The sequence below is a fragment of the Hesperophylax consimilis genome, chromosome 1 (genome assembly GCF_061612785.1).
Source record: "Hesperophylax consimilis isolate HC1 chromosome 1, BYU_Hcon_1.0, whole genome shotgun sequence".
Lineage (NCBI taxonomy): Eukaryota > Metazoa > Arthropoda > Insecta > Trichoptera > Limnephilidae > Hesperophylax > Hesperophylax consimilis.
In genome coordinates, this window is record NC_142836.1 from 24488238 (window position 1) to 24560326 (window position 72089).

At 36.3% G+C, this 72089-nt stretch overlaps 2 protein-coding genes across 2 annotated transcripts; both read left to right on the forward strand.

The window, feature by feature from the left end:
• Positions 1-4768: 4768 nt before the first annotated feature.
• On the forward strand, positions 4769-43999 carry LOC149426502 (uncharacterized). Its single transcript, XM_089639909.1, has 14 exons — positions 4769-5015; positions 8770-8931; positions 9475-9700; positions 9943-10118; positions 10867-10963; positions 21149-21250; positions 24697-24861; positions 29222-29334; positions 30146-30323; positions 31694-31834; positions 32339-32453; positions 33402-33616; positions 36865-36965; positions 37136-43999. Exons 1-14 carry the CDS (start codon positions 4963-4965, stop codon positions 38700-38702), a joined length of 3411 nt encoding a protein of 1136 aa, XP_089496035.1. The 5' UTR covers positions 4769-4962; the 3' UTR covers positions 38703-43999.
• Positions 44000-68136: 24137 nt separating this feature from the next.
• Positions 68137-69516, forward strand: LOC149426503 (uncharacterized). The gene is made up of 2 exons (XM_089639910.1): positions 68137-68939; positions 69386-69516. Exons 1-2 carry the CDS (start codon positions 68765-68767, stop codon positions 69514-69516), a joined length of 306 nt encoding a protein of 101 aa, XP_089496036.1. The 5' UTR covers positions 68137-68764.
• Positions 69517-72089: the final 2573 nt, after the last annotated feature.

Below are 72089 nucleotides of genomic sequence, written 5' to 3' on the forward strand. Positions count from 1 at the left end.
GGATTCTCTACTAGAACAGAGCCTATTGTAAACAGCTTATAGTATGTTGGGGTTCAAAAAAAATATTACTAGATATTGATCTTCATTTTAATTGACTCACGCCCGTGAGAACCGCCGTCTATACTATGTTATTTTAAGTATAATAAGAAAACAATATTACTGTTAGATATTATGTACCTGTTATTTAATTATAATTAAATCTTTAGGGTCGAGAGAGATAAAAGGGAAGGTCAAAAACCGAGGTTCGTTTATGTTTATATGTATTGGCTAGTGAAAATTTGTTGTAGTACTCATGTTTTAAAAAATTAAGTTAACAAGTAATGCATTCTCAATAACTCCACTGTATACATACTAATGTTTAAAATTAACTTTACTTATGTAAGTAAAGAATGGTTGATCATAATATAATTATAATTAATAACCGATTCCAGGTTACAGTTAGTCGTATTGATCTTTCAAGGTTCACAAAGGAAAAACAATGATGTTTGTAACACTTTTAGTGACAGTAATGCATGTTTCTGTTAATGACAGTAATGGCACAAAACGACATTATTCTATTGTTTGTGCCTGTAAAACTAATGTGTTTATTAAACTAGAAGTATTTGTGTATGAATAACATGCCGAACATGGATGACTCATCGGGCTGTGTCAACTAATATTTTGCAAAATTGTACAATAACGTATTTTATAGCATATTTAATACCTCCAAACTTTTGGTAAAAAATATTTGGATCATTTCAATTGTTCAGACGCTTGAGTATTTCAATATGAATAATAGTTATCTGATATTTAACCGGATTCATAAAATCCACATGTTAACTTGCAGTTACTGTACCCAACTGAATGTTGGGCTGAATAAACTGTGATATTATCCTAAGTATTGGTGTTAAAGTCAATTTTACACTTTACCATTGGGAAGTGATAGCCATTGCGAGATCTATTACTTTACAGGCGAACTAGAATGAGTCACAACAGAACAGAAACACAAACAACACACGCACATGACAATGTCAGACGCAATTGTGAACAGGGAACTGGGTATGAAGACAAACAAGTCAGAAATTCAATTTTTTTTTTTAAATTTTAACTGTTTTCATACCCTGACCCATGAATTGTTCTTATACTAAATGCCGTTAACTTGGATTACAAACATTTACATAAATGCAGCATTTTTACAGTTTGCACAGTACATAGATGACAAATAAAATAATGTACTACCATTTTTAAATAAAATATTCTACTTTCTGTAATGATTGTAAATCTTGTCCTCGGAAGTAAATTGTAAAATACTAAAACTTCCAAGCCAAAAAAAATCTATGACTGTTTCTACGCACTGTCGTTGGCATTTAACTCTAACTTTGATCATCAAATTAAATAAAAAATGTGAATTAAAAAAACAAAAAACTTTTCAGGAATAGGAAAGATCTGGCGAATCAATTAATTAGAATTAATTGGAAAGAATGTCACATTTGACAATAACAAGAGATTACTGCAAACAGCCAAGCTGTATAGCATTTATTGCAGATTATTTATGTTTCATAATATTACATTTGTCTGTTTTAAAGTTTGCAAACATATATTTAAGTTATTTATTGTTGGTTATAAAAAAATACATAAAAAACTTTGTAGTTTTTATATTCAATTTTATAATATCTACTCAATTACAAAAAATTATAAATTTCAACTAACTTTCTTGAAAATAGTGTATTTATTCAAGGCAAAAATATTTTTATATGTATTTTTAAAAATTAGGCAAAAATTGCAGAATTTTATATTTGTCATCTAACAATTGTATATGGAATGACTTTACTTTTGTAAAATTTGAAACTTCAGTAACTAAAAACTATTCTGCTTTGTGCAAAAAGGCACGCTTTTAATTTGAAAAAACATTTGTGTTTAGATAATGAGAACAATATCCTATTCTATTACTGAACACTCCTAAAAGTAGAATGTGAAAATTAACAGTTGAGAATGAACCCTCCATAGAGAAATTTAATAGAGTGTTATGTAATCCTTTTAGTTCGTAGAATAGAAAATTATTAAAAAAATAGATCAATGTTAAATAATGTCAGTATTATTTGGTTTAAAAGGAATTGTGTTTAAATAGTCGTGTTTAAATGTTAATTAAATTATTAAATTAAATGTTCATAAAATAAAGCAGCAACAATTTACATATCTTGTAATCGTTTTTGTTTTGTAGGTTCTATTAGATTCACGAATACACAAAGATTCAGTGGGGGAAAAGAATTGAAATTGGAAGATTTTAAAAACATACACCTGACCTTTCTTCAAAAAATAAACCTTAACTTCATTAAAAATATATTGTTTTCTTCTCAGCGTTGTTTATTAAGTAAACAAAACCTATTTTATACCAAATAACTACCAGTTTTCTAATAAATAATATAATGGTAATGAAGCAAAAAAATATAAAAATAAATGTATAGTTACTTAAAAATGTAGAAACGTTCACTATAAATTAATGTTTGTTATAATTAATTAAATGTTTTCAAATATTGTTTTTGGATTTTATTAAGGTATAAGAAATATTGATAATACAAAGATAGTAATAATAAATACATATTATAATGATTGTTAATAAATGTGTTAAAAATTAACCTATTTTTATTATTCCCCACAAATGATTAGCAATAGAAAAGTTAGCCCGTCGTCCCACGGATCGGTAAAGAATCGACATAAACCGAATGCTGCAAGAATCTGCGCATAAAATTAAGTTCGCTGTAGTAAGGTAACGGTCTGCAGCGCAGTTCAGTGTGGAACTTTTCTGTACGGGGTCTTGCAGTATTCCATTTATGTCGATTGCTTACTGTCCAGTGGGACGACGGGCTAAGACAGATTAAGCTTGTCTGTTTATTTGTGATTGGTCTGCAATGTTTGACAATTTAAAAATAGGAAAAATGATTATTTGCACAAAATTATAATAAATACAGGTTGACTGATGCAAACCAGTTCCATTGTTAAAGCAGAACCATAACATAATTATTTGCTTTTGAAATCAGTTTATTTTTCAAATGTCACCATCAAAGTTTAAGTCATTAGGGAAGTATATAGACGGAGACGTTTGCTTCATGGCTTCCAATATAAACCTTACTGCCTTATCCTCTTTAAACATGTACTGTAAGTCCTCTGCTTCTTTTAGTTCCTTCTCGAACACAGCTTCCGCGGCATCCAAGGATAAAATTCTGGACCGAATCTCTTCTGTTTCGCGTTTCAGTTGATCCACTTCTTCCTGGCTGATATTTTGGTTATTTTCATCTTCCGGTAAATAAACATTTTTGGGTATCGAAAAATGTTGATCGAAAAAACTGTTGATTTCCGCTAATTGTTTCTTAGACTTGCCCATACAGAATTCTAATAAATATAGACATTTAGAACTCACATTCTCTTTGTATTTTTCACTCAAATCGGGCGAAGAAGTGAAGTATTTTTCGGCATCCTGGATCAGAGATTGTATTTTAGATTCCACCAATTTTTTTAGGGAATCCTTCAAAACTTGTCTTCCGAAACTAAAGAATTGGGTTTCATATTCTTCTTGACTCCTAACATCACTATCGATTTGTGTTTCCATTGCTGCAATTGCTTGGCAGCTTACTTTCTATTATTCAATATTATTATAGTTTGTTTTGTCAGTCAAAACTCAAAATTGCTCAAAATGACGTTTAAGTTTAAAAGTAAAAACACCGTTGACGTGCGTTGACGTATATTTTTTGAATTGAAGAGCTCATACGAGCTCATAGATAAATAATAACCGTAAACATTTAAGAGTATTGCCAGAAAATAAAAATTGTAAGTATAAAATGACGTAAAATTTATGTGAACGTTATTTACGTAATTAACGGAGAGAAAGACTTCCAACAGCAGACAGCGTTATGAGTCAATCGACTTGGTCGACAAATCTACTACTAGATAACCATGCAATGTAGCGTGGTTGATGTATTAACGCACGGGGAAGCAACACAAAAATGAGTGGAATGTGGGCTCATGGCTCATCGTGGGTGAGCCGCAAAAGAAAAGTAATGTTGGTAGCGTACAGCTCATGTTGGTGGCGAGCGACATCCCATGGCTCCATGCGATTGTGGAGCACCAAGTCGCAAAGGGTGACATGCACAATATACTATTTTGTTTTCGTAATTTCCGTAAAAAACAGCTGTACGCCATTCCTGCCATGGTAAGTACAAATACAGTGTATTCTTTGAGAGCCTCGAGGAAGACAGCTGTAAGGGGATTATTAAAAATAAATAAATAGTCCCATAGCAAGTTGAACGTCCACAATTGCACATACAACTATAATGCTTCAAAATAGACATCAAAGTCATACAAGATAAATATTTTGAAAAAAATTAAAAGCTTTACAGCTATAAAATAATATAAAATGAAGAGTATACTACCTTTTAAGCATGCACCTAAAAAGCTCTGGACGGAGCAATTCGAGAACAATTTAAAGGTAAGGGGGAAGATATATAAATCCGAAAACCTACTACATTTTTAATGACGTGTCCCATCAAATACCCTAAAAAATCATGCCGTTATAACTGCATTAACAACACAAAAATAAAATTATAATAGTTCGCTGTGCACCACTTTTCATACAAGTGGACAGTGGATACAAAAAGTCCGGAAATGCAACCACATACCTACCTACTTATAAACTAATAATTATTGCCAAAAAACCTGGCAATATCGACATCTCGAAATGTCAATGTTTTTTATTAGTGTTGGTGCATGTGGTTTATTTATGTGTGCGACTGTGTATGTTTACTGTGTTTTCGAGAGGTGGGTGAAGTCAGGTGAAGCGTTGTAATTGTTTTTGTGTCTTCGACTTCGCTTGTAGACAGCTTAGTCGATAAAAATACTTGAAAGTTTTGGTTTGATAATGATTTAGTTTACCATTTCGGAAATATTCATTCCATTTGGAAGTAAGTGGCTAATATCTATCGAGGAACCATGGATCTGGCATTGAGTAATTCTTCGAAAGATGGAACGACGGAGAGAGGAAGGTAATTATTATTGTTCATCATGTCAATACAATTTCTGCAAGTTTTATGTTCTTAAACATAATAATAGTTTCCCCGTACGTTTCGCCCTGCCTTAGTTTTCTTTTTTATAATTTGTGTACGATATGGAAATTTGTATTTTATAAAAAAATAATAACTCATGACTGTTAACTTGGTGCAGGCTAGTAGGTATAGTGTGCTGGATTCGCTTACTGAAATATTTACTATTCTATTACAAATTTATTGTGAACCACATCATTTTTAATACTTTTCTATGTTTTATTTTGTGTGAAATCCAAGGTTACAGTTTAGAGCCATTCTGGGTTTCATTTTCACATTTGTCAAGCATGTCGTAGTTTTTAACCTTCATGGTCACAGGTCTGTTGGTTCATGACTATCTTAATGATTATAGAAAACTCTGAATCTTTCATGTCCTTGACTTTACAGAATGAAATACCACAGAAAATCATTTTATATTATATACCTAATTCTTATAATGGTGGCAGTAGGAGGAATCAAAATATTGTCAGATTATTCGTAACCTGAGAATGTTAGTTAAATACAATTCATTCTGTTACAGCAGAAAAAACATTTAAAAGTACTTTTATGATAAACTAATGTTTATAAAACAAGGTTTTTTATGCGTGGCACTAAGGAAGACAATAATTACTCACCTGAAATATCCATACAAATTGAAACTATCTCCCGAGTAAAAATAAATGCTGGCGACGGAAATTGAACCCACAACTTCTGATAACCGGTCAGATGCTCTGAACTACTAAGCTATGACAGCTTATTCCCAACCCGCCAAATAATTCAATATGTACTATTATTTCAATCAACAATGCTTATTATATTTTATCCACTTGTAAACAACCAACTTTATTTTTGTAGGAAAGGCTTTGTTAGTGCTGAATTTCCCACTAGATGGCATCGAGACATATTATATCTACATTTGTTGGTGAAATATTTTGACTTGTCGAATATTATTATTTTCTTAATGATAAACTAAGACAAGGTTTTTTATGCATGGCACAAAGGATAACAAATTATTATAAGCAATAATTACTCACTTGAAATATCCATAGAAATGGAAAATATCTCCGAGTAAAAATATATGAGCACATCAGCATACTATTGCCTGCTCATTAATTAGATATGAGCACATCAGCAGAATACTGCCCGCTCATTAGTTAGATATTAGCACATCAGCAGAATACTGCCTGCCCATTAATTAGATATGAGCACGTCAACAGAATACTGACTGCTCATTAATTAGATATGAGCACATCAGCAGAATACTGCCCGCTCATTAGTTAGATATGAGCACATCAGCAGAATACTGCCTGCCCATTAATTAGATATGAGCACGTCAACAGAATACTGCCTGCTCATTAATTACATATGAGCACGTCAACAGAATACTGCCTGCTCATTAATTAGATATGAGCACATCAGCAGAATACTGCCCGCTCATTAGTTAGATATTAGCACATCAGCAGAATACTGCCTGCCCATTAATTAGATATGAGCATGTCAGCAGAATACTGCCTGCCCATTAATTAGATATGAGCACGTCAACAGAATACTGCCTGCTCATTAATTAGATACGAGGGTGGGTCAATAAGTCCTTAGAAAAAAGCATTAAAACAGTTTGTATTTTTTTTTTTCTCAACATAATCTCCTTGGAGCTCAATACACTTGGTTAGACGTTTCTCAATTTTTTTTAAACCGTCAGAAAAATAAGTTTTCGGAAGGTCCTCAAAATAAGCATTTGTCCGATCGATGACTTCTTCATTTGAAAAAAAACGTTGTCCACTTAGCCATTTTTTTAAGTTTGGGAAAAGGAAAAAGTCACTGGGGGCTAAATCTGGCGAATACGGTGGGTGGGCGACCAATTCGAACTTCAATTCTTCAATTTTAGCCATTGATCGTAAACATGTGTGAACACGGGCATTGTCCTGATGAAAGAGGATTTTTTTCCTGTTTAAATGAGGCCGTTTTTCTTCAATTTTGTTTTTTAGCTGGTCCAATAAAGATGCATAATAATCCCCTGTTATTGTTTTTCCTTTTTCCAAATAGTCAACGAAAATAATTCCACGTGCATCCCAAAATACAGTAGCCATAACCTTACCAGCTGATTTTACGGTTTTCGCCTTCTTTGGACATGGTTCGCCTTTCGCAATCCACTGCTTTGACTGTTCTTTCGTCTCGGGAGTATAGTGGTGTATCCATGTTTCATCTACAGTCACAAAGCGACGAAAAAATTCATCCGGATTGCGTTGCATGAGCGACAACAGGGCTTTAGAGGCCACCACCCTATTGCGTTTATTGTCGACTGTGAGCAAACGCGGCACCCATCTTGCAGAAATTTTTTTCATGCCCAATTTGTCATGTAAAATAGAAATGACGCTACCTTTTGAGATCCCTGTAACCTCAATTATCTCACTCAACTTTAATCTTTGGTCACTTAACACCATATCGTGGATTTTATTGATCATTTCTGGTGTAGTCACCTCTACAGGACGTCCTGAGCGTGGTTCATCCTTTGTTGATGTACGACCACGTTCAAATTTATTTAACCAGTTATAAATAGTTGCAAGTGAAGGAGCAGATATGCCGTGAACAAAATCCAACTCATTTTTTATTTCCTTTGCTGTTAACCCTTTTATATTAAAATGTTTAATAACAGCTCTAAACTCAATTTTCTCCATTTTTGTAAACAAGCAATTTTTTTTTTTTTTAAATGTACGAGAAACACACAACAACCCTACCAATCTGCTTGAAACTTCGCAGCATACTGAATCGGTAGTGCCGCTGCATGAAAACAAACCGCTTACAGTACTAGTCGCGCCACCTGTCGGCTTTTCTAAGGACTTATTGACCCACCCTCGTATGAGCACATCAGCAGAATACTGCCCGCTCATTAGTTAGATATTAGCACATCAGCAGAATACTGCCTGCCCATTAATTAGATATGAGCACGTCAACAGAATACTGCTTGCTCATTAATTAGATATGAGCACATCAAAAGAATACTGCCTGCTCATTAGTTAGATATGAGCACATCAGCAGAATACTGCCTGCCCATTAATTAGATATGAGCATGTCAGCAGAATACTGCCTGCTCAGTAGTTAGATATGAGCACATCAGCAGAATACTGCCTGCCCATTAATTAGATATGAGCATGTCAGCAGAATACTGCCTGCTCATTAGTTAGATATGAGTACATCAGCAGAATACTGCTTGCTCATTAATTAGATATGAGAACATCGGCAGAATACTGCCTGCTCATTAATTAGATATGAGCACCTCATCAGAATACGGACTGCTCATTTATTAGATATGAGCACCTTATCAGAATACGGACTGCTCATTTATTAAACTATATAAATAAAAATGTTAATGTTCGTTTGTTCAAAATCTTAAATCTCCGAAAGTTCTTCATCGATTGCTTTGAAATTTTGGCACAATGTTGCATTCAAATACACGTGTGTTTATATATACCTACATTGTATAGATGTCACTTGTGACAGGTGAAAACTGTTTTTTTTTTCATAAACAGCCATCTGTTGGAGGTAAAAGTAAAATCTGCTATTGTTTCTCTATCTGCGCAGTTAGACTGAGCGGGGTACAGCTTGTATTAATAATATAGGTTAACTGATTTTTTAAGGACCAATAATTGGACTCTGAATATGTGCAGGAGGTTGCTACTGGAAGCACGTTTTATTCTGACAAATAAATTGTTTGTTCCAGCTGCCTGCTGCTGCGATGCGCCAGCCAGTCCTCGCTGGACGAGAGTAGCCAGCGGGTACTGGGTGGCGGGGGCGCATGCTCGGGGGCCGGCAGCGCTTCCCAGCGGCACCACCACCACAACCATGCCACCTCAGCCCTTGACGCGCTCAACCAGATGCGCAAGTAAGCAAGTCCTGTATTACCGCTTCCCATTACCACATTACAACTTCTCCTGCCCACTATGTATTACTGCTTCACTACTACTTCACCTACTCACTATTTTTTGATACTTCGCTACTACCCATCTTTATTACCCATTACTGTTTCACTTACGCACTACATCTTACAGCTTCACTACTACCCATTATTATTACCTATTACTGCCAAACAAGTTTCTTGTTTTTGATAATCCTTACACAAATTACTATAATCGGTTAGTAACTGAGTTGGCAAATGCACCGGGTTCCAACCCAGGCTTTGTGGGTTGAAATGCTCTGCTAGCCAAGTCCCTTATTATTCACTAGCAAAAAAAAACTCCTATAATGATGATAATGGTTCATATTATTAGTAACCTGGACATTTCACAAAAAAAAAAAACTTCAACAGCAGCTCACATTGGAATGTACTAAAATTTGTTGAAATATCCACGATACTCGGTGTGGCCATTTTGATCCACATTTTACTGTCAAACTCTTTTTTAATTAATTTGAATGTTTATGCAATCAGACAGGGCGTGCTGTGCGATGTCCGCCTCGTTGCCGGGGGCACTGAGGTGCCCGCCCACCGCGCCCTGCTGGCCGCCTGCAGCCCCTACTTCCGCGCCATGTTCACGCAGTTTGAGGAGTCACGGCGCGACCGCATCGTGTTGCAGGGCGTGGACTCCGTTGCGCTACAGCTGCTGGTCGACTATGTGTACAACCCAGAGGTCACGGTCACCGAAGACAATGTTCAGGTTAGTATTATCGTGGCTTCGGTGGAAAAATATATTTCCAAGAACAAGGAAAGTTTTGATTTTTCATTGGATTTTAAACATATTCAAAGTAAACATTTTTGCTTGAAGCTTGGATCGAGCAGCTGGAGCAAAATTGTGATGCATATATTTTGACTCAGCTGTGTGCAAGTCGTACAGCATGTGTGCAAATTGTGACTCAGCTGTGTGCGAATCGTGATTAGACCTGTGTTGATGGATTGTAGGTGTTGCTGCCGGCGGCCAACCTGCTGCAGCTGACGGCGGTACGCGAGGCTTGCTGCAGCTTCCTGCTGGCGCAGCTGCATCCCTCCAACTGCCTCGGCATACGCGCCTTCGCTGACCTGCACGCCTGCACCGACCTCACGCAGGCCGCCGACACCTTCATACAGCAGCACTTTGCGTGAGTGCCCTAAAGCGTATACTGTGTTTCTAGCTCATGCTGTGAAAAAATACACTGGAACCTTATATCAACCGTCTCCTATAATTAAAAATAATAATTATTATTATTGTATTAGCTCGTGTTTGCAATGCCATATTTTTTCTACAGACCTAAGTGGGTTTTTTACGTTAGCTTAACACAAGAGGCCCTGAGGAAAATAATTTCCCTCATATCCTATGTCAACTTTGGGGATGCTGTGTGGAGGTTTTTTTTTTAAGGAAATAAAGGAGAGGAGGTTCTGAGAAGGAAAATATATATCTCTCCCACTGCGGTGTAAGGCGATGGGTCGAGAGAGTCCGCCTGGAGAGGTGAAAGGGTCTCCCTCAATCGGCCTCTCGCAAACCGTCCCGGACAATCCTCGCCCCACGAACCCGGGCATCCCTGTTAAATCACTGAACATAGCAAACCATTTGGTATGATGTATTGCAGAGGTGTTGATTATCCAATGAATGGTCCCCGGGGCGGCACTCTCAAAATGGAACGAATAAAATATGTAGATACTCTTTCTTTATTATTTTTCATTAATCATCCCTTGAATTTTCTCTTGAAATATGAACATTGTTTGTACTTCAGTCTTTCTGATAAAACATAATTATTTATGTTAGTATATAGACCGAAGTGAGGAAACGAGAAGAATAAAGGCGGTTCGAGAGGTGTTTATTCGTTCCAGCAGTGGGTTATAATAACAGAATATGTGTTGTCCTTTTAGAGAGGTGGTAGAGTGCGAAGAGTTCCTGGCTCTCTCCCAGCAGCAGGTGGCTCGTCTCATCAGTAGTGACCGCCTCACAGTTCCATCCGAAGAAAAGGTATGAACTTCACTATACACACATCATGTCAGCCCTAAAGTGAAGATTAATCATTAATCAGACTCTAGTAGAAGTAATCAGAAGTAGTAGTTTCCGATTTATTGATTTTTACATTAGGAGGCTCTGAAGAAAATAATTTCCCTCATCTTTGGGGATGCTGTGTGGGGGGTTTTTTAAGAAAGAGAAGGAGAGGAAGATCTGAGAAGGAAAAAGGTATGAGATTGGGTGGGTTGGAATTGGGGGGTTGATGGACGTTTGAATTCATCTCTGGTGATCTTCATCATCGGTGCAAGGTGATGGGTCAAGAGAGTCCTCCTGGAGAGGTAAAAAGATCTCCATCAACCAGACCCTCCGAATTCCCCCCGCCACGCAGTAGGTGGGCAAACGCTGCCACCGCCAAGACCTAGACAATTCCCACCCCGTGAACCCGGGCACCTCCGCAAAGTCACCAAATGTAGCAAACTACTTGGGGTGACCAATGGCAAATAGGTCCAATGAATGGTTCCCGGGGTGGCGGTATCCATACCCACCTTAATTAGTTTTTCTGAGTACCCCAGAAGAGAAAGAGCCCAAACTCGGTTCCATGATATTTCATCAAAATGAAAATTCAACACACCTTTAAAAAGTTATATAGTCATTAAAAGTGATGAAACAAAAACTAGGTTTAATAGTTATATTTAATAGAATATCATCACCGAACAGACAGTCCTCATTAAAGACGTATTACGGCGTATAATTAGTCTTGAAAAAAATGTTTCAAACTCAGTTTGCAATGACAGTGCACAAAGTGTCAGTGATTCGTCTTCGGAAGTTCCGAAATTGAACGATTGCGCAAAGGGTCCGCCCACCGCACCCGAAGGTGCCTCCACCGCCGAAACCCCGCGCCCCCCTCGGCCCAACAACGAACTCCCGCCTAGCAATGCACGCGTTACGCTGCTGCTGCCCGCGCCTCTCCTGCCCCTCGCACCTCTCGTGTCCCCCGCGCCCGTCCCGTCCGGCATGCGAGACCTACTATTATCCAGTATTGTTGATGAAAATCAACAAGTTGTAAATATACCCGCCGCACCTGCCATAAATAAACCGTCTGGCAGAGTTACCCGCTCGCAAGTTAAGATATCGAATTCTGTCGAACTCCATATTGGCACAAAGAGTAAGGAGAAAAGGACAAGGATTCCTGCCAACCAAAAGGACAGCCAGCAACCTGAAACAGTTACATCTTTGGCTGGAACTTCTGATGGCCACGAACCAACTAAGGAGACGCAGCCCTCGAGCATGCAGACCTCGGCAGGGCCATCATGCTCAACGGAATCTCTAGCTAATTGTGACCAACCCTGGACTGTTGTTGGTCGCAAGAAACGGCCTGCTACTATAAGAGGAAATCTAAAGGATGAAAGTACCCATTCGTACTTCCACCTGTACCCGTTACATCCTGATACTTCGAGTAGTGATCTATCTGCATATTTACAATCTATTGTGAATACCGCCTCATTTAAAGTGAATAAAATAAAATCTAAAGGAGAATACGCCTCATTTAAAGTGAATAAAATAAAATCTAAAGGAGAATACGCCTCATTTAAGATAGGCATTCCTATTTCCATTAAAAGTGAGGTACTCAAACCGGAAAATTGGCCCAAATATTCCTATTTGAAAGAATGGGAAAATAAAGTGAATACCCCGCGGCTTCCTGGTTTCAAACCCAGTTGACATACAAATAATTAACATTATTTTTACCAAAACGTTTGAGGAATGAAGAGTAAATGCGCTTTATTTTTTTCTAATGTTTTGGCAAACAATTATGACGTAATTGGACTCACTGAGACGTGGCTAAACTCAAGTGTGTTCAACCCAGAGCTCTTCGATGACAGTTTCATAGTATTTAGAAAAGACAGAGATTGTGGTAGTGGCCGTAGGCAGGGAGGAGGCTGTCTATTAGCCGTGAAGAGCGAGAATGGCCTTATTAAGGCAGAGCACTTACCTGCTCTAGAAACTGTCAACGAGGACTTATGGGTTAAAATTACATTTAATTCGTGTGTAACTTTTGTATGTATTGTGTACTTTCCCCCTGCGTCAAACTTTGACACATATCAGTTGTTTTTCAACAAAATACATCAAAATGTAGATGTTATTGGTGGAAAAAATGTAATTGTGCTAGGAGATTTCAACCTACACTCCTCAAGAGGTAGCAAGGATATTGAAAACAACCTGAATTTTTTATGCGCCGTTTTCGGTCTCTCCCAATTCAATAACATTCTAAATATAAATTCAAGACTGTTAGATGTAATTTATTGCAATACAGCCATACATGTTATTCATAGCACTTCTCCTCTTTTAACCGAAGATCAACATCATCCCGCATTAGAATTTATTTTTTCATGCAAAAACAACATCAAGGCTACAACAATTCCTAAAAATGACAAGCGTGCTTTTTGTGGATGGAATTTTGAACAGGGTGATGTTGATAAGTTATATAATATGATAAGCCAATTAGATTGGCAAGAACTTTATAATTATTGCACTATAAATGAGGCGGTACACCATTTTTATGCTAGTATTTATAATATTTTTGATGCCTGTTTTCCCAGAAAACCTCCCAGTAGAGGTGGTCGTCGATATCCGAAATGGTTCTGTCGAGATACCATCGCGAGCATTAGGGTGAAACATGCTCCATAAGAAGTGGAAGGCTTCTGGCTGTCGATGTGACTATGATCTGTTCAGTGCGCATAGAGCCGTGATCAGGCGCAACATTCGCACTGCTTTCCAATCATATATAAATTCCATTGAACACGATATCAAACATGATCCAAAGATGTTCTGGGATTACGTCAAATCGCTACGTAAAGATGGTGGTATTCAAGACACCATGATGCATTGTGATCGGGAAGTTCGAGGAGTGGATGTAGCTAACGCATTTGCAACACACTTCCAATCCGTGTATAGTAATGAGTCTCCAATTCTAAATATTAATACTGCTGCAAAGTCGAATGTAAAGGGAGCCCAAAATATCGATATTGGTCAAATTGATGAATCGAATATAGAATCTTCGAATATAGAGTCCCAGATGTGACCGTTTCCTTTTCTGATTTTTCTGTTTCAGATTTTCGTTTAAAAATCACTAATATTGTCTTCAATATTTAAATATTACAATTTGAGGATTTACTCAATGAAAGTTATTCCGAAAAATAATAATTTATTTCTAGACTTGCAGAAAAAGTCAATAGATGTCGCACATTAAAAATAAAAACAATAAGATAGGTTTATCTAAAAAGACGCTGTCTAGGATTGCATTTAGTTCGGGTTGAATCTTGCGATCATACATAAAGATAGTTGCCAATAAAAATGTGCGGTGAAAAAAAAGAAAAAAAAAAATGAAGACAATGTTGGTAGTTCTTATTCGAAGTATGATACAGTTAAAAGTGACCGAGGAGGATAGGGTCCCATTAGCGCAGTTGGTAGAGCATTGTCCCGGAAAGACAAGGGTCCTGGGTTCGAGTCCCAGATGTGACCGTTTCCTTTTCTGATTTTTCTGTTTCAGATTTTCGTTTAAAAATCACTAATATTGTCTTCAATATTTAAATAGAATCTTCCATTCGGAAACTGAAAAATACACATTCACTTGGTCCAGATTTTCTTCCAGTATTCTTCTTAAAAGGTTGTGCCGAGTTTTTAAAACTGCCACTAAGCTTCTTATTTAACCTTTCCCTAAAAACTGGTGTATTTCCTGATTTGTGGAAAATATCAAAAATTTGTCCGATTTATAAAAGCGGCATAAAGATCTCTGTGGAAAATTACAGACCGGTAGCAATACTATCTGCACCGGCTAAATTGTTCGAATCGATTCTTCGTAAATTCACACTACGACAAGTTGAACCGCTTATAATTTCTGAACAGCATGGATTTAGAAAAGGTCGATCGACAGAAACCAACCTATTGGTGTTTACGGATTTCGTATCTAAATCATTAGACAAAGGCCATCAAGTAGATTGTTCATACAATGATTTTTCAAAGGCCTTCGATACTGTAAATCACGACGTTTTACTCAATAAACTGGCTACAATAAGATTCTCCATAAGACTACTTACTTTTTTTGCTAGCTATCTCGCAGACAGGAAACAGTTTGTGTCTCATGGACTATTCCAATTTAATCATTTCTTTGTACGATCGGGGGTACCCCAAGGCAGTAATTTAGGCCCACTCCTCTTTTCCATATTTATAAACGACATTTCAGAAGTAATTCTGCATTCTAGGTTTCTTCTCTTTGCTGATGACTTAAAACTTTTCTTAGAAATACTAACTTTAGAAGACTGCAATCAACTCCAGTCAGACATTAATAGACTTGTTGAATGGAGTAAAATAAATCGGATTGAGTTTAATGTTTCTAAATGTTTAATTTTGTCATTCACTAGGGCGAGTCATACTTGGTATTACCGGTATACAATGAACGCCCGAAGTTTAAAACGTGTCTTGACAATGAAGGATCTTGGAATCATGTTTGATAGTAGACTGACATTTCATGCTCATATTGAGGCGACATGTAGCACTTCACTTAGAATTCTGGGCTTTTTTCTACGCACTGCAAGGAATTTTAGCGATAACCGGGTGCTTATAGTTTTATTTATAGTTTTCCTTAGTAAGGAGTAGACTTGAAAGTGGGTCGGTGATTTGGAGTCCACACCAGGTAAAGTATTCTCTCATGTTGGAGAGAGTTCAGAAGAAATTCTTGAGATTTCTCTACATGAGGGAGTATGGCTACTACCCGTGGCTCTATCCCACTGACTTTCTTTTGGGTATGCTCGGAATGAACTATATACGGGTCAGGAGAGATGTGCGCATTGTTACACATTTCTTTAGACTGATTCGTGGATGGTTTGAAAACTCGGTCATCATGGAGAGCATTCATTTCTATGTTCCCGATGGTTATCTACGTCACCCCGACAACATAGACTATTTTATCTCTCAGCCTGCAGAACTAACTTGCCAATGGTCATGCCTGTGGGGAGAGCAATCTTGCTGTTGAACAGAATCAATTCGGATATCGACATGTTTTGCATCAATGAAGCTTCCTTTAAAAGGCAAGCTCTATTATCACTGGTATAGTTGATATACACACTGTAAATATTAATCTTAGAATTCTTATTATAAAATTATTTTAAAAACGCATTGAAATTAACAATTTTGTAATGTTTTTGAAATTAATAAACAAATTGAATTGAATTGAATAGTTATGTACATATGTAACTATTTAACCAAGTTTTTGTTTCATCACTTTTCATGACTTTATATCACTTTTTGGAGGTGTGTTGAATTGTCATTTTGATGACATACCCGGTCACCCCCAAACTCGTGTACCCCTTTTAGCCAAAGTGAAAAAATGTATTAGTATTTTGAAATTTATTAACTTTAATCTTAATCCTTAGGCATAGTAATTCTAATAATAATGAAAATCACTTATTATTGTTATTTAAGTTTAATGGGAGACATGTACACATCTCTCTTTTCACAGCTCTGTAAAATCGATGTCGCCGTCCGGGTAGTCTTATTTATGCTGTCTACGCAGATTGATTATAATTTTTGCATGCGCGTACCATTTCAAGCAACCTCACATACCCCTGGGGGTAGGCGTACCAATAATTGGGAACCACTGATCTAAAGGATAAGTTAATAGTCCGTATAACTGTCTATACAAAGATAATCGAAAAAATCAAAATTCAGTATATGACCGACCAGAAGATTTAACAGGTACACACCATGATTTTTGGTAACGATTAACGATTACGGGTACAGCTCACAGATGAGTAGTTGGCTCACTGTGTAGTTGTTCCGAAAATTGTCAAATATGTAATATTATAGTGATTTATTTTTGTGGTATTATGCCGTATTGCGCTATTTATTTATTATTTATTTACTAACGCCGATTATAGCGGCTTTTACAAAAGAATAACATTTTTTTTACTTATTATAAATACAGAATATACATAGATAAAAAAAATATAAATACAAAATACATAAAAGAGAACAATAGAAATGGTTATTATAAATACAATGCAACAATGTGTATATATAAATATATAAACAATTAATTTACAATAAATCCTGGATAAACTAATACTTTAAAACTGTATTTGGTTATATTCAATCAGAGAATCGCTGACATACAGTTTTAATTAAGTGGTGTTTGTATGAGGATAAACTAGCAATGCTTATAGATTCATCCAAAACATATTTATTACCAAGTACATGTAGGCGATTCATTATGGAATTGAGTTCAGCGTTAGATCCTGTATTGTTGCAGTGATAGGGTAATTTGAAACGAACTGATCGACTAGGTACATGGAAACATATTAGCGAAAGAAGTTCAGGGGAGTTCAACAGGTTGGTAACGATTTTAAATAAATAAAATAGGTCAAAACAAATTCTTCTTTCTTTTAATGTATCGAGTCCCAATAAATGTAACAGAGAGGGGTAATTAATGTTTTCGATGAGTATTCCCAATTTAAAATTAATATAACGTAAAAATTTATGTTGGACGCGCTCAAGGGAATTCTCATGTACACTGTAGTAAGGACTCCAAATGGTGGTGTTAAATTCTAGTTGGCTTCTAACAAGTGAAGTGTAAAGTAATTTGACAGTTTTTAAATTTTTAAAATCCTTTGAAATCCGTAAGACAAATCCTAACATTTGCATTGCTTTACTGGTTATATTATTAATATGTTTAATGAATGTTAATTTAGTGTCAAAGGTTATACCAAGGTCTCTTATTTCATCAACAGATAATAAGGTGTGATTATTGAGAAAGTAGGTGAACAACAATGGGTTTTTTTTTCTGTGGAATCTCATAAGTTGACATTTTTTTACATTAAGTGTTAATTTGTTTTTAAGACACCAATCGTTAACCTTTTGAACGCGTTAATTTGCTCCGTTTTATCTATACCCGTACGCGGTACATATTTTCAAATACCTATGCACGCAATTAAATGTCAAATTATAGCATTCTGGCATCATTTATTGGACTATATAGAAAGAACAGATTATTCTCCACAATATGATAACAAATCCTCGTGTGTCAACACTCTTAGATGTTTATAAAAACAAAATCATAAAATTTCATACAAAGACGTACCGTATCTTTTGAATATGGTCCCGCCATTCACTCGGCGTGTGTGTACTTAGGTGATAGACACAAGTGGGATACCATGATCACTTATCATTTTTTGTTATGAAAACTTTTTCTAAAACTGGACACTTAAATTTTATGTCACTTAATATAATAACAAAATTGAACTAACGCCATCCGTTGACAAAATTGTAAACTATAGCACTCGAAGGCGCAAAGAGGCTCACTTGATTATCGATGTTTTTTAATGAAATACAATTTTATTTTCGAGAAATTCTTGTAGATGTCAGCATCGTGATAGTTCTACGAATGTTCAAGCGAGCGGGAAATAAATTTGTCAAAAGACCGCTGGAATATCGGCATTCAAAGTTTCCGTATCAACTGTTGATACAGCCGCGTGTGAGTATGGACTTTTTGCCGTAACAACAGTTGATACGGCCGCGTGCAAAGAGTTAAAGCTATTAATATTAGATTGAAGTGTTAGACAGTCCTCTATATTGTCAATAATTCTATATATCTTCATATCATCAGCGAACATTAGAAAAAGAACACGGGTGAATATGTTTGTTACGTCGTTAATGAATAAATTAAAAAGTATAGGACCAAGATGCGAACCCTGGGGTACGCCACTGGTAGCTTCGAACATGTAGGATAAGTGATCATTAATACAGACAGTTAACTGACGCCTAAGTAAGTAACTCTTAAACCAAGATAAAAGGTGTCCATTAATTCCGAGTTTCAAAAGTTTATTAATGAGGATTTTATGACAGACCTTATCAAACGCCTTACTGAAGTCGGTATATATAGAATCAACTTGTTGTTTGTTGGCAAGTGCATTAGAAATAAAATTTTCATATAATGTTAGGTTAGTCAAAGTTGATCTGCCGGAGATAAAGCCGTGTTGACAAGTTGCGATACAAGAGTTTACAAAGAAGCTGATTTTCTTAAGAATCAATTTCTCAAAAAGTTTAGGTATAGACGATTGAATACAGATAGGCCGATAATTTTCAACAAAGGATTTATCACCACTTTTAAATACAGGAGTTAAGTAGCTAAGTTTCCATATTTTTGGAAAGTGTCCTGTGGAGAGTGACTTATTAAAATCTATCTCTATAAAAATTAAAAGCTATCTCCTTCTTCAGCCAACGTTTCGGACAGCATTACAGTGTCCATCATCAGGGCAAATGTGCAATCGAAGATTGTGGCAAAGTGTGTGCTTATGTATGTAGATGTTATACCGTGTTGCCAGCTCCAATCCTCAAAGAGCTAATATGTTTTTTGGTTTTAGTTTTGGTGTAGCTGTCAATTACTGGCTACCAAGAACTATTGAGCTTAGCCCTGTCGTCTTTATTACTATTAATGGGATTTTTATGATTTTTAATTGCCTCTGTAATTAGGCGTGCTCTATGCGTTTTGGGTTTTTCCAAGACTTCAGGGACAAATTCGATGTAATGGCCGGTTTCAAATTAAATGCTCGGCAATTGCCGATTTGTCAGTATGGCCGAGTTTACATGCTTGCCTTGCAACTGGGAATTGAACCCAGATCCTCTCTCGAACAACACTCTCCCAGACAGACCTAGGTATATTCGATCATTTCTAACGATCTTGTATTCAATTTAACCCCCCAACTGGCATATTAATTTAATTTTGTAGAATCTATAATAACTGTGATACTCTACTATTAAACTTTGTGGTGTGTAAAAGCCCATTAGGGCGTGTAATAATAATAATAATAATAATATTCTGTCAGCAGGTCGTAATTCCACATTGCAATAAAATCCAAATAAATTGAATAATTCTGAAAGTATCCGAAAAGTAAAAACTGTTTTTGAGAGGTGATGAACTACGCTTAGAAATAAGCACATAATTTTTTAATGTAAACTAAAATGCTGCTCGGGGGTATACCATGTTAACTAACAAATACAAGCTTTGAGATATAGCATTTTGAATATTTCGATGGATAAAAATAACATAATTCGTAAAAAATTAACTCAGTCGTTTTTATTTTTTACTAAACTTTTATTATATGGCAATACCAAATTTCGTTCATTGCAGTAACATGATTTGAAACAAAATAAATATCCTTTACATGAACACACGAACCAATTTATGGTATATAACATATAGTATATATGTTCCAAATCTAATAAGTGCAAAAAAATAAAGATTATCAGTGCAAAATATATGTATAAGGTTTCCATATAGTTCCCGTGAGCACTTAGGCCATAGGCCCATTGTGCTATCTCCCATTTTACCTCATTCCTTTAACAATCACCCTGTCCCTTTTATAAAGTTCACCAGGGTTGTCAATGGATATGTGGCTAGGTCTTCTGGTTCCACAATGTGTCTCATCTCTCCTCTCCAATTTAACATGTTAGAAATGCACCAAAATCTTACTGTGGTCACATCTTCCTTACTTGTTTTTGAGGTTGTTTTATTGTTTTCAACAAAAAACGTGAGATCTGCTACACTGTCATCACTACTGATGAACACTACGGTGAATTTACAATGTTTACTTCATTATCACTTCATCCATTAATTGTGATGACACAGAACATGGTATGTGTTGGCCATCCACCATCTTGCATCACTTACCATTATTTACGTGAAACAGTATGTACCATTGATTACATATCTCGAATCGTCCGTAAAAACAGTGCCACCACTACAAGAGTGATCTCCAGTGAAAGAAGACATTAGAAAACACAATTTTTATGAAAAAATCGATTATTGAAATAAAAGTTTGTTAAAATGATCTACACACGAGCATCTCAATTACTGTCAAAAAAATTAAAAAAATCAACTTTTTCTCATTTTGTGTGAAAATAATTAATAATTTTTTTTTAAATTGCGGTCGAAACCTTTGGTTTCGAAAAGGTATAAATTTTATGGTTAACTTCTTGATTTGAATATAAAGCATAGTGTTTTCTCTTTCTAACACCATTCATATCATGTCTCACCATGACAAAATCCAAAAATGAACAAATTAGCCTGAGCTGTTAAGCTTCTCAGGTGGTTTTTACATGTAGACGCATTTGTTCCACAATAATAATGGAGATTCTTTTATGATGCAGGTATTGGAGAGTGTACTGAACTGGGCCGCCCACAGCCCCGTGAGGAGACAGTCCCAGCTCTCCACGTTGATGGAGCATGTTCGCCTGCCATTACTGTCACAGGTGAGTCATGTTGTATGTTATTAAATCATCGCCATGACTGTTAAACTGTAATCAATATTCTATCATGCTTTTATTTAAGCTTTTGAAAACTAGTCTAGTTAATATAAGAGTACCAACTCGACACACTATTCATAAGGACCTATTTCATTGTCACCGTTCACAAACAAATTATGCAGCAAACTCGCCAATTTCTTGCATACATAGCTTAGTATACGAATATACAAATGATATCGACATTTTTAACAAACCAAATTCAATGTTTAAAACATACCTAAAGAAGTCTTTCATGACAAAATATTATTTCTGAAAATGTTTAGATTATTATTATTTTTAATTTTGTCCGATTGTAAATCATATGAAACCATTGTTTATTACTAACCGTTCTGTAAAAATTGTAACCATTTGTAACTAATATAAAAGCACAATGACGTAAAAAAATATTCCGAGTCATAAAACCACATTCGGACAAAGAAATTATATTTATTTTGTGACGAAACTCCACAACATCTTTCCCCCTGATGTAAAGCGAATAGAAATTTTTAATGATAACTAATCAAGAATATAAATTTGGCTGAAAGAGATTAATGAAAAACTCTGAAAAAACTTTAAAAATGACATGGAAAACGAATAAAACAAATTTTTTTGGTATAATCCACCTCACTAGGCTGAGGCTGTTCTGAATTACATAATAACTTTAGTTCGCCTCAGCATAGGTCACCCTAGTGAGGAGGATTAAGCAATATAATTTACTATACATATATTTATATTGGATTTTTACACCGTTTTTGCCCGTTCTTTACACTGTTTTTTTTATGCTCATTCTTCCTTTTACTTTTGAATTTGGGCCTTATTTATTTATTAGGAACGCGTTGATAATGATAATACTGTTTCTTTTTATGTTTTAGCTCTTTAATACTATGTTAATCTTTTTTTCCCTTCTTTTTTTTCTATTATGAACGGTCAATTTGTTGTTGATCACAACTTATTTTCTACGTTTGTTATTTGCCTTCTTATTTGTTACTAACAAATTGGTTTATGAATAGGTTGTCGAACCGAACTCTATCGTACTGTGTTGTTCATTTCCTCACCATGGGGGCGGATAGACCCTGTTCCTGCATCCAGTAAGGTGACATTAATCCGGTGCGGCTATCCCACGAACCACGCGTGCCTCCCCCGGCATCATGAGCGGGCCTGGGGAATGTTTGCGCGAGCCCGGTCCCCTTCCGTCCTGCCTCCGGTGACCTGAGGCTCACTTCATTCCCTAGGGTCTTTGGGAGTATCTCCCCCCCCCCTCCCCCCATTTACATTTCTTCGAGGGTACTCTCGGAAAACTGGCTAAGGGACGTGGGTGCTTGGGATCGTTGTGGCCAGGCCGCTTGCCACGCTCATTCTTGCCGGGACTGCCCTGTGATAGTGGGGTAAACTGCCCTCGATACGCGGCTTGTATATTTTTATGTTACTAACAATCATGCATGCAGGGAAATTGGAGGGTCTAGAATCGTTTTAAAATAAATTTAGCTTCTTTTTACAAAAAAATTAGAGTTCTGACGTGTGCGGCTAAGGAGGTTAAACAATCAGTTTCCTCACACAGCCGTCGGGAAAGGGTGGGTCCCCTCCAATATACATATATTTAATATCATATTTTGTATGTACAATGTTTTTTTAAATTGGTTCAGCGTAAAGTTTTGAATTTATCAGGCCTTTTTAAAATATACAATTCCGTAATACATTATTTTGATGTATCTCATAAGGTTTAGACAGCATTAGCAATATAAGCACCCGAAAATATTTTATTTACGACTTGGTTACAATACATCGACTTTCCTATTCTTTCTATAAATAAAGTATCCATGTATTATTTATAAACCTTCCAGAAGAAGTTGTCTAATTGATAGTGAAAATCCTACCAAAATCTGTTGCGTAGTTTAGAAGAACTAAGCGCACAAACAGACAGGTGCGGATAGCGACTTTGTTTTATACTATTTAGAGATTGGTTTTTTTTAGTAAGGGAGAACTTAATCCCTTTGTTTTGCTAACTGTAGTAATGTCACCTGATGGATTTTTTTTACTCAAAGCACACGGGCTGCCTTGGGCAAGATGAAGGATGTTAGTAATATTTTTTATATAAAATTCTTTTGTTGTTTGTTTGATACCTGTGTGTGGTGGTATACACAGTATATAAATATACACACACATACAGACACATTCATTGTAGTGTAATCTGCTAATGTATGTTGTGCACACTTGCTCTACCTGCTAGCTACAAACAGAAGTGATGTCGTCTCTAATATTCAAAGAAAACCATATATTAATTTTTGGATATATTAACCTCTCAGACAAAGACATTTATATACTATGTGTTCCTTTGAGAACTGTCAAAAGGTGATAATTTTTGTGTTATTTACGAGTTTTGCTAAAAGCATCATAACTCACGTCTTGGGAAACGTAGCCTCATTCTAAAAAATGTTTTGGAAAGATTATGAAATCCACTATCGCATTGTGTTGTTATAAGTAAATATTTGCATTTCTAAATATATATTTTTTGAAAACGTCAAAAATATGTAAGAATCGATAACCATTATTTCAAAGCCGTGAAAAATGTACTTTTTTCTGAGTATCATAAAGAAAGAACACTTTATATATTGAAGAAATATAATTAAAAACTATTAGTCACCTCAAAATATTAACCGTCCAAACTAAAATATTTTTAATAAATTATTTAGAAACGCAATAAATTATGAACGAACAAGATGACAGATTCAATCGGCTTAGATAATGCAGTTCTACGTTCCATAGATATTGTTGAATACAGACGCGTAGCGTTATTCATTATCGACAATCTGTTTTTTAAATCATGGCAATCCGTATACTAGTGATGGAAATAAATCGATTTTTGTAAAATCTCGCGTGTTTACGTGAAAAGACGTTCTAATGTCTTGACCGCTATTATCATATTTACGTCTTTTGACGTTCTAATGTTCCGAGTGGTTAAAGATTCGTATATCTAACTAGCTGATTTCCCCTGCGTTGCTCGGGCTTCACGCAGAATTTTTCTAAATTTCATTTAGACAAAGACCTTCCTCTTGTTTTGAAGGTCAAATGTGCATAATTTCATCACCCTCTGAATAAAACTGTGAATTTGTATAAAAAATAAATTGCACGCCACACGCCACAAACAGACACTCTCCTTTATATATTAGAAAATCAAACTTTATTAATTATTATTTATCTGCATTGATTTGGTTGAAAATTAGTGCAGTTGATTTGGGGGTAACTAACACCTACACAACTCTGTCATGGCTAACACTCTTACTTCATTTACATTCATAAAATATATTATCTCATTCATACTCTTCTGTCATTTGGACATGACCATGTTCTTTACATGACCCGAGTCAAGTATTTGAAACACGAATAGTGTGAATGAATAGTTGACTTCTGTTCAGGAATGCTTGGCGGAGCGCATGCCTCGTGAGCCGGCGCTGCGGGGCGACCTGCGCTGCAAGGACCTGCTGATCGAGGCGCTGGCGTACCACCTCATGAGGCCGGAGCAGCGCCTTGCAGCCACCACGCCCCGCTGCCGACCCAGGAAACCTGTCGGAGCTCCCAAGGTATGTCCTAATTGCCGATTTCATTCTCATTCCGACCTGGCTTGATGCTTCCACCTCTTCTGCAAACTTGTCTTTACATTGTACATAATTTCAACATTAACCAATGGACTTTTTTCGATCACATGTGTGCAACAAATTTTATGAACGTGTTCAGAGCTCGCGCACATGTGTGAGCTCTAATACCCTCCTCGCTGGAATTTTTTAGATACAATTTAAATATACGATTGCTTTGAAAACTGCATACATAGAGGACAACATCAGAAGCATTTGCGCTAATGTCACTGAAGTTTTACTGTTATTTCATGAACAAACCTCTATTATAGTTTACGAAATAATTTGTCTGTGAATGTCAAAATTCATTTACATAAAATGGCGTTACAAAAATGAAAATATTAGAGTTTTCAAAGTAGTATAAAGGTCATTATTTCTTTGAAAATAACTTTTTACTGTTGTTTTTCGTGTAACCCCCCACGCCCCTACGCCCTTGGAAGGGCGAAATTGAGCTGAAGCTGCGCCCTTTGTCTTCTGCCGATATTGAGTAATTGCAAACAATTATGCAGTGAAAAGTTTATTTTTGTTATAGTGATAAGATACTTTTTGTTTTAGTGTTAAGTTTCTTTATTTGGACATCTAGAACGAAGAAGGCTTGTTAGGGTGTTGCAGCGCTACTGCTTCCCAGAATGATTGAATGTATGTTGCAGTATGAATGTGTAAGTCCGAGAATAATGTGGATCTGATTCAAAATCGGTTTGACAAGGGTGTTTCTTGCTGTTTGCTATGTCCCTGTTAATTCTGAAAGTGACGAAGAGAAAGATGATTTTTGGACTGGTGTGAATGATATACATAATGAGACTAAAAAATATGAATTATAGGATTATAACGGCAGGCGATTTGAATGGGTGGGTAGGAATTAGACGTGATGGATTTGAATCGGCCTTAGGTATGTTTGGGGATAAAAGAACGAATGACAACGGGAACAGAATACTTGAAGTATGTTTGGAGTGGAACCTGTTTGTGTCGAATACTTTCTTCGATCATAAAGGTATCCACCAATATACGAGGAAAGGGGAAATGAGAGTCAATTATTGATTTTGTAGTAATTTACTCCAAGTAGAGAGCCGTTACCGAGGATACAATTTTAGAGGGGCTGAGGTTGAAACTGACCACTTTCTGGTAGTGTCGAGAGTAAACCTGTTTCGCGGTTGGCGCTCTAAAGTGAAAACGGTATCAACTCCAACAAGAGTCAAAATAGAAAAACTGCAAAATGATAATGTGAGAAGTAAGTATGTGAATTGTGTAGAGATGAGATTGAATGAGAAGGAAATGGACGGTCTAAGCATAGACGAAACATGGAACCACATAAAAGTGAGTCTTTGTGAATCTGCTAGAAAGGTGTGTGGAATAAGTACGCAAGGTAGGAAGAAAAGTGATGCATGGTGGGATGATGAGGTTAAAGCACAGGTCTCAGAGAAGAAGAAATGATGGTTATGTCTGATAGCGGCTGGCAGTGCTTACAGTGAAGAGAGGGATTGAGCGAAAGATGTGTATAAGGAATGCAAGAATGAAAGAAACGCCTGGAAGAGGGAATCAAAATGACAAACCTCTTCCAAGAAAACATTAAACTGTTTTGAAATGAAGTCAAAAGGTCCCGGAGTGGTCCAGAAAACAGAAAGTGATAAAATCGAAAGATGGAAAAATGTTGACGAATGAGGAAGAAATAAAAGAGAGATGGATGAAGTATTTTGAGGAAGCCTTCGAAAGTCACCCGAGTGACAGTATTTCCAGCGGCGAATCAGATATGAATATTGGGGCGAATGTTACCAAAATCAGCATGGATGAGATAAAAAGATCGATTAAATTTATGAAGAATGGAAAGGCTGTCGGTTTCGACAATATTGCTGCTGAATATTTTAAAAGAGATAGCCATATAATTCTCACATGGTTCTGCAATCTTTTTAACCAATGTTTAAAGGAGGGTTACACGCCTTTATACAAAGGTAAAGGGTCACGTATGGAATGTGGGAATCATAGGGCTATTAGCCTGCTAAGTTCAGTTGGCAATCTGTAGTATGGTAGAATTTTGATTGAAAGGGTAAGAAAGGAAACAAAGGATAAAATATGTGATGTGCAAGGTGCTTTTATGAGTGGAAAGGGTGCATGGATCAGATCTTCTCATTGCGTGTGCTCACTGAGGAGTTTCTGGCAAAAAATCAGAAACCTTTCTGTGCCTTTGTAGATCTGCAAAAAGCATACAACCGAGTCGGCAGGAAAAAGCTATGGAATGTGTTGTCCGAGTATGGAGTGAAAACGAATCTCACACAGGCAATTGCGTCTCTGTATGAGGGAAGTGTTGCATATGTTAGGGTGAACGGTGGTTTTATGCGTTGGTTTAATATCTCAAAAGGTGTTAACCCTTAATGCTTTTGAACTAGTCACGCTCGCGCTCTAAATGCGTTCCAATTTCTGCTAGCCCGAGTGACGCTTGACGGTTTCGACTCGCAGTGTTCTATTTTTATCTAAGACAAGTAGGGCTCGTCAAAGTTAGTGATGTATTTTACGCAGTTTGCCTCGGAGATCGGTCATGTTTTTGAGCTGCTTATTTCGTTTTTACTATATTGTTTTCACATTTTCGTGTATGTATGAATGCATCATTTTATTAAACACTTTTTATAAAAAAAATCCTAGAATTAAGTGGTTAAACGAGGCTGCGTAATGTCACCATTTTTATTCAATCTATGCATGGGTATGCAAGAATTGAAAGAGGTGAGATTGGGAGTGAATTTGAGTAATCTGAAAGTATGTTGGCTGTTGTATGCTGATGATGCGGTGCTGATTGCTAACAGAAAGGAAGATCTACAGTCTCTCGTATCTAGGATGAATGAAGTATGTATGAAGAATGAGTTAATGATGAATGTAAGTAAGTCTAAAGTCATGGTGTTTGAAAGAGAGAGTACGAAAACAGTGTGCAATATAGTTGTGAATGAGGAATACTTGGAGCAGGTGGATGAGTTTGTGTATTTAGGGAGTATGTTTACGAGAGATGGGAAGGCTGACAGAGATATTGAAAGAAGGGTAAATGCAGGTAACTCCATTAATGGAGGACTGAACTCAGTTGGCGCTAACAAAAAATTGTTCAAAGAAGCGAAGCTAGCAGTCCACAGTGGAGTGCTGGTACCTACCCTGATGTACGGAAGTGAGGCATGGAACTGGCAGAGAAAGGACGAAAGTAGACTGAATGCCGTAGAAATGAGATCCCTGAGGCGTATGTGTGGTAAAACCATGTATGATCGTATGAGAAATGTGGAGATCCCCAAAGAGTGCAAGGCTGATGTAAGCGTAATGAGTAAGATCAAGAAAGGGACGCTTAGATGGTTTGGGCATGTAGAGCGAATGAGCGAAGAAAGGAGTGTAAGGAGAAAATACGATGCTAATGTGAATGGTAGCAAAAGTCAGGGATGCCCGAGGAAGACATAGCACGACGAAGTGAATCCGATACTTAAGTCGGGCCATGTATGTATGAGACGATGTATTAATGTGAATGAGGCAAGAAGTGTGTACCAAGACCGAGTTGTTGGCGGTTTGTCCTCTCTGCCTACCCCTGCGTGAAACGGCGTGATGGTAGTTAGTTAGTTTTTGGTGAAGGGTACGTATTCAGGTTTATGTAGAAATAATAACACCAGTTTAAACATTCGTAAAAGTATTTTATTTTTGACTCTCCCAAATGGGAAATTTTTTTTTAGATAAATTTAGCTAATTTCTGGGGAAACGTCTTACAATATAAACAAGAAATATACAGGGTATGGGTAAAGTGAGCTAACTTCGGAGGGTGATTCTACACGATAGTATAAGTTAAAAAAAAAAAACCTTTTCGAAATTCCAACATTTTGAGGTAATAAAGTTGAATTGTTTGTATCGGAAAGTAAATATCCTTCTAGGGAAAAATATTTTTGTATGGGAAAAATACATGGTAATTTATATTTTTTACTTCTACTATCATGTAGAAACATGTCCCGAAGTTAGCGCACTTTAGCCCCGGACACCCTGTATATGAATGATTAGGTACATCATCTGGTAAACAGAAATCAATCGTAAAAAAACATAAATCATCGTTTTTATTCTGACATTTGATCAAAACTCATCAAGATGATTTTCACGCAGTTTCGAGAGTTATGGATATTTTGGCTTTTTCCTACTCCGACGTTCAATAAGTTATTACATGTTGCAGTGCAAACAAATTTCGCTAAGATTGACGGATTCTAATGAATTGTAGATTAAAATGTATAACTGTAGAAGTGTTATATGTACATTCCGTGAATATCATATCCACGCAAAGAATGCAACCGCAATGTGGATGTTTCAGATTATCCTGGTGGTGGGCGGGCAAGCCCCCAAAGCCATCCGATCTGTGGAGTGCTACGACCTGCAGGAGGAGCGCTGGTACCACGCCGCTGAGATGATCTCTCGCAGATGCAGGTTCTTGCACCATACACTTATGCTATCCACTAAATTTCAAGTTGATAAAAAGTCTGAATAGACCCACATATGTATATCACAAATAATTTGGCCCTAATGAAAAATTAAATCGATAAGGTCTCTCAACTGTGAATTAGACCCAGTCCTCTCTTACCGGCATAACACTTTCCCAGTTGATCCTACTGAGACCAAGTCATATTCAATCATTTTTAACGATCTTATATTTTTTTATTTTTTTTATTTATTTATTCGAGACACAAACAGGATATTTATAAAAACATTAATTATGGATTACAAAATAAAAAAGTACAATTATAAATATCCCTAGACTAATGTGTCTGCAGCAATCACATTTACACATTCACATAAGCAAACATGTAAAACAATGACAGTATTTATATACAAAACTTAAAACTTAATTACAAAGATTGAAGCACATAATAAGTAGAAAAATTTAAAGAGTACATATTAAAAAAATTCTAAACCACTAAACAATTTTTTTATTTATTTATTTTTCTTTTTTTTTTAAGTACAGAAATCGTGGAGATATTTCTTGAAACACGTTATATTATTTGCAAAAAATATCTATGACAGTGTGTATTTTAGCAAGATCATTGTATGATCGAGACATTCTAGACATAGGATTAAAATATCCAGTGTTATTGGCAATATTCAATTTTAAAATTATGAATAATACCTTCCTTTAATAATAACCCTTTTAAAGATGTTTGTATAGTTCTACACGAATGTATTTGCAACAATGTTTTGTTTTGTTGTGGAAAAAAATATAATAATATGTATTTGCCGACAGGGCGGGTTTGGGAGTAGTGGATGGGCGAGTGTACGCAGTGGGCGGCTTCAACGGCTCGCTGCGCGTGCGCACGGTGGATGTGTATGATGCGGCGAGCGACACGTGGCAGCCCGCCCCCTCCATGGAGGCGCGCCGCTCCACACTCGGCGTTGCTGTCATCGACTCCTGCATATACGCCGTAAGTTGTTTATTTATATTTACCAGTGCCAATCTAAATGCTTACCAAATCATAATCAATGCTCCCAACAAACTAAACTTAGATCTGCACACAGAGTTTGCACATAATCAATGCTCCCAACAAACTAAACTTAGATCTGCACACAGAGTTTGCACATAATCAATGCTCCCAACAAACTAAACATAGATCTGCACACAGAGATTGCACATAATCAATGCTCCCAACAAACTAAACATAGATCTGCACACAGAGCTTGCACATAATCAATGCTCCCAACAAACTAAACATAGATCTGCACACAGAGGTTGCACATAATCAATGCTCCCAACAAACTAAACATAGATCTGCACACAGAGGTTGCACATAATCAATGCTCCCAACAAACTAAACATAGATCTGCACACAGAGGTTGCACATAATCAATGCTCCCAACAAACTAAACATAGATCTGCACACAGAGGTTGCACATAATCAATGCTCCCAACAAACTAAACATAGATCTGCACACAGAGGTTGCACATAATCAATGCTCCCAACAAACTAAACATAGATCTGCACACAGAGGTTGCACATAATCCATGCTCCCAACAAACTAAACATAGATCTGCACACAGAGGTTGCACATAATCAATGCTCCCAACAAACTAAACATAGATCTGCACACAGAGGTTGCACATAATCAATGCTCCCAACAAACTAAACATAGATCTGCACACAGAGGTTGCACATAATCAATGCTCCCAACAAACTAAACTTAGATCTGCACACAGAGGTTGCACATAATCAATGCTCCCAACAAACTAAACCTAGATCTGCACACAGAGGTTGCACATAATCAATGCTCCCAACAAACTAAACATAGATCTGCACACAGAGGTTGCACATAATCAATGCTCCCAACAAACTAAACTTAGATCTGCACACAGACTTTGCACATTCACAATTAGTTTTCAAAACCATATTATATAATATACAGAGTGGAACATACTCTCAGTATCGCCCTGGTGTAAGACCACCATTCAGAATTGAAATGTTACTTAAAAGGGCTTTGGCCGTATTTGGTGACCAGATCTGAATAGCCAGGTACTTCCCCACCTTCCTTTTCCCCATCTCCTTCCTCTCCCCGCTACCTTTAGCCTCACAACATACCCCAATTAAGGATGCCATAGTCTACTGGCTCGTTAGAAAAAATAATTTTAAACTTTACATTATTTTTTCTTTGAACTGTCTTGGTGTTTTGCCATTTAAAACCATTTCAAAGATTGCAGCGCCAACTTTTTATAGAAATTCTTGACGAACTGCGATTGCGTATGTTATAAAATGAATGTAGAATATAATGTTAAAAGAATTTGTTCTTGTTGTGTTGCCAGGTGGGGGGATTTGACGGGGCATCGGGACTCAGCTCAGCAGAGGTATTGGACACGCGCGTGGGCAATTGGCGGGCACTTGCATCGATGGCCACGCGCCGCTCCTCCGTGGGCGTTGCCGTGCTTCAGGGAAAGATCTATGCCGTAAGAACTCGCCAAACTACAATCAAAAAAATATATTCTTTGCCATTAAATAATAACAGACATCCGTTCAAGACATAATGCGCGATCGAGTATATCAAATACATGAGTAGGGTCATAACGAAGTGTTAAGCCCAATATTCACGTGCGTACTTACTCTTAGGTCTGATGGGTACGAGTTAAAACAAGCCACGAGTTGAGACCGTGAAATAAGTAAGCATGTGAAAACTGGGCTTAACTTAATATTAATTTATTTGTTGATTAGAAGTAAATCTGAGAGAAAAGATGCAGGAGAATATAATAATTAATGTTTTGTATTGTTTGTTTATTACTGTCTGTATCATCTCCTAAATAAAGAGAAAAAATATTCGGTATGTATGAATGTAAATGAAGCAAGGAGTGTGTGCCAATACAGAGTTGTGGGGCGATCCGTCCTCTCTGCATAAAATGAAAAGATTGTGTAACGGTTAGTCAGTCCGAAGTTATAATGAACACTTTATATTTCAGGTGGGGGGTTACGATGGGGTTAGCCGCCAGTGCCTGAACTCCGTGGAGTGCTACGACCCCGCCACGGATAGCTGGAGCCCCGTGCCCGACATGTCGGTACGCCGCAGCGGGGCAGGTCATTACACACAAATCTTCTCCTTTACCGTACGCCGAAAACTCTCACATTGGACTGCTCTGCAAACTGTTATGTAATTGTGTACTAATCAAAGTGTGTCTGGTGTCAAAGAATGGTTCATTTCCCCTTAAATTTCTACAGATTACTGTTTAATGGTCATACATAATAACATGATTACCCCCTTCCGGCTAATTGTTTCACTGTTGGGACAACCACAACAACTCATATGGTCTCCCTTATTGTGGTGAGAAATATGATTTAAACGGTGTTAGAAAGAGTAAACACCACGCTTTATATTCAAATCTATCTAATTTTTTTATTAATTATTTTAATATGAAACGACAAAAATGTGATGTGGAATTAACGTTTGTAAAGAGTAAACACCGCGCTTTATATTCAAATTTAGCAGTCAACAACAAAAGAATTAAAATGTGCACCTTTGAAACCAAAGGCTCCAACTAAAACTTTTAAAAAGAGATTTTAAATTGAATTTTCTATGAACTATTTTAATACGAAACAACAAAAATGTGAGGTGGAATTAACGTTTGTTATACATTTGTCTAATAAAATAAGTGTGTTTTTATATATTTTTTCATTATCAGTAATTTTATTTACAAAAAACGTAAAATAAGTTGTTTTTTTTTTAATGTTTTTATTAAAAATTTTAATTTTTCCGAAAATATATGTCTATTTCTAATAATAAAATTTGAATGTGTATTTCATCACCTTTTAAAAACATTTTTCAGTTTTCGGATACGTTCAGAAATATTCAATTTATTTGGATTTAATTGCAAAGCGGAAATACTCGGACCTTCTGACGGAATATGCAAGGAGTTAATAAAATACAGTGAAACTCTCTTATAAAACTTTTGAAGGGACCAAAAGAAATACCTTTTATTTAGTGGATTTAATAATAAATACTTTTTTATTTTTTTCACTCTACCATAGGTGTGGGTGTCTTGGACGGAGTGCTCTACGCCGTCGGGGGCCACGACGGACCTCTGGTGCGGCGCTCTGTCGAGATGTGGCGCCCCGGAGCTCCCGCCTGGCGTCCCGCCCCCGACATGGCTGCCGCCCGCCGCAACGCCGGTGTCCTGCCCCACACCGGCCAGCTGTTGGTGATCGGAGGTGACGACGGAACCTCCAATCTCAACACCGTGGAGGTAAAGAGCCAACTTAAAGCTCCGTAGCGAGCGTTCAAAGATGCTTTGAAAGGGAGATTTGTATATACAAATTGTTAGAGGGAGTGCGTTAATATTTAAAAATGAAAATAATTAAGTGAAAATATTTAATAAAACACAACTTGTTTGAAATAGAGCAAGAAGCACTGAATTTTTTCAAACCTATAACATATTAAATAACAGAACAAAACGTATTTTTAATAATTTCTACTGAAGGAATTTCATACAATTAACACATTCGCATTCTACTGAAGGAATTTCATACAATTAAACATCTCCGTGTTTGTTAAAAAACTGTCACATGCGGCTGGCGAAATTAAATCAGTCCCACTACTGGAAGTATGTCAGCAAACTTCAAACTGTGGAGCTTGTATCAATAAAACAAAAATTATTTATAAAAAAATATTAATATCAACATAATTAAAATAAGTTTTTAAATGACTCAGGGGTAATAATAGGTTTACTTATTACAATAATATTATCTAATAGAAAAAAATACGTCTAGAAGTTCTAAAACTAATTAAATTTAAACATAATTTTTCTTGGTATGGTATGTTTGAAAACATTTACTAACATGTTTACACATGAACGCACTTGGCTTCCGTATTTTGAGTTTCGCACAAACTCGACAATTACGTCTTACTAAGTTTTTAGTTTTCTCACTTGTTATTTTTACCAATTCGTGGTTTTGTAAAATGCCAGACAGTCTCATCATTTGGGTAAAAAAAAGGAGTTCTGTGTTGAAAAAGTGTTGCCGTGGCAGAAGTAGAAGGTGTACTTATTTGTAAATCTTGCGTGAATGATGAGGACGGTTTGGCTGCTGCAAAAGAAGTCAGGTCTCTGCAACTTATAACAAAAAGTCGTGGATGCAAAGCTTATTAGGTACATTTAGTTTTTCAAAAATTTGGATAGCATTGAAAATTCAACAATGAATAAGGTATAAGTAGGCTATATTGGTCCACTTTAAAATTTTTCTCTATATTAGATTGTAAAATAAATATTGGTCTGCAAGATCAACGCCATTGATGAAATTATTGTAATCTACAATGCATTTTGGTTTTTTGATGGGCAACCCTGTTGTTCTGTCAATTTTCCCATATCCACTATAACCGCCTGATGTATCGTGGAGATCATCTTTAACCCATTGGCATCCGAATTGTTTGGCTAAAAAATTGTCCTTCACATCCGAATTAATTTTGTACCAAAAGTTTTAAGTGCAGTGGTGTACTAAATCTTACATAACTTTTAAACTAAACATGCAAACGAAACAGTCTTTTTTAATTTACTTGTGCATTGAATCAAGGTATGTAAAAAATGTATGCATTGTTTAAAAAAAAATAATAATATGATTAAAAGAGGATATGAAATTTTTTTTTTCAAAAACCAATTTTTTTTCTTCATTTTTTATAATTGGATTAAGAAAAGTTGTACATTAATCATACTTATTACCATAATATATATTTTTTGCCATTTGGGCTCTTGTTAGCCGCCCACCATGCGTTTTACGAACAAGCTTGTCAATTCCCGAACCACACGCCATTTTGAAAAAAATCAATAAAGCTGAAATATAACAAAATTTAAATACCAGGAAAAAATTGTTTCAACGGAGTCCTGCCAATTACTACGAAATAAGTGCTTAATTATCTACAGAGCGATTGGCATTTAAAATTTTAAACACAGATGTCAATAATGTATCCCTTTTTCGTTTTTAAGCCGACAGACATCAGACCCGCCGGGACGGCGTCGTTTGATTTTAGGACACATCGCCGTACACACGCCGGGACGGCGTCGTTCGAGGCCAATGGGTTAAATCTCTCTTCTTGTTGGTTTTCTACATTTGAAGAAGTACATCCCCTTTTCGTAGATACGTGGTTTCTTGGACTTTAAGGCGTATATTTTTCAGTGTTGGCGGTTTGCCACGATTTTTTCTAACTGTGAGGCAGATTCTAGTTTTTAACCCCATTCGATAATTGGCTAAACGCACACTATTTTAATAATTATCCGCATATATATTATATCATTTATTTAGGTATGGTGACAGCAATTGGGTTATTGTGAAATCTAATGTAGCACTTATACCTGAATATAATAAAATTACAGATATATCCACTCTTTGATTCACAAATCATCCTATTCAGACTTCCATATTTTGCAATTTTCATGGGATTGTACACTCGACACTTCAGATGACCTCTTCACGGAATCATCCCTTCGTCTAGAGATAGATTTTGATTTGGCGCATACACTTCCTGGAATTTCTTCGTGAAGTAGTCGATTATACTTTGAATTTTGATTAGACGGTTTGTGCTAGCGGTCGGAATTTCGTCGTTATTAGCAAAGTTGAGATTTCGTAAAATTTGTTGAAATCTATCGCGGCGCATTGTCTTTTTAAAATATGGGGTCTCTATCCGAGGATTTGTGGACCAATAATCGACAATGGTATTTTTCCGGACTACCGCCATTGTAAGAACTAAGCCTAACCATTTTTTTTTTAAATTCTTGAATAGTTATATCTTTCCATTCCTAACTGTGAACTTCGTGAAGGTCATTGATTTCTTCTTCAGCGTCATTGAGTACGTCAGAAAGGTGGTCTTCAAAATGTTATTCCACGAAAGTGTCCTCTCTCTCATCCATTTTAGGTTGATAATAAAATCGTAATCACAATGACGCTCTGAAGTCGAACTCGTAAAAATACAAATACGATTTGAAATGTCTTAACGTCTCAAAATAAAATCAAGTAAGTTCACAAATAACAATAGTAAAAAAAAAGTCAAATACACTTGATATAATATTTAAAATTAATATTATATAATAACAACACAGTATAAAAATGATATTAGGTAAAGAATCCATAATGCTGTGCGTATTATAGCGACACCTATCCGCTACATCGCAAAGCCAATGACAGAAGAAATTGTTAATTAAGTTAAGACGTGTTTTTTGTATGTGAAGTTGAAGGTCATAGAAATGCACAAAAATGTGCACCCCGCCGCAATGTAAAGTTTCTGAAACGCACAAATATGTGCACACCGTAACCAATGTGTTAACGTTTCGGCTTCACAAATGTATAGATATTATCTTCAAAAATAACATATATCTTAAAGTGTTAAAAATAAATATGCTATTAATCAGTAGACATCCGGAATGCGGGGGCTTAGCGGTGCATTTTTTTCATTTTTTATTTAAAAATATTTAAATCAGTCATAAAAAAAAGATTAATTCATTTACAGGTTTACAATCCAAAGACCGAGGCTTGGACAATGCTAGAAAGCCGAATGTCCACCGGACGTTCCTACGCCGGAGTGGCCATCATCGACCGCCCGAGCCCTGCCTGACCCGCGGCTGGGCCCTCCCTGCCAACCCCCAACAGGTCAGTTAGAGTCTTACAAGGTATCAGAGCCGCGTACTCACTAATTTTTCCTTCGCCAGAAATATATTGTTTTATACCATCAATATGGTCCCATGCGGAATCATTTAATATAATGATATTTGTTATTACAGAAATAATGAATTACCCGAGGGGGGAAGCGAGGAGGGTCGAGGGGAGAGCGCTGCACGCGCGGCCCCACTACGCCGGGCCCCTGAGCCGCCAGCCGCGGGAGCCCCTGCCGAGGCCCCCCCCGGCCAGCCCCGGCCTGGTGTGCGTTGTGTTGCTCCACCTACTGACAATGTTCAGGTCGCTGACGAGATTGTCACCATCGATGTCAGAAACAATGATCCGTGTTATGAGAACGGAAGGTTTGAAGTTCTGTCTCCTAGTCATTTTCACCTGGATCTTAGTCCAAATCTCAACAGACCCGATAATGCTTACGAGCCTTCCGAGGAACCCTCTACCTCCACGGCTCCTACTCACTGGCGCTTTAAAATGTTTAAAACAGGATCTAAAAATTCCAAACAGAGTCTTTCTAGAGACGGAGTAGTAAAAAATAAAATCCACTCTTTCGGAGAGTATGACATGCCAAAAATTTCAGGAAAAATGTCCGATAAATCTTTCCTCAGTAAGGGCAAAAATAAAGCAAAAATATCTCCTATAGTGAATGCTTGCAGCGAACAAGTGAGCTCCAACAGTGCTAGTCCTTTGGGACTAAACGTTTGCTTTGGAAAAAAGCTATTGCGGTCTCCATCCAACTCCCAGACTTTGGAATTCAACGACCGCAGCAGCGAAGGAAGAGAGGCAGCTGGAGAAGGGGTGGCCACGTGTCCGCGAAGTGTGGCCGTTCCCAGGTCCCACGGTTCTGTGTATGGCCGACTGGGCAACACCTACGGCCGCCTGCACATCCTGGGCTCTGGCATCGGGCGCATCGAGCGCCACCTCAGTTCATCCTGCGGAAATATCGATCACTACTGCACCGCACCCACCCAAGGGAACCCGCGCTTTCGTATCGAGAATCAATCTGTGGAGGCAGACAGGATATACCAGCACATCGAGAGCACTGTGGAAGAAGCTCCCGCAGCCGCTCCTCCTCCGGGCATCAAGGGGATATCCAAGGGTTCGCTGCAGTGGCTCATGGTCAACAGATGGCTGCCATTGTGGGTAGCTAACAGTGGAGGCAAGAATGAGTACAAAGTTATAGATCTAGATTTCTCCATCTACGATGATGTTCGCTACCCCATGTGCACTGCGGCATGTGCGGACGAACACTGCATGGGCAGGAATGCGGAGGCCTACTCCCTGTATCGAAAGAACTACCTGGGGGGGCAACTCTCCCTGGGCAGGGAGCACGGGCCTGCTGGCTCTGGTACTTCTCCCAGTGCTAATCGCTGTGCCGGTGCCAGTGGTGGTACTGAGCCCTTCCCGAATGAAGACAGTCTAGGAATGTCCTGTGCTGGTGCTTCGGGGAACATGGAATGCGACTCCCCCGAGCCTGACAGCTCCTCGGGAGAGAACTACATGGTGGACAATGAGCAGGACCTGAGCACTGCAGACAATGAGCCGTCGGTGTCGGAATGCAGCAGAAGCGCAGCAGAGGGCAGCAGCAGTAGTGAGGGCAGCAGCCCGGCCACCGACACCACACACTCATCGCAACCCACCCCCACCCTCCCGCTGCAAACCAATCATTCTGCATAAGAACCACATCGTACATATACCACTTCAACACATTCCAACTACTTTTATATTTGTTTCATTATTATCAATACTTCAGATTGTGTTCATTGTCCCACTTTTCTTACTGTTCTCTGTGTGAAAGAATGTACATAATACATATTAAGTATATAAGATAAAGGAACTGAGAAAAACTGAAAAAGATCTTATACTTGTTGTATTAGAAGGATTTTGATTATTTTCAATTATGAAATTCGCATATGTATGTTCATAAATAAATATGATAGCTAGCTGGCATCAAGTGGTTAAATTGGAATGAGATTACATAATAATATTATATATGCAGGTGAAGTATATAATAAGTAAACTTAGTGTATTGTCCCTTGTCAGTAGGTACGGCCCCATATTATACAGTGAGGCAAAATAAACTAAACATTTATTCAAATGCACTAATTTTTTTTCATTACTATGGCAGCACCAAGCTGCTCGCTTTGTCTTTGACATATGTTGTTTGTTGTCAGAAATCCGCATGTTTTACAAGTTTGTCAGTTCGTTGTACATAAACATCAATGTTCAAAGAAAAACCAACATAACTCAATTGTTTAACTTTTTTATTTACATACTGTAATTTGATTTAATATATGGCTATTTTGATACATAAATTTCAAAATAACAGAAATATCACATTTTCACGTACCTAATATGGAACTCCCATTCAATCTTTTTTAATATCAATATTGACCAACTTAAATACTATAATTTCATTTTTTATTAGTTTTCTTCATATTCGAAATAATTTTGAAACTTTTAATTTTATCGTTTGACAGGGTTTTGTACGGCAGAATTGAGACTTGTTTTTTATTACAGTGTTTAATTGAAGAACACATTGTAAAATGTTGCCGTCTCATCACTATCGTTATTGTATTGTACCAAAGTGTAAAAATAAAAATTTTCAGTGTAATGGCAATAATCTGGATAGCTCAAAGCAGATGGCGCTGGTTTGGTTGGATATCATTTGCATTATATGGCTTAAAAGATATTGTTTTAAAGATTTAAAGGCTTTTTTAAATGGTTGATGAATATGGTGATTGGAGTGTCCAAGGAGTTATTAAAAAATGAACTGAGAAATATAAATGCAAAAGTAATTGGGAATAGGGAAGTCTTGGTTTGTTTATAACTACAATCTATTTCAGATTTTTTTTTTATGAATATCAGAAATAAGTATTGCTGGAAATAACAATTTTCTGAACAAAAATGTTGAAAAGTGAGGTTAATTCAAGTTTTGAAATGGTTCTTATTTATATCGCTATTAAAATAGCTTTTCGTTAAAATTAGAATACACTTACACTATCAACAGATTCCAGAAGCATCTCGTACTCTGATAAAACAAAATTTTCATTGCAAATATGAGAAATTCGTATCTCTAATCTCTAAATAGTATAAAACGATGTCGGTATCTGCGTCTGTCTGTTGGTACGCATAGTTCTTTTAAATTACGTAACGGATTTTGATAGGGTTTTCACTATCATTTAGAGAATTTCTTCCGGAAGGTTTATGCATATTATACAGTAAAACTCGCTTAAGAAGTTCCCACTTAAGAAGTTTTCACGCTTAAGAAGTTTTGATTTTTGGTCCCTTGAAAATTCCATACAAAAAACACGATTTTTTCCCACATAAGGAGTTTTAGAGCTAAAACTGCTTCCCGCTTAAGAGGTTTTAGAAATCCGGCGGTAAAATCAACACAAACGAAATAATGTGTCGCAAAATATCTAAAATGAACCTTTTTCCAAGTCATAAATTGAAAGACGTTGACTGAAACCCATACCTAGTACCTGAGACCATAAAACCCTTTGTCGGCCGCCGGGCCGTAAGCCGTAACCTGCCGTAACCAATAAATAAACCAAATACCCCGTCTCCTAATCCCCTAACTAGGTAAAATAGCAATGGAACGAATAAACAATGCGGAATTATGTAACAAATATGCAAGTGTCTTTAAGGCCAAAATAACATGAAAGATTATATTAAACTCAACCTTAATGACAACGTGGGCTATATCTACATTTGCATACATTTGACGCCTCCTTCAATAATCTTCCCTTTGATAATGAACATAGAGATGTTTCGTAATATTATTGTATAAAATTTTTATTCCATTGAATTTGTAAAACACGAAAAACTTTTGATAATCTATCGGATCACGGTTAATACGGAATATTTCACCTTTAAATACATAACAACATGATTATATGGCGGGGGAGATGGTATAAAATATGCATTATAATTACGTTTTTTTCATTCAAACATCAAAAATTGCCGTGCATCCTTTGATTATATAAATGTCTAGATAGAGTGTTGCACTGTTATTCCGACAGAAAGAACAGGCCAGATTTGAAATACTTGTGTGCGTGTCACGCACACAAGTATACGCAAATTATATCGTTGACGTAAGCGCTTAACGTCACTGTAGGCGTATTGAGTGATACCAGCTACCTAGTATTTCCCAAAAAAGTTGATAAAAAATATGTTTCGATTTTGCGGGACCTATAATTCGTTTAATTTTGAATTCATTTAAGTAAGATAGTTTTCTATATAAATATAATGATATAAATGAAAGTATAAATGAAAAGAAAATCATTGTTAAAAGAGATTTATTTTTATTTGATTATTTTTAACAAATAAACAAGAAATACGGAAAATAAGAAAGATACATTCCTAGACGCTGCCAAATGGCCGGCAGGTATCGCTGTGTCTAAATTTAAATTTTTATCATCATCAATTAAAGAAGGTGGCCCACAACCAGGTAAATCTATACCTACCTAAAAAGTAGTGTCTGGATACCTTATCAACTTAAATACATAAATATGATCGACCAAATTCAAAAAAAATTCCTAAGGTACGTTTACATGTGATCATACGGAATATATCCGAAATTCATGCATCACGTGGAAATGCTAAAGGAGACAAATTATCAAAGCCTGGAGACCATGCGTAATGCCGGACTCATGGTATTTGAATTAAAGTTATTAAAACATCTTATCGATTGTCCATATCTCCTGTCATGCTGTGGCTTATTCGCTCCTGATAAACACTGTCGAACTCGTAGCCACGCCCTATTCTGCATACCGCACAGATGTCATGGCTCAACATAGCATGACAAGAGGTATGACATTGCTTAATGCCCTACCAGCAAATATAGATGTGTTTAATATCACTATACCATGTTTAAAATAAATTATGTATATGTATTCTTAGTTGTAAGAAAATTGTACGAATATTGGACCTACCTGTCTGTTGTACAAAATAATAATAAAACATGTCACACTAAAAAAGACAGTGCAACTTTTTAAAACTAAATCTATCGATAGTTATTATTTATTCTTAATGACCTTCCCTTTGAATTTGTTTTTTAAACAGATTTCGTTTAGATTTTACATTCCGGTTAATATTTTCCAATTTTGTCTTATAGTGATATCTTAAGGTCAAATATTTTTCCACGACCAATCTTATCAAATTAACTTGATGCAGAAGACCGCAAATATGTTCAGTTTTTACTTCGAAATAATTATCACCTCCAACAAATTGTTTCATAACAGCGGATACTATTTTTGCATAAGTTATGGGCGTCATTATAAAATCATTTGGAGCAACGTTTCAATTCTGAATGGTGGTCTTACACCAGGGCGATACTGGTAGTATCTTCCACTCTGGATAAACAAATTTCGAATTCATAACTTTTTAAAATATAGTGTCAACGCGAAGAATTTACAAACACTTAAACACAAAGACAAACTTTCACATTTATAATATTATTATATATAGTGTACTTTGGGTAATTATTAAAACCTATTTTAAAATTAACAACGCACTCATGGGAAATTTTTTATTTACTAGATTCTTATATTTCTTAAAGGGATGAATCATTTAAATTTACTGAATTTAAAGTTAATGTTCTTTATAAAAAGAACGGCGTCATTTGCGCCTTGCAATTTTTACCTTATGTGGGTATTTTAATTTGAAGAACAGGCAACCCTGTAAACAATGCGTCAAAATATGGCGTTGTCAAGACTACGGTAAGACTAAATTACACTATTAAAACTGAATTGTTTCTTTAAGTAAATGGTTATTATATGGCTTTGAAAAGGTAATTTACCTATGATAAGTAACCTTTTTAGTTGTTTTCAATCGTCCTTTGTAATTTCTGCACACTTTTATAGCGCAAATCGTCATTTTCAAATGTCACACAACACGTGTTTACCGCACAGCGATAGTTTCGCAACTGAGCGGACTGAACGAGCTTGTCAGCCAACAGTTGGCTGATCTTTTTTTTGGCGTTTCGTCGCTCGAACGCTCAATCTAGACATTTATATAATCAAAGCGTGCATCATGTTTCATCTGACATTTGTCGTAAATTAAGTTTGAAGGTTAGGAAATACATATGCATAAATTTAAAATGTAGATTGAAACGCATGATAACTAGAAGATGTATATATATATTATTTTTTTTGACCGCTTGGATCATATGAGCTTGTTTTCACGACAATTTAACGTAGGTAGACATAGGAATGACGTATGCCCCGGACTCGAGTTATTAAATGGCTAAAATTGAATCCCACTTAAGAAGTTTTTTTTCTCCGGTCCCTTGGAAAACTTCTTAAGAGAGTTTCACTGTATTTATAAAAAGTAGAGAAAAGTCAATGTTTTGTAATAAGTCATTTTCGGGTGCTTAATTGCTAACGCTGGCTAAAGCTTATGAGGTACATCAAATAATGCAGTACAGAATTGTATATCTTAAAAAGGCCTACAAAAAAATACACAATGGTGTATCTCCTAAGGATAACCCCCAGCAACGCTGGGTACACGTCGTCTAGTTGGTTTATATTTATGTATTTTTTAAGGCACAATCCTCTCTTTTCTTAACTGTTCATCATTTAGAAACCTCTGTCCAGACATTCTTGTGGATCATAAAGGTACAACATAACATTGAGACATTTTAATTACTATTATTATGGTTGACGTGATATCCAACTACGCCAGCGCCAACATTTGATGAACATTTCAGATCATCTGCCATTGAATGTCCCGATCAGCATTCTTGAGGTTATGATTTCAAATGTCAGATAAGATATTAATTTTATACTGTATTTATAGTAAATCATAACTGAACATAAGTAATACAATAATGTAACTATTAAGAAACTTTAACTTCAAGAAAAATAACAATATTTATAAGGGGCCGTTCAAGTATTATGTAAGCACTATAGGGGGGCAGGGGGGTCTTTGCTTTGCTTATTTTTGATGACATGGGGGGGTGGGGGGGTCGAGATAGTGATTACGTCAGCACTGCTCAGCAGTAGTTTTTTTTTTTTACACATTGGCAACCCACATATTGTCTATGTTTGAAAACCGAATACATATTCCCCCGAATCCCCATTCCCACAAATAATTAATACGTTTAGGTACTCGCTTAAAAAACAGAATACATTAACAGAAAAATGCATATGGGTACCAATTTTTACGTAAGCATGAGAGGGGGGGGTAAGAGTTTTGCTTACTTTTGGTGACAAGTGGGAAGAGGGGGTAAATAATTGTAATAAATCTGCTTACGCAATACTTGAACGGCCCCTAATACATTATCATAATTGTTGTGATTCATTGTTCATGATTATGTCCTATTTCGTCACCAATAATATATATATATATATATATATATATATATATATATATATATATATATTTTAGCCTACAGTTGCCCAAATTACGTTTCAATTTTGTTAAACTATAAAAATTTTCATGCAAATCCAAAATGAATCTATTCATTCTGCTTATAATTATTAAAAATACTAATTTTGGTGATGGGTCTATGATTGTAAATCTGGTTCAATGAATTCGGATTTGTTTTGAATTTAAGTGTCATTTTCAAAACTGATGTCAAGAATTCTGGCCGTGTTAAGAATTCAGACAAGCGATAAAGTACCTACCTATCTATTTTTACCAGAAAATAATTTTAATTCTAAATTTGAAAAATGTATTTCTTTTGTTATTGACTATTGAAGGGTCTGCACTTTGTCCATTTTCAAGAAAGCGTTATTTACTAATATAATATCCTGTGATTTTTCACGGGTCTGCGCTATATACATAATAAAACTAATACATTTGTTGATTTATATGAATACATTTTTTTAAGGCATAATATTTTTTTCTGGAGTTCCTTATTATCTTCTTTGCAAAGCAAATATTACATAATATTATTATCTTATAATAAAAATGATTAACCCCTATTGTGCAGCTGGCTACACTTGCAGTCCAGTGAAATTATGACTACCTTGAGGAACTGCAGTGTGCAGTGTGTTGAGCTAGGTTTTAGACGTTTTGAACGCATAAAAAAACTGTCGATGAAAATTCTGAAGTAAAGAATTTGATTTTGTAGAATGGTGTCTGGTATTTCAAATCTAATTTTCAAGATATTTACAAAATTTTACCCTTCTCATTCGGGGTTAAACATTAAATTGTCTTAAAGTATGGTGTAGCATCATCTAATCTCGGAAAGTACCACTAATTTCTGAACACCGGATGGTTAAAGTCAAAAATATGCATTTGGACCATTTTGCTTTTTTAAACCTTATGACATTTTCCTTTGAGCCATCTTAGTGTTGCCATTTTAAACAATTGCAGCGCCCTCAATTTTTTGTCTACATTATTTTTCCGACCTGTATCTATGTATATTAAATGTTTTCTTCATTTAACTTACCTTCCTTTCTTGAAGAATATTGATGTAATTTGAAAATTTTGAAAACCGAATACTAATGTTTACCATTTTTAAATTGTGCAGTTATTTTAAATAAATTGTATGTATTGTGTTTAAATATTGAAAACTGCTGCCTATTTACATTTTAATATTTAAATTTTACACTCTATTTACGTCACACTGGTGGGGAACCATTTTGCTGCCAATGGCAATTTAGATGATATCTAAACTGAAAGTAATTTTCCAATATGAGAATAAATTTTGAGTAACGATTCTTATTATTTTTGTTTCTGCAGTTGTCTCGCGGACCGGACGTTCTTCTCCTCTTCCTGTTTATTTCTACCATTCTTTGTTTTATCCACCGAACAATCTCATCTTAAAATCTTCTTGCACTTTCTGATGAACATAGCATTATAGATATTTAATAGCCATCTGGATTATGAAACACATAATATTATATGTAGTAATTAGCTGTGTTTAAAATTTGAATGTGTAATTTGTTGGAACACGCATCTTATGTGTGTGTGCGCATGTGTATTCTGCAAATCCCTAATTAGGGCTGATACGTCCGTAACATTGGGACACGTATTTGTGGTTTCACTCGTCCACCTAATGCTAATTAAATTGATGTTAAACATAATATTAAATTTGGCTCACCCTTGACAGGTGTTATTGTGTATGATGCATTTTTGATGTTATTATATTCCCTCGATAATTTAAATGGGTCCTTAATAACGATATTTCCAAATCATGTGTCTGTTGTTTGAATGACAAATTTTAGTTACTATGTAACAATAATTAATTCATATACATTCCCAGCATACTTATTGATATAAGCCGTAAATTAATTTGGAACATCCACTTTTTTTTAGCTTAGGTGACAAAAGTAAATAAATTAATATTACATATAATTTATGTGTGTTAAAATAGGCAAGCATTTTTCTCCATTTTTATGTAATGTGTAAGAAATATCAATAAATGTAGTGCCAACTAACCCGTACTGCTGTCATAAGCAAAGAAGCAGCTATTTGCAAGAGTAATATAAATTAACTTATTGGCTGGATTGTAGCGAAGTCCTGTCTCAACCTTTCGCATTTGTCAGTCTGTAAATTTCTTTGTGTGTTCCATGTCCTGTCAATCCTCAAGATGATAGCCGTGTTCGATAGTACCTTTTTTGCGCTAAACATTGTTGCGATCTGTGGAATCTGAATAATCAACATTACGCGAAGTGTTTGCAGAACTACTGGTTTAGATTAATGTTTCAGATAGTTACCCGTTATTTACCAGTTATTTTAAATGCTATTTTTTACAACATAAAAGCAATAAAAAACTAGTACATTAAAACATACTTACCGATCAACTCTTCCCTGCTTCTGCCAGAATGCGGAACAATGCCTATGCTGTTTGTCAAAAAACATGGTACGCGTGTATGTCAGTATCATAAAAATAAATTAATATTAATAAAAGAAATAAAGTAAAATTTATTTTATGGCAAAAAAGTTATCCTGATTAATCATTTTTTCACAAAAACGGCAGTAATACTAAGCAATAAGACAGTATACCGAGTTTTTAAAAACACTACCCTCCCCACCTATACTGCGTTTTTGCTTATGAAGCTCAGTATACTGTCTTACTGCTTAGTATTACTGCTGTTTTTGTGAAAAAATTAAAATCCGGTTAACTGTTTGCACTGAAATAAACTTAAGTCTATTTTTTGCTTTATTTATTTTCAATTTGTGATTTTTGTTGAAAATATTTTTGCTTATGATAGTAGTGCAGTCACAGTGCGGCACTGGACATATATATCAACAATAGTTGGCAAGTCACACTGCAGGACATCAGTGAGGACTCCCAACTAGTGAATTATAGCAGTAGTTGGAAAGCCATTCAACAAGACATAAGGATCAGTGATTGAAAGGTCACAAACTACCTTTATTATAGTGAAATTAAGTCATTCGTCTGACATTTCTGTGTAAATAAATAATTTTCTTTACAACCTGTTTTTTTTCTTCTTAAAAATCTAAGAGTAAAATGTATTCTGCTCTGATTGAAGTATGGGGGTTCAATTCTAAAGTTGTCCAAGTTAATTTATTTTTTATTTTTGATGAAATCTAGTTTCTAGCAAGACTTCTGTAGTAGCAAAGCCCCCCCCCCCCCCTCTCCCCTCCTTCCCCTATATGCATTGTTGTTAGATATGGATATCACAAATAAAATCACTTTTGGATAAATAAAGCACCTACATATTTTAACAGACAAAAGGGCAGTTAAGGTCCGATACACACATGGGGTGTTTTGTTGCACCGATTGGCTACAGTTCGGAAATTCGACGCGGATACTATGGCAGCGGTGTTTGTAGCACCCCATATGACTAGTTTCCCACATCGCAAATTCTGAGCCGCATCAATTCGCCGATGCGTCAAAAAACTTGACATGTACACCGGGCTTAAGACAAACTGTTTGTTTTGTCTGTTGACAAAAAGGTGCATAAACAACACTAAAGCGGATTCTCCTAGTCATATTGGAATACAATTGTCATTTTATTCAAGATGAGTATTAATTTTTTTTTTAAAAGAATGACTAACATTCCCAGAAAGCCTAACAATATTTGAAAATCTCCTACTACCATCACAGTAAGCGGAAAATGTTGCTTGTGTCGTAAATGAATCAACATTTGATATATTTTTTCAATTTGGGAGGTGTATGTGGGTACCGCCACCTCTGGAACTTTTTATTGGACGACCATAGGTCACCCCAAGTGGTCCTCCACGTTTGATGACTTAGTAGTGGTTCATGGAGTAAGAGGTTTGTCTAGATCTTGGTGGCAGATGCACCTGCCCACCAACTACGTGGCGGACCGAATCAAGAAAGACCTTTTGCGATCTCCAGCTGGACTCTCTCGACCCATCGCCTTGCATTGCAGTTGGAGGGATGGATTCATAAGGTCCATCACTCCTGGACACACTGACCCTCAGATTCCTACCCACCCCTCATACCTTTTTACTTTCCACAACTTCCTCTCCTTAAAAAGACCTTTCACACAGCATCCCCAAAGATATTACACGGGCCCGAGGGAAATCATTTTCCTCAGGGCCTCCCTGTGTGGAGCTAATAGAGATTGGAAAAATAAAACTTCCAATGTATTCTTTAAACATTTTTATTGCGTAAAGCACATACATATTAAACATTAAAATCCATTATCAAAGCTTTCTGAAACTGTAATAAAGTAAACAACAATAATACATAAAAATACTTATTTTTTTTAATATTTGAACAAAATCAATTAGGTCAGGTTCCTAGAAATAAAAATAATAGAAAACAATCTTTGGTATCAAACAAATTAAGTGCTCTCTCTATTTATAAAAAAAATTGAAAGTCAATAGAACTTTGATCCAACCTAAATACATTTATAAATTGTGTCAATAGAACTTTGATCCAACCTAAATACATTTATAAATTGTGTCAATAGAACTTTGATCCAACCTAAATACATTTATAAATTGTGTCAATAGAACTTTGATCCAACCTAAATACATTTATAAATTGTGTCAATAGAACTTTGATCCAACCTAAATACATTTATAAATTGTGTCAATAGAACTTTGATCCAACCTAAATACATTTATAAATTGTGTCAATAGAACTTTGATCCAACCTAAATACATTTATAAATTGTGTCAATAGAACTTTGATCCAACCTAAATACATTTATAAATTGTGTCAATAGAACTTTGATCCAACCTAAATACATTTATAAATTGTGTCAATAGAACTTTGATCCAACCTAAATACATTTATAAATTGTGTCAATAGAACTTTGATCCAACCTAAATACATTTATAAATTGTGTCAATAGAACTTTGATTCGACCTAAATACATTTATAAAATATATTTCTCAATTTATTTTAGGAAATATAATTTAACTTAACCTTATTTTATGTTATATGATAAATTAAGTGTACCAAAACTATGCACATTTCCATTGACTGAAAAATTATTTTTAAACAAAGGTATATTTTCAATGACAACATTTTATATAAAACTGAATCAAGGGGTGAATCAAATAAATCTCTGGTAGTGACAACAATTTATTTATTGAGGTGGCCGGTACAATTGGTTTTACACTACAGCAGCTTGACATGGTTAACTTTAGAGTCGGTGGCGTGGCTAGTGAAGGTAGACACACAAAATGCATAAAATTGTTTGTTCATTCTTTAGTTACACATTTGGCTGCCTGCAAAGTTAAACATGTCCAGTCTTACTCATGAAAATAAATGTACACATAAATGAACGGATTATTCCAAATTCTTACTCACGGCCGCGCGCATGCGCGGGTGGGTAATACAGCAGATTATCGACCTGTCAGATTTTAGATCGCGGGTCCCCTAGGTTTATAGACTAAACTCGCGTCAACTTGCGTACCAAACTCTCTCGAAATGGAAAACTTTTTTGATAATCTCGACATTTTGCGGTCGGGTTTGGAAAACATCGATCGTATACGAATTGTACGTCAACCGCGCGTACGTAAAACCTACAATAAGCGATACGATCCGTTTGAAGCTCTCTCAGAATTAGATTTTCGATGCAAATATAGATTCACCAAAATCAATATGAGACGAATAATTGATCTAGTACGGCCAGACTTGCATGTCAGCGACAACAGACGTGGAAGTAGAATCTCCGTGGATCTACAAGTTCTCTCTGCCATACGATACTGGGGGCGGAATGAAGTAAGATAGTTTATGTTTTACTTTGTTAATATACGGTCATAGATCCCTCTTATAGGTTTTACTGCAATAATTGAACATGATGATAAAAATGACATGTAGTAGTTTAATCATGTAAAATATATTAGAAAAATAAAGAAAATGTTTCATATGTCTTAGTCTAAAAAGTAGTTTTTTTAAATTTAATTTACGTACATATTGCTTTACAAGCACTGCATTCCCAATTTACATAAATAATATTGTGAGCATACAATGAAAAGTCTTTGTTGGCAGATTGAGATTGAGAATTCTTCATGGATAGGCATAGTCTTGCAAATATTTTATTTATTTATTTAAAGTGTATTTGGTTTTATATATATATATATATGTACGTAAAAAAATATCCTGACGTGCGAACTGTTAGTTTGTTATCGTAGCAAGGGACTTTTCAACAGAAATTTCGACCTAGCCACTTTAAATTGTACGCTCACAATATATAGAATAACAGTTGTAGGCGGCACTCTTTTTGACACTCAGTTCAATTCACACAGCCCTGAAGAGGCATAGATTGTGCACGTTACAATGGGGTTGGGTAAGAATTATATTTAATTTTTGGTATGATTAAATCATTGTAAAGTGGGTTTACACTATTCATCATAATAATTTGGTTCAAATGGTACAAGCCTCAAATGATGGAGGTGGTATATTTTAATATTTTAATATACTAAGGCTGGCTTCCACAGATATGGTTATCTGTGGAAGCCAGCTTTAATCAGCGCATCATCCATCCATCCATATAATCAATGTAAAAATAATAATATTTGAAATCATGTGTAGTATAAGTCAAAAACGTGTATTAGTCATAATATGGTCCTTAATCTTAACCTTCTTTTCGTAAATTTCCATGGTTCGTGAAAAATCACCTCAGCCTTGAGCTATATGAATTAGCCAAATATATTTTCCATGGACATTTTTCAGAAAGAGAGGTATTAAAGTAGCTATTGGCGATATGCCTTTAGGCCTGGAGCATGGTATTTAAAGGTTATATCTGCCGCAGGTTGGGTTTATTTTCTTTCATCTGCCTCAGATTCTTAAGGATTGCATAATAAGCAATAGGAAACAATAAGGAAGCATGAATTATACAGCTGTCTCCTTATTGGATGTGACACCAGATTATTGCCCCCACAGTAGAAGAGAAAAATGTGACTTTACAACTCCTCCAATTGAAAGAAACCTATGCAATCAAGGTGTACCAATCTAAAGTTGATCTGACTTACTTGATAACATACTGTGGAATGCATTCTCATGCATCTCAGGTTGAGTTCGGTCTTCAGTCAAAGGTATTGATGGTGTCTATAGATGAATGTGATGCGATGCATAGGCTTAGAACTGTATACATCTATGGAAGGAGCATTAATGGTCTCATTCTAAATGGAACTTTGACAACCCCTGTAGTGCTAAGTGGTTCTATCTCCAACGATGGCATATGCGATGGACAGTACTTCCATGATGGTCTAATGTTGTAGTCGAAGGTACTGTGAAGGTAACACTTGCTGACTATACAGCATTATATAGAGTATCTAACAATAACATTAGGCTCAGGTGGGTGGGGTGCAACATGCCCTTACTTGATTGTCCTGAAATGGGAACCTTCCCAGTTGGACAGTCAAAGATTCATTACTCTGTAATTGTATTTTTTAGTATCTAATAAATAAATAAATATCTTTCAAGTCGAGTGAATACTTCTTAAGAACTACTAAGTGCTACTGAAGCTTTAACGTTTCAAGGGGAGAATCTGTATTTAGTCCATATAGCGGGTTGTGTGTTGTACACCCCAAACAACGATGCTGGAATTAATTCAGTTGTAGCTAATCCATATTACAAGTGTACTTCCATCATTGCAACCTTTCCCACTCTGTACAACGAAACGACTATGTGTAACAGGTCTTTGGCATCCCTACACAATATATCCCAATGTTAAATATTTCTATTGTATTCCCATACTAATATACAAAGATACATATAATCTGTCTATCAACGATTATTAAATTTCAGCATTATAGAAAAGTACCTGTTGATGAACATAAAACCAATAGTTAGATGGTAACTCTAGAATCAGGAACAGCAATAAAGATAGAAAAACTTTAATTAACATAATTCCAGATGGATTTTAAAAGGCACATAAATTTACACATTCAGATTCAGGCTATATACGCATATAATTTACTTGAAACCACATACAGGCAACTCCCGGCCTGCATTTCGGTCCTTAATCATCTTAGTAGTGAAGTTATAGTATATCCAGAAATCGTAACATTTTTAGACCATAATATTTTTACAATGGTCCGAATTAAAAAACGTATTTACTAAACGTTTTGAACTTCCTGACTGTCAATGAGGCAGAAAGCTAAGTGTGATGAAATTAAGTCTAAGGGTATGACAGAGACATTTGTGCATCAATGAGATAGCATGATTATGCTGACGTTTAATAAGGAACTGCGGTGAAAATATTATGGCTTAAAAAAATATATTCATATAGATCAGTGTCGGTCAAACTGTGTGTCTCGGGTGGTCAAAAAAAGTCTCAGGTGTGTCACGAAGGAAGAATCATCAAAATTGTTCATTTTAAACAATTCCTAATCATTCAAATTTTCTTCAATTTTAAATAAAATCAACATCTACATAATCAAACAAATATTTATCACGTTCATACATGCATCAAAATCAAATTTCCTCTGTTGCTGATTTTTAGCATCACTGTGTGAAAATAAGGTTTCTGATTTTAAGGGCCAGTTGTTTCGGAAAAACTGAACAATTGTTCAGATTCCCAAGTTCTATTCGAATGTAAGAAAATCTTCACGATAATTTAATTCAAATACAAATTGGGTTGTTTCAACTCCAAAAAAGCTTCTGTTATACAATTTGAATAATCCGTTTAATGCAGAGAATTATTCCAGAGAATTTGATAGGAATTCATTTTTAGGCATTTTAATTTAATTCATTTTTACACTTACAAGTTGTCTATGGAAAGGCCCGTCATCTGTCATTTTTTTGCTCGTAAGTTGTGCGTAATGTTTTTTTACAAAATAAATAAAACAGTGAGTATAGTATTTATTTTGTATTTTGTAAAGTTAATATGTATGGTAACATGCAATCGTATTACTGATTTATTCTATCTTTTTCCAGGATGGGAAGGTCTTCATAAACATAATCTAAAAGGAAAATGGTGCAAATGACACCAGAATCGTGGAATCAGATAGGAAATAAATATAATGCCCAGGGAAACTATAGTTAAACCAAATTATATGGCTGTCAAACATTTAAACATTGTTTATGTAGATAAAACGTTTTGCGAGGTTGGTTACAAGAACGCCCTATGAATAACTTTACTGAGAGCATCATACCGTCAGTTTCTTGTTATTATCTGATATAATTCTCAATTTTGTCTGTTTTATTTATCATGTATCTACCAATGGATGTAGTCAGTGGCGGTTCTTCACAAGGGGACCGTGGGGACAGTCCCCACTACAGATATTCCAGAAATCTACCAAGAAAAAAAATGACAATTCTTTTAGTTCGCAAAAAATAATGAATGCATTCTTTACATGAAAGTAATTAACAGTTGCAGAAATTTCAACAAAAAATTCATTAGGGTAATTTTTAAGCTCGAAATTTGAAAAGTTTCTTCCGACGAACGTGCGACTAGCCTCCTCCGTTCCTTGCAGCATACTAATTACTAATATTACTAATACCAACGCGACCGACGAGCCCGAACGAGCGAATTCGGGACTAGCGTCCAGTTATGCGCAGAACGTTCTGCGCAGTTGGGGGACAACCCCAGCGATTTATTCCTACTAAAATGATTCTTCTACTTTTTTTTTTTATTTTTTTTTTATTTAGTAGCTATATTATACATTTTTTTTTACATTTTTATAAGAATATATATATAAAAAAATAGATGTTGATTATATTCATAGTCCTCCTCACTAGGAGATCCTGTGCTGAGGGGGACTAGGTTTTGGATAAGTTATTCAGCGACTTCTATGGTATGACTCCATGTTTTGGGTAAGGGTTGGACTGAATACTCTTGTGTGAGATTTTAAGAATTTGCGCATGCGTATTTGAATCTTCTAACGAAATCGCAGGGGACAGACTTGAAAATCCCCTTGTGATCGTTTGTTTTAGTTCTAATTATTGAAGTAGGTCAGTTATGCACGGGTCAGAATATGCGTTAGTCGTGTTATAATCGTTTGTGACGTTTAAGTAAAATAATAGTATTGATATCGATTGATCGGATCATTTCTTATTTCTATAGCGCAGTTCTCGTGGTAAAAGCGCTTTAAACTGAAGTATCTACGATTAACTTGTGTTATTTTTTATTAAGGTGCGTGACTTATCTTCTTATCTAATAATAATTTTTGTTAGAAATTATTCGAAAAAATGAATGAAGTCGACTTTTTACTGAAAAATAAATTCAGTACGTTAACATTTGACGAAAAAGTAGAAGTGAAACGCCTAGGTGCTCACCTACCTAGAGACATTGTAATGGAGTTTCATGTTGTTAAAACTCGTAAAAAGTTAAATTTTAATCCAGAGTGGTTTTCTAAAAAATCTTGGTTATGTGCTAGTGTTTATATTGGATCTCGTACTCCCATTTTCTGGCAATGAAATGTCAGTATCTACACATAAAAAATGACGGTCCCCACCACCGAAAATGTGCTCGAGCCGCCACTGGATGTAGTACAACATATTTTATATTATTAATATGTACATGTTTTAGCGTCATCGCAATCCAAGAGATAAAAAAATACATATGTACTGGAGGAATGCAACAGAGTTTATGATATTATGACAAGTCTGTGTTTTGGATGGTGGCTGTTCCTATGCAGAAACCAAATTATCTCCATGTGTCCATATTAGGGAATGCAATCTCGTTCTCGCGAGATCTCGGCCTTTTTTAGCGAGATTGATCTCGGACGAAAAAAGGGCAAGATCTCGCGAGTTTAACGAGATTGCACTCGAGCATAAAAACGTCTTATTCGAAGCGCGGACTGAGGGCTCGTACATGTCAACACGATACGAAGTCGTATCGTGCTACGGAGAGAGACAGAGCTAGTGCTAGACACGGACGGAGTTGCGATCCAGGTAGCGATCGCGGGACAAGGTGTCTCTCAGATTCGTTTGTGCGTGCGATTGGTCGAAAATTAAGCCGGGCGGCGCCGTGCAGACTGCAGCGTTATCAGCGCGCACTTGTTTTGTTTACAGTTGTTGCTAGCTAACGTGTTACGTGTTTGAGTTTGATTTCATTCGAGTATTTTTTTAGTTATTTATGCAAAAAAAGTTTCTTACATGATTTACGAGTGGAATAACGAACGATGTCGGCGAATATAGTTTATAAAGACTATGAGAGTGTGTCGGAGGTATGGAAATACTTTTTGATAGCGGAAAATGGATTGAGTGCTAAGTGCAAACTTTGTAAGAAGATTCTGAAAACCAAAGATCGATCTCCGCGTGGCTTATATGTGCATTTAAAATCGATTCATAAAACGGACACGAAAACAAAGAAAGTCATATCACCCCCGCCTTTGCCGTTGCCGCCACCATCATCGAATACTGGGGCTACTAATCAAAAAATGGAATTAGTAACAGCATCCGCATCTACGTCGAACGTTTGTCCAGAATCACCAGGATCGTCGGCACCAGCGCCAACAGCAAGTAAGAAGAGGCAAAAAATTACTGATCATTTCCTCCCGGTTGAAGATACTTCTATGGAAGAAAAAGTATCAAGAATGGTAGCCAAAGATGGACTTCCTTTCCGTGTTTTCTGTACTTCCAAAGATATGAGAGATCTCTTCAATTCTTCGGGACACAAATTGCCTATGTCCCCAAACACAATTAAACTTATAGTTATGAATTATGGCATGACATTGAAAATGAAAATAATGCATGAATTGGCTCAACTGAAGGAGAATGATCACAGATTTACGCTAACATTTGATGAGTGGACTTCTTCTATGAACAAGCGATACATGAATGTAAACGTACATACATTTTTAACGGCAATGCTCTGTTTTGGAACTTGGGGCTGATTCGCGTCTTTGGAAGTATGCCTGCTGAAAGTGGTGTCAGTATTTTGAAAACAAAGTTAATCGAATTCGGCCTTACTCTGGAAAAAGATATTATCAATATTACTACAGATGGGGCAAGTGTAATGAAAAAGTTGGGTCGATTGATATCACCTTCGCATCAGCTCTGCTATGCCCATGGAGTTTAACTTGGCATAATAGATATTATTTATAAAAAACAGACTGATGTTGACGAACCTGTGATAGAATCTGAAAATGAGGAAAACGACGAATAGATTCCTTTGGAAATGGACGAAATTTCTAGCACAGGCTCAGACTCAGAAGATGATGTTTTTCATTGCTCTATGCCTATAATAGAAGTAGACCTAGATGCAGAATATGCGGGTATTATTGAGAAAGTAAGGAAATTGGTGAAACTTTATAAAAGATCACCTACTAAAAATGATACTCTTCAAATATACGTAAAGCAAGAATTTGGAAAAGATATTAAGTTACAACTTGATTGTAAAACTCGATGGTCGAGCCTAGCAGACATGATATCTACATTTATTAGAATCAAGCTGTGTGTCAGCAAAGCTTTGAACGACCTCAGCCTGGAAGCTGATCCGAACTTCTCTTTGAATGCGGAAGAACATGCGGTATTAGCGAACTTAGACAAGGCATTTCAACCTGTAAAACTGGCTGTGGAGGTGTTATGTCGTCAAGATACAGACTTGGCTATCGCAGAAACAACACTTAGGTTTATGATTCGCAAACTGGAAGAGCTAAAAACTCCATTGGCAGAAAAACTAGCTGGCTCCTTGAGAAAGCGCATTCTTGAGCGTCGGACGAATTCGACAGCATGCTCGTTATATATTAGAGATCCAGCTAAATACCAAGCAGATAAAGAAGAGCTTGCGAAAGACGGAACATTTAAATTGCCTCCGAAAAACGTGATTCGAACTGAAATTAAATCACTTATAGAGCGTTTGCATCCGCAATACAGTCTGACTAATTCACAAACACAGACAAATTCAGATCCATCTTGGTCGATGGCATCAACATCAGCTGCCACTGCTAATGATATAGCTGAATTTGATGATGACGATAATGATCCGCTTTCATCTCTTTCTGAGACACGCAAGAGTATTTTATTGCAAGAAGAACTTCAGGAAACGTTGACTGCTGCGTTCAAAGAACCTAGAGACAGAAAACTAACTACGAATTCTCTGGAGGCATTAATCAAAAAGGAAATGAATTTATACGAGTCCGGGGGGTCAAAAGGCGAACTTTTACAGTTGGTGGATAACTGCCTGAGATCTGTGGTTCCAACTAGCGTTGAATCCGAAAGGGCCTTCTCAGCGGCTGGTTATCTGGCCAACAAAATGAGAAGCCGTTTAGCAGACGATTCTTTGGACATTTTGTGCTTCTTAAGAAGCTATTTTCAAAATAATTCGTAATAATGGCTTGTGATTTGAACTGAACAAATTTTTCATTTGATTGGTATATTTTGTTAATTAATGTGTAATTTCTAATAGTCTATTCGTGAAAATAAATGTTTATCTTATAATACTTATAGTTTTTATTATTTTTTTCCTAATTTATTCAAATATTGTGATTATTTGCAAAAATAAACACACAAGACTGCCAATCTCGCGAGATCTCGCGGTACTAGATTCATAAACTCGCGGGATCTCGCTTGAGCCCCAATCTCGCGAGATTTGCATTCCCTAGTCCATATCAACTCCCCAATTAAAGGGAAATGAACAAAATGGTTTTCGTCAGCAAGAACCATAGTATTATTTACTGTTAATTTGATATTCACTCTGTGTATGTATTGTGTATTATGTAATGCATGGTTTATGTATTATGATTTAAATTATACCATGTAAAAGTCAAAAGGCGTTACTATTGTTATTCGTCTAATCAGGGCCGGCCCTGAGCCAAATGGCGCTTGGCACAAGTAAAATTTTAGCACTCCTTGTCAAAACCAGTAGATGCCTAGGCCCTAGGTAGTAGATAGGCGATCACTGTAATTTATATTTTGATGAATTGTATGTATGCGTAGCGTGGTTTTTATGATAGATAATCTTACGTTAGTTTAGGTATTATCACCCTTGGAAATTAAGCGCCCGAATCGAACTGCTCCAATTGCGCCCGCACAGGGTCGGCCCTGCCTCTAATTCTTTTTTTTATTACTTGACATAATGAATATCTTTCAACACGTTGAATATGTATTTTGTGTATGTATTCTTGTATTTTTGTGCAAGGTCAAATTAAATCCTATTTAGTTGTTGCAGTAAGACAGAAATTCTAGGCTTGATTCCTAGTTGAGACCGTTACTTTTTATTTTTCTGTGTCTTGTTCTGTTTCATGTTTTGTTTAGATTTATTAATATTATCTTCTACTTCAATGATAAATCAATGCTCAATACATCGGTTGTACTGACCCTGTTTTGTATTACTGTCCATTGTCTTTTTGAAAATAAAAAATATTTTGATGTGTGCGTAAAAAAAAAAAAAAAATCTATTGTGGCAGAATAGGTGCTGTGCTGCACATTGCACCATCTACCCACATCCAACTGTATATAAAACATATTGTACCTACATTTTTATTTGCTGTCGAAGTGACAGCTGTCTATTATGCTCTGGCAAAAATCTTTTTTTTTTTCTGTTTTCTGTGCCTAATTAGTAGTGAATGCTGTTGTAAAGTATTATTCTACCTCCTTGGTAGCATAAGCCAACTTGTCTTAAACGAAACTGCCAAAATGTGACGGCTTTCAGTCGTTTTTGTGAATTACTCCTAGTGACTATTTCAATTTGTGTTTTGTACTGTGACAGGAACTTATAGGAATTAATCAGTGCCTTTCTTCATTCTGTTCTACTTTATTCATCAAATATAAGTACAATGAAAAAATCCGTTCAAAATAACCAATATCCCAAATAATTTATCCAACATAACCTAATCTAACTGACACAAACACACATCGTAAACAAAAAGTCTGCGCAGGCGCACTCTAATAGTGATAAGTGATAAGCTTTTTGCGGTGCACTGAATTTCGGTGCAGTTGGAGGGGTTAACCCATAAATAACAGCGCATATTGTTTGGTATACGCTGACTACGAGTGCCCAATAAAATTTAACACTTTCCCGACATAATTACTAATTCCTGATGATCTCAAACTGTGCCCGTGGTATTGTTCTCAGGTGCAAAGCTTTCACTTAGAACAAATTTCACTTCGTTTCATTTTTACACTCAAAATAAATATGACATATTTATCAAAATATCCCACTTCGCGGCCATTTTACATCGTACTTTTTGCCGGGAACTTGATCGCTGCCAACTACCAACCTCTCCACAATAAACCCAAGATGTTTGCGCTCGGTGCTAGGCTGCTCTGTGCAGTCTGCGCATGCGCGTTTTCACAGGCGCGTTTTCAAAAAACGTTTCTCTGCTATATCCCTACTCTGTGGTTTCTCACGAGTAGTCAATCAAGATAGATCTGACATATCTGAGAATGTCAATTACTACATTGCGGCCTTTTCCGTCACTTTTATTAATTCACGAGTTTGTTAAAGATGAATGGGAAACCATTAGGTATTTGCAACAGTTAAATGTCCTTCCGAAAACTAAATTGTGTCCTTCGTGTGGGGTCGAAATGGTTCTACAGAAAAGACAAGGTGTTGGAATGGACCAAAACCAGCTCTTTCATTGGCGATGTCGGAAGATGGTGAAAAAAATGAAAAAAGCATCTAAAGTGTGTGACACTCGTATCACAATGCGCCGAAACACCTGGTTTGACAACACAAAGATGCCAATAGGTACAATGATAAAGCTTACGTACATGCTTGTACGTTGCAAAGAGGATCTCCAAGACATCGCCCATGAGCTAACTCTGGACCGTAACACGGTCGGCTTATGGATGAAGCTTGTTCGGCAAGTTATGGAGGAGTGGGCCATGACTGACATGGAACCAGTGGGGGGTCCAGGAAGAACAGTCGAAATAGACGAATCCAAATTTGGAAAACGAAAGTATCACCGTGGACATCGCGTGGAGGGCCAATGGGTGTTTGGCGGCATCGAACGAGAAACAGGAAGGGTGTTCCTAGTTCCCGTTGAAACACGGGACCGTAATACATTACTGGCGGTGATCAAGCAATGGATATTACCGGGTACTACTATTATTTCAGGTGGGTGAGGTCTCTAGTAGCATCCTCGTATCCCCTTTAAGCTGCGGACGGTGCGTGCACCGGCCGTGTTGTGTGATGTGATGTGTTGTTCCCGATGCGTGGCTGGGGGTAGCACCCTCGTACCCCCTTTAAGCTGCGGCACATCACACAACACGAACGGTGCGTGCACCGCCAGTTTTTCTTTTTCGGTTTTCTTTTTCATTTTTCGCCATTTTCTTACACATTTGCGGGGGTTTTGTTCCAGATTGCTGGAAAGCATATGACACTTTGCATTGCGAAGGTTATATTCATATGACTGTAAATCATTCCATCAACTACTTTGATCCCACGACAGGTGCGCACACCAATGCCATCGAGTCCACCTGGCGGCATACCAAGCGATTCCTACCTCACTACCGCAGGAGGAAAGGAGATTACAACAAATATTTATCTCATTATATGTTCTTGAAGCATTGTGCGCTGCAAAATAAGTGCTCATTCACATCATTTTTCGAAGCAGTAAGCAAAGTCAATTTTTCTGATGTTGAAAATGTTGACGCAAGTGAACATTCCAGTTCTGAATAGTTTTAAATTCACCGCGTTTTATTAGTGTTTTTTCTGTTTTAATGTTGGCAAACTTGTAAAAATAATTACATCATTAGAAATCAACATGGCCGCTTATAATTTGTTAATAAATGTCTATCTCAAGCTATTTTCTGTTTTTTTCCATGTTTTTCCTTTATTATTTCAACTAAAATGAAGCATAATACGTTTGCCCCAAGGTAAGTTCATAATTACTTCTCATACCGTCGAGATTTGGCTTAATTTGTCAATTTTAGCGCAAAAACAGTGAGGGCACTGCTAGACGGCAAGTTCCTAAGAAAGTTCTGTGGCTTGACTTCAGTTAACTTATATATTTATATCTATCATTGTATATTATATAAAAGCTGTTTGTTTATTACAAAATAAATAAATAAATAAAAACTACCCTCCCGTTAAACAAAATAAGTGATTTACGACCAGAGGTCGAGCCAAAGGAATTTCATAAGTAAAAAAATCACGATGAACGTAAACAAACGTTTCCTTTACCGGAATGACAGGCTTAAGGTGTTAGAATTTGTAAACAAGTGTTTGTTATGAAATAGAGGAAACAAAAAATTTTGTGTTTAAAACAAAGTGTTAATTTGATTTCAGTATTTAATATCAGTGATAAAATTTGAAATTTAATAATTTTTGCAGCGTCAGATATCACGGAGCAGGGGTGCACAACAGTTTAGAAATTGAAAAAATAATAAAAAAAAATTGAGAAAAAAAGAGTATAAAAATAATAAAACAGTTTCGATAATTAACTAAATAAATACAAGCTCCTCGCAATACACGGAGTGAAAAAGATGGTTGGTAAACACCGACAGGAAAAGGACCAAGGGGAAGAAGTGGTAACAGGTAAGGATGAAAATGTTACAACAGAAGTCTTGCCGATCGATATCGGGCAGATAACTCTTATTATACAAGAAGCATTAGCACCACTCGTCAGTAAGGTGCAAGAATTGGAAAAACAGTTAGGAAAGCCTGAAACAGCGGTTACGAAGGAGCGTGAAAATACACAAAAAAATGTACTACAGGTGGTGGAAATGTTACCAGCCCAGGAAAAACCTACTTTCAGTGGAGCGAGCCAGAACCCCCTATAACATTCTTGGAGGATTTAAAAGACTACACTAGAAAAATAAAACGCACAGATACGCTTAATGTCGTCCGGAAAGCCTTGAAGGGAGAGGCGAAAAGCAGGATGAAGTTATATTGGAAAAGGTGGGAGTCAATCGAAGAAAAATTGAAAAGGATTGAAGGGAGATATTTGCCAAAAAATATGCATAGAAAATTATCAGATGCAGTTTGGGATGCCAAAGGAGGAACTTCTATGCTGGCGCATTTTGCCTCTGACTGGGAATTAGCCAAGGCGTTAAAGATCACGGAAACACCGCTAGGCGTAATAAACGAAATCATGAGACATTATCCCAAAGAAACCCAAAGTTTGTGGTTTTCGCGAGAACAAGGTGATGAATTAAATGCAGAGGAGTTTTTTCAGAATCAGTTATGTTACATCATCATGACCCAAACAGTACTTATTACTTACAAACAGATAGTTGATACATGATTTGCGATTGGAGGAGAGTTATATCAGTTAGACAAAGAGGGAAACCACCATGTTATAGGATTTATCAGTAGAGCTTTAAGAGGACCCGGATTAAAATGGACCACTTGAGAACAAGAGTCGTGGGCTGTGATCTACTCTCTACATAAATTTGAAACGTATTTAAGAGGAGTGCGGCTGATAATAAGAACAGACCACCAGGCATTGACGTTTTTAAAGAATTGGAAGATGTATAGTGGCAGAATAACAAGGTGGATATTGTATCTAAACCAGTTTAATTTCAAGGTGGAGTACGTCAGAGGAAAAGAAAATATAGGCCCCGACATTTTATCTCATTATTCCTATGGCGCAAGAAAAGTTAAGGGAAAACGACGAATTAAAAGAGATAGAGAAATTGCAGTGTCAGGATGAATTCTTAGGAGAAATATTAGCCGTCCCTCTTGGATTAACTGAAGAGTTAACTAAGTTGGTACACCTGGAGATTGGACACAGAGGAGGGTTTAAAATGGGCTCAGCGGTAAAAGATAGATATTTTTGGCCGGGAATGAGCAAACAGTTAAAGCAAACTGTTCAGAGTTGTCACTTATGTCAATTAGCAAAACGCTAAATTTGACCTACTGTAGAGCCAAGCAGATACGTAATAACTCAAGTAGGTGAATTGGTGATGGCAGGCTTATACAGACCTTTACGAAGGGGTATAGGTGGTGTAAGGTTTGTATTTGTTATCCAAGACACGTTTAGCAGATTCATCCAATTATACAGATTAAGGGTAGCAAACACAAAAACTGTGTTAAAATGTGTAGAAGATTTTAAAAAAGATAATAAAAATATAGGCTATGTTAACAGACAACGGGTCACAGTTCACGTCGAAACATTGGGATCGCAGTTTAGGAAGATTAGGTATGCAAATTTTACATACTTCAGTGTGAAATCCAGGGTCCAACATTACTGAACGAGTAAACAAAGAACTAGGACGAATTTTCCAAATATATTGCCACGAAAAACATAGAAAATGGACAACATTCATCAAAAATATAGAGCGAACATATAACAATTCAATACACTGTTCGACAGGATTTTCACGAAACGAAGTAGAGATTCGGAAAACCACCGAGATATAGCTTAGATAAATATACGAGAGGATGTGAAAAGCCCGAGATAACTATAGAAGAAATCAGATTGTCAGTTCGGAATAATTTGAAAACTAGTGTTGCGAAGAGACAACAGTTTTATAATATAAACAAGAGGTTAGTAACATATGAGATAGGGACATTAGAAAAACTACAATCGAGTTTATTGAAAAAGAAGATAAAGAAATTTGCATTGTTATATGAAGGATCTTACGTCATAGCTGCAGTACCTTATAGTAATATGTACCTACACACTATTTGACCCAGAAACATGAGAAATAAAAGGAGATTATAGCGCGATACATTTAGCAAGGTACTACGTAAGCAACAAGGGGCGAGAACCAGGTTTAGAGTTGAGCGAAATAAAATGATAGGCCGCGAATCCCCAACAAGACATTAAGATGTTAGAGTATAGATTTGTAAGATTATAAGTATTAGGAGATTAGTCAGAAAAAAAAGGAAAACATTAGGATTACGATTAGAGTAAGGAAGGCGTTCAATGATTAGTAAATAAAGTGTTCTCTGAAAGATTTAAACTGTTTGCAACGGGTGAGTCATCTCTCATATTCGCTAGAAGTGTTTAAATAAGTTAATTACGTAACTAAGTTTGATTTTAGACATTAGGAGTGCTAAGTAGAATTTATGCCACGTCGTATAGTTTAAGGTGAAAATAAGCTATCTTTGGATAAAACAAGGACGAAAATTTCATTTGGGGTAGATGATAGATTGTTTAGATTTACATTTTGTAGGAATAGAAAAAAAATTCTTAAATAGACAAAAGTAGATTTTAGATAAAGATTTTGTTTGAATGAACCAATGAAACATAGATAAACAAGGAAAATTATGAAAAAAAAAAAATTACATTTTTTATTATGAAACATGTATACCAACTGAATGACAGACAGGTTTGTGGATTGTGTGAATCGACAACTTTTCACAATTTCGCATTTGTTTACAAGATAATTATCACCAAATTGTACACCAAGACCACCCGTCATCCATATGGTCAAATTTGAAAGGCGAGATTGATCACAATCTTTTGATTTGTACCATTTGTAAGGGTGATCTCGGTTCAACCAGGTTGGAGGTCACCAAGACACGCGAGTCGAGGGGCGTGCTTCTCCTTTTCCATCACAAAACAAAAAAAAAACAGTTTCATCGAAACAACGCGAAAAAAAAATAAAATACATATATACAAATATGGTCCAAATTAGAAGATTGTACACAATCCAGAAAGAAAGAAACGAAGAGGATAAGGAGGGGGATGAATGGAAAGTAAGATAGTTTGAACGAAGATGAACAAAAGGAGGTAAACAATGACGAGAGAGGGGTCAAGCTCTCCTATGTTTTGTCCCAATTACGTTGGCTAAGGACGTAAGGTCTTATCCACGGTAAGTTGTGACAAGAGGAGGGGCTGTGATGATTTGAACATTCCCAAGTTTTCACACCCGAAAAAAAAGAATCTCCACAAATTGGAAAAAAAAAAGTTAGGAGCTTTAAACCCGTAGAAGGGATTCATCACAATTGGTCCGCGTGACCAGGAGTTACAATTACTCTAGAGCAGAAACAGTTAGAGATACCCAGTACTTTTTCATTTACTAGGTAAAATTTAGGACCATCTCAGGGAAGCAGTCAAAGATCTCAAAAACCGTATCAGAAGTCTTTAGATCTGTATCTCAGCAGTTGTTGGAACGCGAGACCATGCATGTTGATTTGGCTACAGTGACCGCGCAACTGCGAATGACAAATCAAAATGAGAAGAGAGAAAAAAGACAGTTTGAGCAAAAAATCATCCAACTAGATTCTGATCTCGGAGCTTTGATGCGGAGAGTGGTGGTGGCAACGGAGGCTAGCCTCTCATTTGCTGACATTGCCCGCAAACAGCTTAATGGTGCTCACCTACCCCAACCATTTACTCAATATGGACATCGTGTCGGAGCACCAAGACCTGCCGTATGCATATTACCAACAGATGCAGACGCCACCAAGGATAGTGACGGTACTAAAAAAATTATCCAAGACATATTTCGGCCATCTGAGATAGGCTTTCGGGTCACAGGAATAAAAAAAATAAGATATAAAGGTATCTTAATAAACACGGCAACCACAGGCGAGCAGCAAAAATTATTAAATGCACCCTGCTGCGACAAATCGAGTAAAATTAAGGCCCGACTACCAATCAAGTACCGAGAGTAATATTTTTTGTGTACCGCGGGACCTGACCGACGAACAATTTTTAAGGATCGCCCTAACTGGTGTTTCCAACATTCAATACATTGAGAGAACCATTGTGTGCTATAAATTAAGTCGCTTGGCTGGTGCTCGCACAGGAAATACTTGTCATTGTATTTATGAAATGCCCGCTACTGTGCGTAAATTAATTATTGAACAGGAGAAGTATTTGTCTGCTCTAAATGTCATATGATTGGACACTCATACAAATATTTCAGAGATACCAAACCTTCGTGTGGACACTGTGGAAGAAAAAAGGACAAGACATTTGTCTGCACTAAATGTCATATGATTGGACACTCATACAAATATTTCAGAGATACCAAACCTTCGTGTGGACACTGTGGAAGAAAAAAGGACAAGACATTTGTCTGCACTAAATGTCATATGATTGGACACTCATACAAATATTTCAGAGATACCAAACCTTCGTGTGGACACTGTGGAAGAAAAAAGGACAAGACATTTGTCTGCACTAAATGTCATATGATTGGACACTCATACAAATATTTCAGAGATACCAAACCTTCGTGTGGACACTGTGGAAGAAAAAAGGACAAGACATTTGTCTGCAATAAATGTCATATGATTGGACACTCATACAAATATTTCAGAGATACCAAACCTTCGTGTGGACACTGTGGAAGAAAAAAGGACAAGACATTTGTCTGCACTAAATGTCATATGATTGGACACTCATACAAATATTTCAGAGATACCAAACCTTCGTGTGGACACTGTGGAAGAAAAAAGGACAAGAAAAACACACCAGTGAGTCTTGTCCAAATGCAACCATCAAACCAGTCTACACGACATGTACCAGATTTGGTAAGTCTGCGGATCATTCAACTGAAGATAGGGTCAACTGAAGATAGGGACAACTGCCCAGCTTACATGGCTGCCCTCTTTTTTCGCTTTTAATGTTTGATATATCCCTAACATTAAAAGATTTTATCTTAATATTTCAGATGGTGTAAATAATAATGAACCAATTAATAAGCTGCCCACTTTTTCTACAGAGCTGAATGCAGAAGGATGTGGGGATATATACCAGTTGAATGAAGGTACTACATGCTTATTTGTAAAAAACAACTTGTTTTGATTAGCTTATTATGAAATCGAATTTTAACCTTCATTTTTTTTAGCATTTAGGTAATCGAATGGAAGATACTACAATGTTTCAACCGAGTACAAGTGATACTCAGTTAGGTTGACAAGTGGTACTAAGAAAATTTCTAGAATTCCTTTATTCAATCCTATGTCATCTGAAGATGATACTGATGATGATAAAAATTATGGGCCGGATGAAAACAATTACAACTCTAGTGATTCAGATATGTATGAAGACCGAAGAAATATCATGTGAATTTATTGCTGAACAGCAATGAAGACAGGATAGGATCTGAAAGTTGTGATGAAAGTGTTTAGATCTGCGAGAAGAGGTTTTGAATTGTCTTGAAGATGTATCGGTTCGCCGTGTAGAGGTTTCGGATCTACATGAAGAGGTTTTAGAAAGCCGGGCAAAGGCAAAAAGTGTGTCGGGAAACCAGAACAATGGAAAAATGAAATTCGAAAAAGAAAACGGACATCTGGAGAGCAGTACATATGTAACAAAGGGTGGGAGAGTAAAAGATTCTAGGGTGATGAAAGAGTCGTGTCATTGCCGTCTTAAGTGTATTAAGAGCATGTATCTTAAGAGCATGTATCTTAAGAGCATTAATATTTGCTTGGTTTTGGAACCCTAACAAATCTTGGACTCAGAAGGCACAACATATTTTGCTTTAATTGTGAAAGAAAAACCTACTTCACGATCCAGACCTAGGAATAATGCTCAGAACCAACGCCATCAAAATACAAAATGCTATCTCAATAATAACTGTATGTAAAGTATTTTTCATTAACACACTATCCATTGGAGAAAAAATTGTATCTGTGACATTAGATAAGAAAAAGGTTCAAGGGGGACCTATATTATTTGATGAACGAGGAAAAAGGTACCTACAAATAAAACTACGGAATTAGGGGCTTTTTCACCAAACTCTTATAAAGTTGACTATAACTACGTGTCACATAACTTTATGCATACGATAAACATGCTCATAAACCCGCGTGCGTTCCACCACAGAAAGCAAGGTCCCATATAGCTATTACGCGAAGTTGATTGACAACAGCGCTTTTATAACGTCTAGTGCAACGCCTGTCTAAAATTCAGTTGTTTATGGAATTACAAAAACGTCAAAATGTCAACAGAGTGGTTCATTTATAACGTCAACACAAACAGACAACGTTCCCGCCATTCGACTTGTTTTTGTTTACAAAACTATAAAGTAAGTTCAACAGGTTTTGGTTGTGTTTTATTGATTATTATGTGATTTTAGTTGAACTTATAGATTTGTCTTATTTTCCAGTGTACACAAACGTCAATATAAACATACAACGTTCCCGCCATTCTGCTTTTTTTTGTTTATAAAAAATATATAAACTATATACTATAAAGTAAGTTCAGCAGTTTTTTGCTATGTTTTATTGATCATTATGTGATTTTGTAATTTTACCAAAGAGGAATGTGAAATGCTGGTGAACATTGTTCACCAGTATAAGCATATAATTGAAAATAAAACCAGCAACGGAACTACATGGAAGGAGAAGGAGGCGGCCTGGAAGGCTGTCGCCGATAAATTTACTTCTTCTGGATCAGGTATTATAATAATAACCCATTATTTCTTGCGGTAATTAAGTGAAAACCAAGTTCTATTTATATTTTTTTTACATATTAAGTGTGCGGCGGATTTCGACAAGTTTATTGTAGATTTTTCACTTGTTAAATCATTAATTATTCATTCATCTGCAGCCTTCAGGTCATCCAAGACCTTACGTGTCAAATTTGAGGGAATGAAGAGGTTGGTGAGGCAGAAGAGTGCCATCATCAGGAGGGACCTGTACCAGACTGGTGGGGGGACCAGCAAAGCTGTTCCCTTGGACGACACGGAGACAAAAATCAAAAGTATGATCTCCCTGAGTGCCCAAGGGACCACCAACAGCATGGATAATGATACTTCATCACTCGGTAAACCATTTATATTGCATATTTAAAAATCAACCATACCTACATATTATGTATTACCTATTTTATGTATTTATTGGCGCCCTTTTTGGGGGCTTTTAAGCAGTAAAAATTATACAGTATTATAACTGAACTGCCTCAGTCATAATTATTTGTGGCTCAACGTAATTAATTCCCCCATTAGTATACAGGGCAAAGACAAATACATAAATATGATAGTTAGTCCCACTGCCTCCACTGAAATAAATCTATGTATAATCTATTAGTGTTGCATCGTTTTTTTATTACTTTCAGATAATCCAAATGCTGTCGAAGATTACGTCGAGGTGATTTATTTGGTAGGAGATGAGGATCGCTTAGACAGCAACTCATTTACCTGCAGAGCTGCTGGTGTTTATTTATGGTTTTTAGATACCTATGTTTTAATACATAATTAAAAACTTTCGCAGCCCGAGGTCCTGAGGCCCCCGACCCAGAGGACCCTGCCCCAGAGGCCCCCGTTCCAGAGGCCCCAGCTCCAGAGGCCCCCGCCCCAGAGGTCCCCCTCTTCATCCATGGGATAATTGGAGCATTCCGCTAATGCAAACGCCGAAGCATCCCGCCTTGACGCCGATGAGACGCCCTGTGTCTGGCAAGAGACGCCCGGTGTCTGGCGTGATACGCCCAGAGCCTGATGTGAGACAGCCGACAGTCTCTGACATTGGCCGCCCTCTGTTAGAAGACAAGAAGGAGTTCCTCCATATGCAGAGGAACCTCATCAAGAAGGAAATGGAGTTCATTAAAGAAAAAAGAGAATTTCTCTCCCTGAAGAGGAATTATTCACTTGCGGAAGAAGATAGGAAAAAAAGACTATTTGAATTAGAAGAGAAACGTTTACAAAAAGAATTAAACAATTGAACTTATGTTAACTGCTTTTATGTATATATGTTATTTATTACACCCTTTTACGTTATTAATGTTTTTTATTAGCTTCCTGTTTTGTATACTTTAGCAACGATTGTGTTATTTAAGTTTATTATTGTTGTGCTTCAACCCCAGGGGTAATTTTGGGAGATATTCTTTACAGACAACAAACACCTGTAGAGTATTTTTGGGAGATATATATCCCAGCCTGACACTATCTCGTAAAAGTTATGCCATCTCATTTTGCATTACGGTGAGACATGATTTAAATAGTGTAGAGAGAATAACACGCTTTCAGTTTACATTCAGACGTTTACAAGTTTGTTTGTCTCGTACACATTCCTATTATTAGTGTCAGGACTGTTTAGAGAGTGGTTTGAAAGGGAGAAGTCGGGGACTCTTGAGAAAGACAATGTATTATATCTGCATCGAAATGAGATAGACCGCTGAGAATAGCTCGCGTAAATTTTTTAGAAGTATTTGACGTTATTGATTTCAAATCACGATTTCGACTCACGAAAAATGCCGTTCATTTAATTCATGACCAAATTAAAAATAAAATCTCTCAAAGGACCACTCGGTATATTATTTTATACAAATATATCACAAAATAGTTATACTTACATCATATTTTAACAAAAATAACAACAGTTCATTGTGTTTTACGTTTCTAATGTCATTGTGTACCCAAATAAATACTGACATTTAATTTGTTTTCAGGAATAATGCTGTACCAACAATTGTCCAATTATTATTGACCTTGCGGTACTTCGCAACTGGGTCATACCTGATGTCTGCGGGAGATTATGTTGGTGTCAGCAGATCGTCTGCTTGCAGATTTATAAAGAGGTGCTCAGAGGCCATTGGAAACCTCCGTCCAATATATATTCGCTTCCCTCAGGATCTGGCTCCCTTAAAAGAGGGATTTTATAATTTGGCTTGGTTCCCGAGGGTCATTGGGGCTATAGACTGCACGCATGTTGCAATGACACCAAGTAAGTACCTTTGAATATCATCTTTCAGTAGTACTTACTATAGTGGATAGTCGTTACAATCAATACGAAGACTATTAATGAAGTTGTAGTGGACAAGAAAGAGTCCTCACTATATACCTATACAATTACAACAGTATTCTATTACGCCAAATGGAGTAACAAAGTTTCAGTTAAAGTGTTACCCTTGTTTCAGATGGAGAAAATGCCCAAGTGTACCGCAATAGAAAAGGTGTCTTCTCCATGAATGTGCAAGTGATCTGCGATGCCAACTTAATTACAACCTTAAGTACACCCAAGTGCAATATCGTCTCGTATACAAGATCAAAGAAACCGCATGTATTTGAATATAAAATCAATGAAATTATTCTCCAACACCTAAATCAAATATCTAGGAGTTATTTACGACAGCAAACTAACCTTTCACCAACACATCGATGATTTAATAAGCAGAGGATACAGGCTTCTCGGCTTCGTAATTAGAAACTCATATCCGTTTCGTAACACAAAAACACTGACGTTATTATATAACACACTAGTCCTAAGTGTACTTGAATCAAACTCGATCATCTGGGCTCCACATGAATTAACATACACTTTACGCATTGAAAGAGTCCATAAAAAATTTTTAAGGTTTTTATTCTCGCGGCTCTATGGACGTTACCCTTGGCTTTACCCATCGATTTATATATTAGGCATGACCAATTACCACTCCTTAGAGACACGTAGAGGTATTGCTTTGCTTAAATATTTTTTCCAACTAATAAACGGTCACTTATCTAATAATGAGATACTGGCCCAATTAAATTTTTTTGTACCAGAGTCTCACTCTCGAGGACGTCATCACAATCTTCTATATAGTAGAGCAAGCCGCACTAATTTATTAATGAACTCACCTGTGGGGAGAGCTACGTGCTTTTTGAATGCGGTAGATAAGAAATTAGATTTATTTTTTGTGTCCTATAGCGCATTTGCGAGATTTTTGGCATTGCATATACACTGCATAAATGGTACAATTATAACGTCTTAGGCTTTATTACCTGTAATTGTTATAATTAAATGTACAAATTATATATAAAAATAAATAAATAAATAAAATAAATAAAAAATTATTAGAGACATTGTGGCCCGGTGGCCTGGAGAGCGATTCTCGTTCTATTAGCCTTAAGCTGAATGCTATAGTTTGCGAAAGCTAGCAGTCTCTCACTTGTAACATCTTTTCTTAACTATTAAGCGATTCACGATCTTCTGATATCCT

Coding starts and splice junctions, on each gene's coding strand:
- LOC149426503 (XM_089639910.1), top strand. CDS start 68,765: ATGAAGAGGTTGGTGAGGCAGAAGAGTGCCATCATCAGGAGGGACCTG. Junction 68,940..69,385: donor TAATGATACTTCATCACTCG/GTAAACCATTTA, acceptor AAACTTTCGCAG/CCCGAGGTCCTGAGGCCCCC.
- LOC149426502 (XM_089639909.1), top strand. CDS start 4,963: ATGGATCTGGCATTGAGTAATTCTTCGAAAGATGGAACGACGGAGAGA. Junction 8,932..9,474: donor GCGCTCAACCAGATGCGCAA/GTAAGCAAGTCC, acceptor TTATGCAATCAG/ACAGGGCGTGCTGTGCGATG. Junction 9,701..9,942: donor TCACCGAAGACAATGTTCAG/GTTAGTATTATC, acceptor GATGGATTGTAG/GTGTTGCTGCCGGCGGCCAA.